The sequence below is a fragment of the Gallinula chloropus genome (assembly GCF_964237585.1).
Source record: "Gallinula chloropus genome assembly, chromosome: 3".
NCBI lineage: Eukaryota > Metazoa > Chordata > Aves > Gruiformes > Rallidae > Gallinula > Gallinula chloropus.
In genome coordinates, this window is record NC_140087.1 from 69,787,716 (window position 1) to 69,859,804 (window position 72,089).

Below are 72,089 nucleotides of genomic sequence, written 5' to 3' on the forward strand. Positions count from 1 at the left end.
TGATTATCAGTTGCCTGGATTTGAACCAGACAAGGCCATTTTTCATTTTAGCAATTTTAGCCTGTATTCAGAGTGTTTGCTAACAATACTATAACTCAAAGTAGCACAGTGTTCAAGAAGTGGCACATTTCTCAGAGTTTGAATATAGTATCACCCTGGGTGTAGTTTAATGAGAAGAGCTCTGGGCTGGGGTCGCACTCCTGGGTCTGAGTTCCAGCTCTTGTGGCAGGGGTTGTAGCCTTCCAGGCAGACATCAGTTATGTGCAGCTCTTGCCAGCTTACTGGTTTTTTTCTGCAAGACAATTTTCTCTTAGTTGGTGTCAACTTTGCTCCCCTCTTGATAGAAAGAAGTATCAAAAAAACCCCAAACCAACTAGGTGTCTTCTCTTCAAACCTCACCTCAATGCTGCCCTACTTTGCCTTACAATGCTTAGGAAAGACAATCAGTTTCAGGCTGGGTTTGCATCTTTGAAGCACTGTGGGGATATGCCTGTCTGGCGTGTCATGGCAGAAAGTGGCTCAGATATATCAAGGATAAATTCACCTTCAGTTACCTCCGTAGAAGCACTGTTACATACTCTTTAGTGTAAAGCAACAACATTTAACAGATGTTGTTCCTCAATATTAATCAGCAAAATCCCTTAGCACCAGCCCCAACATGCCGCTCGTTTTCTGCCTTCGCCGCTGTGAGGAAGTGGGGCAGGAACAAAACTCCACAGCACTTGTTTTTAAAGCCCTGGATGCTGCTTGGGTGCAAGATGGGTCACCTCGGCTGCTCCGTGCTCCTTCCTGCTGTTTTCCCTGCCAACAGTTCCGCTTTTTGTCAGCGGAAGGTGTTGCCCAAGAAATGTTTCCTGTCTCTGATTTGGTTACAAAAGGCATTTGCATCTTTGAGCACTGCAAAGACATGAAATACCTGAGAACATAAGAGAAGGTGGAGGTAAAGTATCCCCTCTCTATCTTCTAATTGGGATGAGATCTAGTGCACAGAAGGAACCCCCCATCATGCCAGATTTCATTATTTTATTTTTTCCATGGAAATTGAAAATCCTTTATCCGTGCCTTCCTGCTCTTTTTTTTTCCCTGCCCCTCCTTTCTGAAAAGGAAAGCTAATTTTGGGGTGTACTCAGAGGTAAACAGAAATGCAAGCTCAACCCTACTTATGATGAGCACTGAGGAAGTAAAGTTGAATTGATTTCAGTGTAGTAACCAGAAATTAGTATGTGTTTCTGGGCATTTTTAAGTTTGGGGGGAGTGTCTTTGATAGAATATACTGGTAAGAACGGGCCAGTTTAATTGACTCAGGAATCAGCCAGGCAAAGTGGCAACATTTCTATGCTTTTGAGAATATAGCATTGAAAAAACCTGTTCATTTGTACATTCATCATGGATTGTGTTATTGTACATTAAACATTCTATCCTTAAAGTAATGGCCCAGCTTTTATCAGCCACAAGATTCCCACTACTTGGTTTCGTTCAAAGATTGGGATATTACTGAGGTTCTCTTAGGGTGACACTGAGATGACTATTTGCAGTTGAAAATATGTTTTTTGTTTGTGTCACGGAAAAAACATGCTTTTTATTTCCAGGTGGTATTTCAGTATTCATCAAGCAGTGAAGACAAATGATGCAATCCTTAATCGGTCAGTCCAGAACTGATGGGAGTGGGTAAGGGTCACAAAGAAGTTAAGGATGACATTTTAATGCAGATTATCTATCTCTCACTTTTTGCTGTTGATGCTATGCAGAGCTTAAGACTGAGTACTCCGAATGATGGGGTGGAAGGTAGGAGGGAGAAAGTGACGAGATAAGGAAAGGAAGGGGCACCTGAAATAATGTGAAAATGCTTTTGCATTTCCTCCAAGCTAGTGGCACCAGCCTCAACTCAAATCACAACTAGACTGTAGACACCTCGGAGTCTGGTATGCTGGTAAATCAGGACTGCTGCAAAGATGGATGGTGTTGGAGACACAATATCCCATCCCAAGGTGACCTGGGGCAAAGCTGAAGACCACCACGGAGGTACCCGGGGCAGTACTGGTTAAGCCTTGCCTGACTACTTCTCATGGCAGATAAGAAGGGAAGGGGACCATACTGGAACCAAGCCCTGAGGAGAGACTGGAAGGCAACAGCTGGGATTGAAGTAAAAATTCTCCTTTTAATTGAGGCTGCTAGAAGTGGATACAGCAGGCAAAACAGCTCCTACCAGCCTCAATTAAAAGTAGGATGGTTGTGGGGGGTCCCCTTGGCTCCAAAACCTCCTGCCCACATCTCTCCATTGCCAGACATCATAGCACTTAGAAAACTGCAACTGATTCTAATTTCAGTGGAAAACTCCTGTAATTTGATATACTCTCTGTAAATTACCATGTTTGCTTCTGCAGGGTCTGCCTCTTCCCTTACAAAAAAGCATCAGCTGCAGTTTCATTCCTGACTCACTAGTGAGGAAAGCACTGGTTACAGTGCAAATCCACCCACCTGAGTGTGCATGAAGACACATTTTATCCCCTTCAGCACCAACCAGAGACAGTGTTTATCTGAGATCAGTGTTCCTTGTTCACGTAGCACAGTGCTTAGGGGCCTCTGCTGAGTTTACAGCTTGAATGTGTCAATCATTGTAGATGCACACAGCAGAAGATGGCTTATTTACAATTTTTATTGATCTAAACTTTATAAGGCAGAAGATATATAGTTTTTTTAATCCATCCAAGTGCTTTTTGTAATATGATGGCATGCATGCCAGAAATGAATGCTGCTGGGCACTGCTTCTACGTGCCAGCTCCAGCCAGTTCAGTGGTAGAGCAGGAGCTGCTAACCAGGGCAGAAGATGGCCCCTCGTGGTTGTCTGTTCCTTTTACCTTTTTTTCTCTTAAAACAGTTATGAGAAATTGCCATGGAAAAATGTGGCTTGAGTTACTCTGCCCACAGGTGAGGGTCAGTCCCTGTCTGAGGCTCGCTGTCTGCCATGGCATGCACAGCCTGTGCCAGTTCTCAAGTGTTTCAGCACATTCTGTTCCAGGAAAAGTTGTGAATGCCATCTGTGGTCTTCAGGGTGTCAGGAACAGGACCCACAGTGGGGTTCAAATATGGTAGCATTCAGAGCAAGGTGTTTAAGTCAGGTAGATAAAAGATAAGGCTTCTTCAATCAAGGCATCTGCCAGACACAAAGTGCTGCTTTTGTGCTGCTGCCATTCTTCTCATTTAGTTAAAGAATGTTGGCTGTTTGTAAATTGTTTCTCCTTCACCTATTTATATAAAACATGGCATTAAGCCCAGATGAGTTTTTCCTGCCCTCTACTTCTCCTCCCTCACAGCAAGGGACATTTAAAGACAGGTTTATATAAAACACCCACTGCAAAAAAGCAGCATACTGGCATGATGCACCCACCCTGCTGAGAAATAGCATCCCTGCAAACGTAACATCTCTCTTTCAGAAATGAGATGCTTTAGTTGCTGAGATATGGGAATAAGTCAGGCTGAGGTACCACCTAAGGCTCAACATTGCACAGTTGAAAGCTCAATGGGAAATATCTTGTAAGAGTTGCAGTATTTTGTAAGCTAAAAAGGAATCCTGTTTACTTATAAAATAAAAGCAGTTTTGCTTCCCAGTCTAGAGGACTGTGGGTGTCAGCAAGTAGCTGCTGCTTCAAAGTGGAGACCTGGTTTGAATCCAGAGATTGCCTGAGTCCAAGCAGTCACTGATGCCACCTGAAGCTCTGGAGAGGTATTCTTCTGAGTTAGCCTGTCCAAATGTAAAATAAAGATCATAGACCTGTCTCCCAAACTCAGCTTTAAGGCAAACCCCAAAAAACCCACCAGCATCTCACCAGTAGAACACAGTCTACTTCTCCATATCATCAGGCTCAACTCATAGACCCTTTACCACCAAGTCTCTGCCACCAGTCCACCCCTCTGGCAGAGGAGCTCAGCCAAGATACTGGTGTCAATCACTTTTCTTTGTTCTGGGACAGAACCTCTTTTTCTGCTCTTTGGGGGTACTTTATTTCAGCACAAAGGTGATCCTTTGCCTGGTAGTAACTCACCTGTGATAGCAGTACAGCTTTGCAAAGCCTTGGGCTTGAGCTAGCAGTTGGGGGGCTTGGTTTTGCTGATAACTCATCTGACTGCCTTGTGTTTAATAAGGTGCATCAAAGAAGTGCATAAATTATCTGCTTGTGAATTGTGAGCTGTTATCCTGGTAACATGTCTGGAATCCTGGGGTGGTCCTGTGGTGTGTTGTTATCCATGTAACTGCCTTGTGATCCAGTGTGTGGCGCAACAGCACAGTGTCGACAGCACGAGCTTTTATTAATAGTTCACTGCTAAGCTTTGATTAGCCTAATTTCATTGAAGGAATCTGCACAAACTTTAATTAAGGGAAATTGGGCAGACTATGTATTTTCCAGAGGTCCTCTTGTGTATATGGTGTGTAAGGGGGGTGAAGTGATGTGCTGTATGAGTGGCTGAGCCGATTGCTATCTATGCTGTCTCTGTGTACCCATCTGCAGCAGAGACTCTGGTCCCAGCTCACAGTTAAGGTGAAGCTTAGGTCATTCACAAATCACTTTTATGGGTAAATGTGAAGCATAGAATTGTCTTCTTCCTAAGTAAATGAATTAATACAGTATGTGTACGGTCTGCTAGAGGTAAAAGGTTCAGAGCCCAGGGATCTCCAAGTGCTGATCTGCAGTGCTTGGAGAAAGAAATTCATATGAGGCATTTACAAAACTAAAACTCACAGCTTTTTAACAGCTCTGAAAAGACAGAGCATGAAAAACAAAGAACAAGGAGCAAGACAGTTTTCTGGGGAAAAGTTAAGATTGTTCATTGGACTCCTGTGTGCCAGTTATTCCTTAACACAAAGCCTCCTGCTCTTTTTCTTGATTGGTGTTCATAATTATGGACTAAGCTTCCTTGTTTAGACCCCATGCCCTGTTCCTTTTCTCCACCATATCTGGCAGAGATCTGTATTCTGAGCGAGAGGACTATGGTTGGCCATACTGGGCTGAGTACATACAGAATGGGGTTGAAATACTACAGTTATTAACTGCAGGTTAATTATACTGCAGCTCTGGTGTTAGAAGACTCTCAGGCAATGACTAAATTCAAGGAAACTAAAAGTTTTCTTAGCTGATCTATTGGTAATGCAATTCTAATACCTACGTACTGCTCTCATGTTTCTCACCCCCTACCCCCTACCAGAACTGATTTAAAGAAGCAGCTATCTGTACAACGTCGTAGTGCTGCAGTTTGACAGCTTCAGTATTTTCTGAGCTGCATTTTCATGTCAATATGAAGACTCAAATTAAATAGTCTGCACATGTCAATAAAAAAAAAAGAGGTACAGAGGCTAATGGGAAAAACACTCCCTGGTGTTTTTAGAGAAACTGGAAATTTACCAATGGAGATGACCTTTTTTCCCCTGTGGCAGTAGAGCAAGGGCTGGGTGTGCCCGCTGTTCTGGCAGGAGCAGCAGGCAAACCCACAGAATAAAGGGAGCACCTGGTAGGTGGCACCTGAGCAAGCAATGGTGGGGAGGAAAGTCCCTTGTAGGCACTCAATTATGGTCCCTGTGCAGAATTTAAAAGAAAATCTCAAAGAAAACCCTACTCCTCAAAAAAGCCCACAAATGGAAGGCTTAGGTAAAGGGATTAACTTCCCCCTCCCCACCCCCTATCTTTACTTGAAGAAAGAGATGACCTTGCAGACACTCCTTATATAGTGGGCAGTGTTTGAGAGCTGTCCAAATGGTTCAAGGGGGTACTGTAGCAATGTTAATGAGTGATGTGAAAACTGGGTTTGGCTAAAAGCAGAACTAAACACGACTCTGTGCTTACAAATGCTGCTTGCAGACACATACAGACAAGGACAGAGCTCTCTGCAGAGGCCACACAAACTCTAATAGGAGCAGTGCTGTCAGGGAAAAAAAAAGTGATCTCTGACAATCGACTAATACAAAGTGACGTCTGCTAAGTGAAGAGCCAAGCCCTTTGCTGGTGCCAGCCAGCCGTACAACTGGAGAATTGCCTCTGCTGGCTCCTCTGCTTTGCTGTACCAATGATGAGACTCGTGTCCAGAAACATTAAGCCAAAGAATGCAAATCCAGTCAGATAGCATCAGTGAAGTCATCGTGAAACATAAATAAGGCTGCGGTGGTCCAGCACAAACCCAAAAATACCTCATTTAGGAATATTTTTGTTTGCCCCTGTCACTGCTGGAGGAAAGCTTTGTTTCATACCTTGGAGAGCCACACCAAACATGCAGTGCTTTAGGCTCTATGTAAAACTTTGTGTACCACACAGTGTTGGCTTCTGTGCATCAGTGAGCAATGTGCACTGTTAGCTGGGTGAGAGTCAGAGCAGTGACGCATGTTAATGAACTTTAGTGGCAGACACAAGACTTAAAGCAGCCCTGTATCCAACAGTGGAATTTTCTATTTGAAACTTTCAGGTCTCCTCCAGGAGGCATGATGAACAGGGCCCATTGCACTTAGAGACTCTCTTATGCAGGCATGCCTTTGAGCATCTGCACTCAAGCTTTCCTTCAGTGTGGGGTCATCACCATGTATTTGCCCAAACATTGTTTCTTACTATGTATGTGCACGTCCATGCAGTGGGTGACTTTTGATTGTTAGTAATTAACTTTCCACCCAATCCTCTAAGGAGCAAATAGCTGCAAGGCTTCCTACTGATTTCTTGACAGTAGAAAAAACAGACTGTGCACAAAATAATTTTAAATACTGAGCTTCGGAAACCATTGGTATTTGGGGTTCCTGTTGCAACAGCACTGACCTGCAGTTCCACCCCTGTTCTTGAGAAACACTTACTTACAAATAAGCAAATCTGCCCCTGGCTATTTATCCAAAACTTAATATTCCCATGATAAACACGAAGTGGGTGTTAGAGAGACTTTAGAAAGGAAGATAGTGAATAGTGAAAGCAAATCTTCCTGCAACTCGTCTCCATCACATGATGAAATAAAAAGAGAAAAAATAAATCTTGAAGGCACTCTGGATTCAATGTGTAAATAATTTTGGGCATCAGGAGTAGGCTGAATAACCGCATGCTGCGGGTGTGGTGTTTTGGCTGAGCGCAGGCAGAGATGGGTGGTGTGGAAAAACAAGAGCGCAGCAGCCTGGATGTTCAGCAGTGGATAGACATCTGTTCTTAGGCTTCCGGATCGGTAATTAGCAACCTAGATTTTTGGAAGTGTTGTGCCTGACAGCTCCAGCTGGCTCCTGTCAGAATTATTTGGAGTTCAGTGTTCAAGTTCAATGCATTGGAAATATTTTTTTGGTCTAGCCCTCCATTTAGAAATCTAAGTGCTGGCGGCAGTTTGTAAAGCACTACTGACCAGCAGAACTTGGGGACTGATCCCAAAAAACCAGTATTGCTTTTAGAAGCCAGAGGTAGGGTGGTTGTGCTAAGGTATGCCAGTACCCACATAGAAATGGGTCTTGGTATGAGTTGAAATCTCATGGAATCCTTGAGCACTTCAAGACCTATTAACGAAAAAGCACAGGTTATTACTGAGACTGAGAAGGTGTCTGTCTAGCTTAGCTTTTCCTCTGTGTGTAGGATTAAAGTTGAATTGTAATGCAGTTAGGAATGGCTCATGGGTACCTGGCTGGTGACGCTGTTAGTCAAATCGGAGGTGCGGAGCACTTGGCTGCAACCCAGGGTAATTTGTTATGCAAGGCAGAGATTGAAATAGTTATTCTTCTGCTGTCTCTGGTGGTTGTGTCTCCTCTAGTGATCAGCTATGGAATTCTTAATAGAAACTCAGAAAGTTTTGAAATAAAAATAATGGTTTTCGGCACCTCAATGACAAGACATGAAACTGCGTGTTTATTTCTAAATTCTTGCTGATATCAAATAACCTCCTTGGTTCGATCCCTCAGTTTGCACAGTGAAATAAACTTGCTTCTTGCACCTCTTCAGAGACTTATGGTAAGATACTAGAGACCAGTCATGTTTTCAGTATGATGCAGTTACCTATGCTTCAGATCCTAAAACTAGAATTCAGTTAGCAATTCTATTGTTCTAGCCTAGGCACTGTAGGAGCTCACTGGGTGTGTAGAAAGATGATTAATGGTATTGAAAGCAATTAATTATGAAATGGCATTATGGAATATATGCAATACCAAGTGAATTGCATCTCAGTTATTTGGGCTTCTTAATGAACCACAACTTTAATGATCAGTGTCAACAGATCTTGCAGGCATGACAAGTAAACTTAAAAAAAAAAAGAACTGTAACTAAGCCCGGTTAGAAGGAAAGACAAAGTAACAAGCAGTAACTTCAAACAGTTTAAACTTTTGGTAAAGTTATAAGCCAGGTAAAAGCTCCTTTTGTATGAAATGTTAAACACCTTTCATAGGAGGTGTTTGTACCTGAGCTCCTTTATACCTGAATTTGAGTGAATTACTCTATGCAGTAGCTCATGAAATATTCATATTGGCTGACACGGGAGCTTTCTCAGTTCTATAAGTGAATGGCTGAAAAACTCAGCAAAGGATGGCAAGTGTCAGACTTGAGCTAAAGCATCTCTCTGGAAAATGGTAATAGCTCTTGTCCTTTTTGACACCTTCCCTAGAAAAGAGGACCAGAAAGTACAGAGTGTGGTGAAACCACCCGAGGGTTCCACAGTGCACCTACCCCTATGAAGAGAAAGTTAAGGCATAAGGACATGATGGCTGGTGCAAGGTAAGATGCTTCAGCCTGGCAAGAGGTGGAAAATCTCACCCTGTGCAGGAGCCAGGTGGAAACAGAGGAAAGGAGTATGAACTGGGAGCTTGCAGAGAACAATGGGTGCGCATTTACAGATTTTATTATTGAGTAAGAGAGAGCTGGAAATACTGACAGAAGATAATCTGTTGCTCTCTCACAAATACAGACATGCAAGTAAAATACATGATGCCTTGAAGCAGGTAGAAGAGCAGGAGGGATCAGAGAACTGTTTCAGCAGTAGTTTTGTGTGTGGATCACAAATGATCATGAGTGTCTCTCCACAAAGCAGTTACCCTGCAACAACGCAACAGTTTCTGCCTATTTAATTAGCTGGCAAATACTGACAGCCTGGAGGATATTCTGGGAAAAGGAATAATTACTTTGAGAGGGCTGAGAGGAACACTAACCTAAACTGAAGGCCTAGAAGGAGAGGGGGGGGAGGGGGGAGGTAGTGGGTGCCCAGGCTACTCTAGATCAGAACATTCTCTTTAGATCTGGTCAGTAGTTTCTTCACTACATGTCATATGTCAAATTACTTACAGCTTTTCAGTACCTTCCTACTTGCTTTTCTGTCACTGTTGTATCTGTTTGAAAATGTCTTGAAAATTAAAGCTATTTCCTGAAGGAATTCTTGTATATGTTTTCCCCTGGCAGTTCATCATTCTTATCTGCTATATTCATTGTCAGAGAGAAGATGATGGTTTTGTTTTGTTTTGTTTTTTTAACATATACTGAGCAATTGAAACTACTTTTTCTCTCTTTTTCTTTTTTTTTTTTTGTGGAGGTTTAGTTATTAACTGGGTCCTGCTGACTTCTAGTGTTTAACCTTTGTAGAAGCTTGAATTTATTTGTTTCTCTTTTTATAATCATCAGATACTTGGGTTTTTTTCAGACAATTTTTTTATGAATTCCTGTCTCAGTCTTTACTTGACTGAAAGGATGCAGTAGAACCGATTACTACACTTCATGTCCCACTTCCTGCATCCAAAGAAAGCAGAATATTCGGCTAATTCCCTCTCTACTACTTGGTAAACAAAGGAACCAAAGACCAAATATAAGTGGTGTGGAGTATGTCCTAGTGTAATGACATAGTCATCCAGATATTCATTCATCAAAATGCAGTCATCCATTATATGGGATGCATGTCAAGCCATGCAGTAAGCTGCTTATATTTCATGTGAATGCTTGAATGTCCTGCCCATGTCACGGCTATCTTCCCTAAAAAGGCCACAGAGATCACATTATTCCTTTTCCATATAGAAATCCTTTTCACGTATGGAAAATGTTGTTGGCTCCCCCTCACTGCTCTGAACATCTCACACTCATGTAGCACATTCACAACTGATGTTTATCTTTCTTAAAAACTGCTGACTCCCTGTTAATATCATCAGTCCTTTTCTGCAGAACTGTCAGCTGCCTAATTGCTCCTCATCTCACACTTGGGTAGAGGATTATTACAAAATAAATGTAAGATATTTATTTACCCTTCTTTTTTCAGTCCATTCCTGTAACATTCTTAAGAGTATTCTGAATTTTGTCCTAAATAGGCCTAGAAAAATATATACAAAACACACATTCAGAATGAGAACTTAGAGGAGATTCATCACTGCAGAACAATCTAGTGGAGTCATTGTTAAGGGGAAATGGAGGGCCCAACAGAGAAGCTAAGAAATGCTCAGCAAAGCTAATTAACCAGGGACTGTGTTTGATGAAATGACATTTCTAATTAAATAGTTATCTTAAAAACAAATTAAAAAAAAAAAAAAGCATTAACAGGATTCGTCATCACAGGAGAAAACCAAAGCTGCAGTCATCTGCATTGTTAGATGATACCAATTGGAAGTAAGGAATCAAGAATAAAGGCTCAGTGGATAATAGAACATGTACTTGGAATGAATCAAGCTAGGCGTGAAAATATCAGGGACAAATGATGTTTCTGAGAAACTTACATATATTTGGCTTGTTAATGAAGTTTGGAGTCATGGTAACGCTTTTCTGCTTCATGAGAGTTTGCTTGCAGTGGCTTTTCTAATTGCAGTGTGTTCAACCTTTTCAGCACACAGACTTGGAGACATGGGAGGAGAAATGTTTGATGTCTGCTCATTGACAGCACTGGGGACTCAAATTATCCTAGTCAGAGAGGACCAAGTTATGTCTTTGCTTAGACCATCTAGAAAGAGCTTTCTTCTAAAATAATAGAATATATAAGCAAACCTGTTGATTTTTACCCCTAAGAAATGAATGTAGATGACTTCACTCAGGGCTACCACCGAGATTGGCATAACTTTACTGCACAAAGTTAGTATGTCTGATGCAATTAGTGCCCTTTTTCTTTAGCTGAAATGGAGGGGAAAATCTTCTGACTTCTGAAAGAAATCACCATATGAGGTCTCCACTGATACCTGCAGGAGAAAAGGGAGGATGAAGTGATGTGTTTATTGACTTGCAGTTCCTAATTTATGGGGCATTTATTGGCTTGCAATTCCAAATTTATGGGGCTAAAGGCTGTTTATTGTTGGCAGACTTATTGCTTGTTTTCAAGCAATTTAATTTGTTGTGGTTTGAGGTTCGTTTGTGCTTGGGAAGGAAAGGCATCATTACACTAGTTATAGTAATGATGAGGAAGAAACAAATGAACACTTCATGGATAGGCTGTGAAAGAGTTTCTTTTGTAGAAGAGCTACCTGAGGAGGGCTTTATGTGTGATATGGAAGGCAAGCTACAGCTCTACCCTCCGTTGCAGATTTGGGGTTTCTTTCCTCTTTTCCCAGACTGAGGGTATGAGCAGGCCTGGAAAACACAGTTCCAGAAAACATCCTAACCTTCGTTTTACCTGATGGGGCAGAACACCAAAATCATATTGCCTGAAGCATAGAGATAGTTCTCTGATGTCCAACAGAACTGTCAATAGAGAGATACTTGTGATATCAGAGAGATGCTGCAAAAGATGGGAGTCTTAAATAGAGGCTTTCTTTTAACAAAAAGCAACAAGAAATAATTTCTCAACAGGGGCAAGGGAGGTTGGAACAGAAAAATAAGCACAAGTGACATGTGCCTAAAGTCTTGAGGGTAGCTTTGAGTGGCAGCCTAAAAATTAATTAAAAGCAAAAAAAAAATCCAATAGCTCCCAGCACTGTCTACCAGCTAGGGCCAGGTAGACTTAAGTGTTTGTTATGCTGTAGCTGATAAGGACTGAGAAGCAAATGAGATTTTTTGGGGGGGATGCATGTTTAGCCCTGCAAATCCCTCTGACCTTTGAAGAGCTGCTTTTCCTCCTAACTGCTCTGCAATGCTTTTTCTCTCCCTTTTCCTAGGGTACCTGGTAAGGTGTGAGTGCATCTGCTTCACTTAGGCTGATGGAGGGCATTATACATTTAGAGCGAAAAATAAATAACAGGCAAAGTGATAAAGAAGCACAGCAATATAAACTGGGCAGACTGGTAATAAAGGACACAGTACCCAAGCCTATAAAACTTCTGTGACTAGTTGATGGGCCAGAAAAACTACAGGAATAGCCTTGAAGAGATTCAGCCTGGAATTTGTAACTGGTGAGAGGGAAAGAAGATGAATAGGATCATTATGGGGTACTCAAAGGAAAACTGGGATTATGCACAAATTTTAAAGGAAATCTCCCTGACATATTTTTAAATCATGAACATGTCATCATGAGCAACACTGAGCCATAAAAGGGTGTGTTTCATCAAAGATGCCTTGTAAATGCTTGTGCCATCAATAACACCATATATTTGTAGGAGTTACTACGCATTTACACCCAGAGTGACTCTGGCCCACTGGCTGATTTGATTGAGCTCTGCTTCAGAAGCAGCTAATAAATCAAGAGAAAGGGAATAGGATCTGCCAGCGTGGGCGTGCTGCTCATTTCAAGTGCGTCAGGTGATGGCCTCTGCAGGGAGGGAGCAGAAAGAGATTGCAATTACTTGAAACACGGGGCTGTTTTGTGCATGCTGGAGAGGTGAAGGGAATAGCAAAGCCTGGCAGTTGTTGCAGCATATTGAATTACCAGGTTTTTCAGCAACCAAATGCTGAGGACTTTTGCTTTTCAGAAGGACGGGATGGTTGGAGGGACAGGTCATTCTCAGTGATAGTAGGATATGACTGCCCCAGTTTTATCTCTTCTTGTCTTATGCAGCACTTCAGTGCTGTATCACCAGCTTTGGACCCCAGTGTGTACTTAACGCAGCTCGGTCTTGTGATGTAAAATGCCACTGGGGTGGCTTTTGATATGGTCACGAGGCTTATGCAGGGTACTTTGGATACTTTGAACTGGAAAAACACTAAAAATGACATCTCACGGGTGATTTTAGGCTGCAGGCTAACAGAAAGGGTACCAGCTCTTCCACAAAGTGTAGGAAAGCAGTTGCTGGATATGAAAGATTCCTCATATTGCTGTGTAGACATTATCATACCAGCATAATGATACTATTTCCTTTTGTTTTACAGAAAGCCACCAGCTAAACCTTGGCACGCCTTGAAATTACCTTGTTTGCTGGTAGAGGACAGGAAACCTTGTTTCTGGTAATGGCAGTGGTAAGTTTTACGCTTTTTTCTTTTTTTATCCCCTTTATTTCTTCTTTTCATTTTCTCCATCCTTTTCTCAGTTTTTGGTCTTAAAGACCCTGTGCTGAAATTGCTGCTGGTGTTGGTGAAACTGCTCCATGTTAATGCTGCACTTTGGCTTTGGCCTTCGGCAGTTCTAACAGAAAACAGTCCCACTGCTAATAAAGCACTCTGCAGAGTCTATTTGTGCTATCAAAATGAAAAGCAGGACTGTAAGGTGCCTGTTTTTCCTTCTGAAGAGCTGGGCTGAGCAGGGTAAGCCAGGCAGCTGGCACTCACACTGTGGCGACACAGAGCATTGAGCGGGAATACAACTCTGTGCAATGCTCACTCAGATGATTTCTTCCAGGAACCAGGGGTACCAGTGACTATGCTCTTACTGCCAAAACATGGTCCCTGATCTGTTTCCTTGTTTTACTCCTTGCAGGGTAAAACATTATTGTGTTCTGCTGAACCTGAGAGAGCAAACTGGGACAGTGCCTATGAAATCTCTGTGTACGTTCAGGCACCCTTTTGCTATTCTGGAGCTAAATTAATTTGCATGATCTGACATTGCCTCGCAGCAAGCTGGACATAAATTGAGAATTAAGCATAGCTGCAGGCAGCTAGCTTTCTGTGCACAATTGCAGTAATATTTTAAAATAATTTCTTTTGCTATTTTGTTATGTCAGGGTTTTTACCATTTGTAAGCCATTTAAAATGAAAAGACACGTACAGGGGAGATTGTTATAACTATGCCTCAAGATGCCATTTAGAATAATTGTGATGCTCCAGCTCTGCACAAACCTTTCACAAGGAGGAGATAAATACTGTTTATTAAAACAGGAGATGTCCACAGTGAAGACCAACATTAAATGACTGCAGGAAGCAATATAAACGTCACTTCTTTCAAAATTCACTCATTTTGGTGAACACACAGCCTCCATTCTGGCATAAGTTTGCCTGAATTGCTGGGAACTGCACTGAAGAAAAGCAATTTAAGAGAAAAAAGTATAAACTGTCAATTATATGTGAAAATCAGAGTTTGTTAATTGATGATTCAGTGCTTTGATACTGTAGGAGATGATTCAAGATGAGGAAATGACTGTGAAATAAGTGTTCTCTGAGTTTATTGGGACATATGCTTCTTTCTTTTCAGTGTCCTGAAAAGACAGAAGTAACTGGCTATGGTGTATAGTGGGATTTCATTATAGGCTTTGGTTTGGCCATTCATTTTATCACTCAAATCTGAAATCCATTCTCAAAACTGCAGTAAGAAGTGGAATGTAATGGAAGAACATCTTAGCTAGTAATGTTTAATTTGTGTTACAAGCTCATCCGAATACGAAGCGGAGGGAAAAGTTTTATTCCCTTTTTTGGTTTTGCAAAACTTTTTCATAGAACTTGGGAGATGGGTCACAGAAAACACCAATGAAACTCCCACTATTCTCTGTTCTGCAATTTCTATACGTTATGGAAAATTGGTCTTGAGTCTTCCCATTCTTCTAGTTTCCTGGTAGAGTGGGGGAAAATGCTTTATAATCATGATAATGAAACAGAGCAGTTCAGTTCAATTTGGTCCCTGTTAGATTTGGAACTTTTAATGCAGCTATTAAATAAATTACATGGGATTCTGGAAGGAAAATGGTACCTCAGCACCTGATTCCTAATGATTTGTGAGATTCACAGTAAAAAATTTACCAGTGCTACTAGATTTTATCCTTTCTGAAGATGGTAGCCATACTTCTATATAAATTATTTTGCAGCAATGAGTAATTTTTTTACATAAAGTGGCTTGTACGAGTGAATCTGATAGTAATACTGAGAATAATAGGGGAGCAGAATTCAGAAAATTTGGTTACAGTTTGTGGGTCAGGCTTGGCAAATGGGGAGATGTTACTGCATTACAGTGGATGCGGCAAAAGCAAGGCTGATCACAGTAAGTGAAGCAAAAATATACGTGCAATGTTGTGAGTAAAAGAAGTGAGTCCAGCCCTGAGCTAGAGGAGATTCAGTTTCAGAAAGTAAAAGGTAGGGTCAAACCAGAAATAGTGTGGTCTTAGAACAAAGAGCATCTGGATGATGTGGAGGAGAATATGCTAAAAATAAGTGATGACAAAAGGATAAATTGGTCCAGACATCTCAAGACAACTGGGAACATATAACTTGGGCACCGTCTGTTCAGATGTAAAGCAGGCACCGGAAGACAAGGGAAATACAGATAACAAGTGATGACGTGAGACATTCCCCTCCCCTGCTCCCAAGGACAACAGGGGTTACAACACTGATAGTCGGGACCAGGAGTCAGCTAGAGGAGCAGCACTGGCATCTGCAAATATCACCACTGCTGAGCCAAATCCTTCTCTGGGCAGGTGTAACTTGCAGTGGCCTTGTCTGAGGAGGAGGATGGAGGCAAGCTGTACCCACATGAGAGTCACCAGAAGAATTTAAAGGCTGCTTTCACCCATGATCTCCCTCAACTCTATTTTCTCTCCACAGCAAAATGATCTGGCAGACCCTTCCTAATTTCTTGTCTCAACCGGCCAAGGATCAGATGGAATCATGGAAAAAATTTGAATGAATCTTGAAATGTATCTTGGTGTGGGGACCCCCTCTTGAGGTCCTTTCTTTCGTCTGGCACTGGGAATCTCTCTGTCACTAATTTCTCCTTTAAATCACACAGATGACCACACAGAAACAACCACTTATATTTGTATTAGGGGGTCACAAAATAATACCATGTTTGGGGATCTGTCAGTGACCTCAGAGTAATTCTATATGAATAGACTTGGAGAATTTGCCTCAGGTGTTTAGGAAATCTTCTCTACATACTGATGCAATGAACTCACAGTGAATTATAACTAGTTTCCTTCTGTCAGTTACTAGACTGATTCTAGCATGGTTTGGGGTGCAATTATGTCATGTGCTTCAAGAAGTCAGACTGTTCAGAACACTAACCTGAGACCAAAACTAGTCCATAAACAATACTTGGCATTCAGGCAGAGTTGGTACAGAAGGCTACTGAGTAATCCTCCATGGAATTAGGAGTGACATTTTTCATGCTTTGGAAAGCAAAGGCCATGGCATTGGGAGCACTGCTTCATGTGCAGGGGTCTCCAAGTTCATCAGGTCTGCTTTGCTTCAAGGGTCGCTGGTGGCAAGGGCAAACAGGGCAGTGTTGCTCTTCCAAAACAGGGCCTCCTCTTGCATCTTGGCATTGCTTCACTATTCCTCCGGTACAGCCTGTGTCATACATTTAATCCAACCTGTAGGGTCCTGACATTTTGGCTTTTTACCCCACCAACTCCCAGGACTGAGGTCACAGTCTTAATCTTGCAGAAAATTACTGCATTAATTCAAGAGGCAACTGGTCCCTGACCAGCTACAAACAGCCATAAACTGACCCTAGGATTTATTTGATCTGATCCATTTTGTGCTGAAAAGTTGATACCAGCCTTTTTGGATGCTTATGAACCACATGAACCTTTCTGTGCACCTTATTATCTTTATGAAGTCACGCAGCAGACAATGCTCAGTGTTTGTGTTTGTAGTCTCAAGCTGGATGGTTTGTTATGACAGAAGTAGTTAGTGTTTTAACATATTGGGCATTCTTATGTTCTGGAAGATTTATGATTAGCAAGTAGTCACAGAGCAACGCATGTTTTAGTCTAATCAGGGAAACAAGTAATTATTTTTCTCAACAGTGGAACAGTGATTTGAATGTGTTTTCACAGCATGAGAGGCACCTTGATAAGCCCAATTAGAGAAATACTTGTATTCTAATAGTCTACATCTGTTCACGTCTCTGATCTTGTAGGGAAGGCTGCCCTCTTTTATTATTATTATCATTGGTTTCTTTTCATGTGTCTGCAGGATCTCAAAAAAAGAAAGCAAAGTGCAGTGTTTCCCTCCACTGAGAGGATTTTTCCTCGTTCTGAGTTAGTTTCAGAAGCTTGATCCAACTGACAGCCACCCCACATTGCTACCCTGCTTGTTGCCATTGGTACTTACATGCAGTCAGGACTGGAGGCTCGATGGCAGCCAAAGGTTACCAGCAAGAAAACCTGCATTGGTCAGGCCACAGCAGCACTGGTACAGGGCAGAGTGGAGGAAAAGCAACAGATCACTTAAAAGGCTAATTAGGGCCATGCCCTTCAAGAGGATTTCTAGCACTGTTGTGAAGCTGGAGACAGATGAAGGTACACACTTCCTTTTACAAGTGCTACTCCTAAATTGTCCAGCAAGCACTTTGTTTGCAAAGTACAGAGGCTTTAAAGTGCATTTTAGTGAGAAAGGTGGTGAAGTGTTTAAATAGATGATTCATAAAAGGCTGTGCTAAGATAGTCCCTTCCTCTCCCGCAAAAAATAAAAAAATTGGTCATTTATTTGTGAGATCAGCAGGCAGCACTCACCAGACAGGGTAATGAAGTACCTCCTTGCCATGCTGGCTTTTTCCCATCCTCCCTCCAAATATCTGCACATCTCAAGGTGTGTGCAATAATACATTCAAGGAGTGATGGCTGCTCTGCATTGCAGAAGAGTGACGGGCCTTGCCAACCTGCACAGAACAGCTGAGGGCAGGAGGTACAAAGGTGAAATCCCACATTCAGTGCTACTTCTGCTGTGCCTTCTTTGTGAGCACACGTGTACTGGCCCAGTGGTCCTTCTTCTTTCATGCTTCTGTGTGCACGCTTGGGGGTTCCTAAAAACTAGTGATTCAGCTGCCAAAAAGACCTTAGAGCCTGTTGGAAGGAGTGGCCAGAGAGTGGGTATAAACAACACTTGGTGTCTTTTCAAATACCCAGACACTGGTCAAGCAAAGGTGGACGTTGTTTCCCAAAATCTGAAATGGTCACCCAGGCCCTTCATGGCTGCTCCCAGCAGGGACACAGTCGGAAACCGGCTGGGAATAAACAAGACTGTCATTTCTAAGTACCTGTATTGCCAGTCATTAATGCTACACCCATGGCCAATTTCTCCCTGATGTAGGCAATTAGAGATGAACTAGAGACTCTGTAAATTGCTTTATAATGTGGAAAACCTTGGATTTATGGTCATAAATGATGTGTTCCCTAATATACATCAACTAATTTCTTTCTGGATTTGTAGCCTGCATGTCCTCCAACCAGCCTTACACCATAGCAACAATAACAAGCTGATTGCTGTGCCGTTGCAACCAACGTGGATGGCAGTGAACAGATGTATTGCTGCTTCCACAATAGCTGAGGTTTCATGTCTAAAGCCCATTATTTAGGTTTTTTACTCATCACAGACATTATCTCTTTGTTTTCTGAACTTGTAATGAAGGAGAGCTCACAAAGTGCTTGATAATGTGTTCTGTTCAATGAGATTCGTGGCAAGAAGGGCTGAAAAGCAATACAGACAGAAAGAGAAATAATGTTATGTTGTTTAAGCTTTTATTTACTCAAAATCTCTTAGTTTATCCTTCTACCCATATTGCATGCTATAACACTTCCCCTTTTATTTTCACTGAAAAGATATCAGGGAAAGGGTACAAGAAAACACCACTTCTATGCCTGGTGTGGTTTTCTTCAAACTTTTCTTGGTTTGATCAGTTTTGTTGCAATTTATGAATTCTCAGTTTCCTGTCAACATCTGGGTTGTTTACTTCTCCCTCTGTAGGTTTTAGTCTGCTGCTACACAGTCTTTGACAGCTCTGAGAGGCTGTGTGATTGTCCAGAAAGACAACACAGGTTTTCAAAATTGCTTTTTGAATTAGAAGCTGCCTGGTTCACTCTCATGACAATGCACTGAAGACGCAATCCAGCAGAAATCAGCCCTGCTCAGTACCTTTCATTATATATTTGCTACTGGAGAGAATTGAAGCATCTTATCTAGTTTTATTAACTTTCTGAAACTCAAGGCAGGATTTTAGCAGTCCTCTGCTAAATATTCGGGGGGGAGAGGGAGAGGGGGAAGGTGGGTAAGAAAAATCAATAGCATGTGTTTAAAATTCTCATTCTTTTCTGTGCGGAGGGTGTGCAATGCTTCATTTCATTTTGGGGCTATGTATTCAGCTCCAGCATTGTGATGAGACATTGCTGCGAAGATGCAGCTGACAGTAGCTCCCTATTGCGAGCAAATACCCCCTGTATGGATGCTGTTAGGAAAACCATCATCATTTGCCAGTTGTTTAGGTTCAGACCATGGTCTCAGGGGCAGGAAAAGCAAGAACAGCTCCCGGTGTCAGGGGCAACGAAAGGATGCTGTGTGTACTGGGTTGCTGGAGAGGGAAGTGACCAGTGTCTGGCCTCCCTCTCACTCCTTTTTTTTGGTCCGTGGGGGCAGGAAGGGCTCAGCAGCTCTGAATGCCAAATGCTGACTTTGGTAGCTGTAGGGACCAGAGACACTTTTCAGATTTGCATGTGCTGGAATATGTGTGGCTTGTGGTCCCACTCTTCTTTTTCTGTGAATCTGCCTGAAGACAATGCCTGTCCTTAGCATGATCCTCACCCTTAGCCACCTCTGGGACAGGAGAGGGTGGGATACTGAAGTCATTGACCTCCCTTCTCCCCAGTCTGCTGCAGGCTCCTGGTCCTGTTTGCCAAGCCAGACCTCCCACTGTCATCACCGCTGAGTTGCAGCCAGGTCTCCATCACCACTGGCAGCACTCCCTAAACAACTGGGTGGGCAAATGCAGATGGTTGTTGTATACCAGCTCCCAATCTGAGTTTATCCTTTGACCTCTTTAGAGGCTTTTCTTTCCTTTTCTCCTCCAGTTCTGCTGCTCAGTATTTTTTTCCAGCAGAGATTGTGCATCTCCCCTGGCTTCTGTGTTCCTTGTTCTGTCTGTTGCAGGGATTCAGAATATTGCCTACGGTGTTCAAGAATCCAGATTCAGTCCAACTGCATTTCCCTCCACCCAGGAAATCAAACAAACACCCTATCAGAAACACAGAGCTCCCTACTCTCTTCTTCCTGGGTGGAAGAAGAGGCTCTATGGTTTATGAAGCATGCTATGTGTCTCTCTTTTTTTTTTTTTAAATTTTTAAAAAACTTTTTTTATTTCCTTGTATTACAGACTCTTCAGGGAGAAAGTGTCTGTATTTTCCATGAAGTATATTATCGTCCCTATCAAAGTTAAATACCACTTACACTGTTTTTCCCACAGAAAAAGGAAATGGAGAAAAACTTAAGCTTGCATGGAAAAAATTGAGTTGAAATGTTTTGTTCCTAAGAGCCATTCTGAAAAGCAAGATTTGTTCAAATGGGTTGTTTTTTGTTCTGAAGTAGTAAGAAAATACAGTTTACTTAAAAATTTTCTGCATCAACATCTTAACAAACAAATGGTTTTGCTACAAGCTCAAAATTGGTATTTCTGTCTGCAGCAGTTTCAGGATGGAAACTTGAAAGATGATGACATATCAGAGTATCTAAAAAATGTTCTGTTCTTCCAAATAAGCAAAGCTATTCAATAAGGAGGTATATGGATAAACACCATCCTGTGCCCCCAGACAGGGAATGTTAGATGTTGAAGAGCGTTATCTGCAATTAGCTCAAACTCTTTTCTTACTTTTTCCCAGGAGTCTGAGGCCAAAGCCAACTGTCATCTTCCAGATACCTCATTTCTTTTTGGTATATTGTCCTTTGCTGCTTTGTGGACTATTCAGAAAGAGAAACAAAAATTCCCCAAGTGGGTAGGAAATCAAATCCTGAGAATTTAGCCTGTTTTCTTCTCTCATCTGAGAGAGCACAGCCTAAACATGTGTGCATGTGTGGGTAGATCTTCTTCTGACTTATTTCAAGGTGGGAGCTTAACAAAGAATCTGTTGTGGGGCTGCTGTTACTTTGGGGCGTTTATTAGGAAGAAATTCTTGACTATGAGGGTGGTGACACACTGGAACAGGTTCCTGTCCTGGGTTCAGCTAGGACAGGGTTAATTTTCATCAGTTGTTGGGATGGGACACAGCCAGGAGAGGTGATCCAAGCTAACCAAGGGGGTATTCTGTACTATATGTAGTCATGTTCCATATAAAAAAGGGATAGTCAGGGCAGAGTGGTGCAGGTCCAGGATTTAAAGTTGAGGGGAAGATCCACCTTCATGAACATACTACCTGAGTTGTATGGGGGGGGGGGGGAGGTTCTGAGAAGCTGCATTGTGTGTCATCAGTTTTGCATGTTTTGTTATAAATACTGTGGTTGTTTCCCTCCCCTTTTCCTGTTCAGTACATTGCCCTTACTCCAACCCACAAGGTTTGCCTTTGACTCCCCATTCTTCTCCTCATCCTGCTGGGGGACAGGGAGCAGTGAGTGAGTGGCTGCCTGGTGCTCAGCTGCTGACTGGGACTAAACCACAACAGCTGCACCTGAGAAGCTGCCCCCCTTCCTGGCAGTGTTTAGGGCCAGGCTGGATGGGATTTGGGCAACATGGGCTAGTGGGAGAGTGTCCCTGCTCATGTCAGGGGAGTAGAACTGGATGGTGTTTTAAGGTCCTCTCCAACAGAAACCAGTCTGTGATTCAAGCTGGGGGTGTGTGCATCCTGAGCAATGCAGCAGATACACACCTTTACAGCACCACATTCACCATTATCAGAGAACTGATCTCAGTCCCAGCAGGGTTTGGTCCCATTGGGCAGGAGCAACGGCTGGCTGCAGCACATCTACTATTGCAGTAAGTACAAATCCCAGCTTATTTCATGCTGCAGAGCTAACTAACTCTCCGTATGAATCACTGGTGTTCTGCTGGAACTGGTACATATAGTACTGAATCTCCAACCCACAGCTACTCCTGCTGTAGGACTACAGCCCTCTGGTGGTACCTAATGACGTATTTTGTGAAAAGCTGTGTAAGGATATAGCTAAAACTCATCTTTGAGCCTTGACCTTTATGGTTTTGCCTGGAGGGGTAGGAATATCTTTGGGGGAGAAGTGTGTAAAGAAGGGTGCAAATCAGCATCCAGCTGGACAGAAATCACTCACCAGAGAATAATTTCTAAAGCAAATATAAAGGCTGCATGCAGGGATACTTCAGAAGTGGAAGAGTATGGATCTCTCAGGACTTTTTAATGTTTATGACCTTGTTAATGTCTATAAATATGTAAAGGGTGAGAGTCAGGAGGATGGACCCAGGCTCTTCTCAGTGATGGACAGTGATAGGGCAAGGGGCAATAGGTACAAGCTGTAGCATAGGAAGTTCCATGTGAATATAAGGAGGAACTTTTTCACTGTGACGGTGATTGAGCACTGGCACAGACTGTCTAGAGAGGTTGTGAAGTCTCCTTCTCTGCAGACATTCAAACCTCACCTGGATGCATTCCTGTGCAATTTAGTCTAGGTTATCCTGCTCTGGTGGGGGAGTTGGACTAGATGATCTTTTGAGGTCCCTTCCAACTCCTAATGTTCCATGACTGGGAGAGACCTCAGAAGTCACTGCTAGGGCCCCTGGGGCACTAAGAGGCCACTAAGGAACAAACCCCCTATAGCATCCTCTCAGTCATTGGTATATTATCCCTCAGTCCTGGACAATGTTTACTCACACTTTAAAGGTTTTCAGTGACTGTGATTTTGCAGTCCATCCTGTTTCTTTTCTTGTTCTTCATTAGACTGCTTTCTTTATAACTCATTCATGTCTTACATTGCACAGTTTAAGCTCACTATTTCTTGTCCTATTCATTTTGGACATAGAAAAAAATGCACCATTTTTTCAGTGTGTCAGACTTACATATATGAACATATGTCCTTGAGTCTTCCTTAAAGCTAATCAGCACAAATGAATTTCATTTTCCTCATCAGTCATGTTCACAAAAAGTTCTGCTTTGAACGCCTTCACAGTGGCTTTTTTTAGCCATGTGACATGATCTATTTGGACATGGCTTTTCAACATCAGTTCTCAAAATTAAGAATCATCTCAATTTCCATCTAATGAAATGAAATACTCATGATGTATTTCTTTAGCATGTTAGCTCTGAAATTTTGTTCTGGACTACAGGAACAGGAAATTCTGGGCTATAGCATTGAGTTCTGAACAAGCAGAATAACTTGAAAAGACAGCAACAGTGAGCTGAGTGCCTCAGCTGGACTGTGCTGGTAGAGCCCCACCATTGTCTGTCATCCGTTCATGGCAGCTGAATAGACAGACCAACAAGCTGTTGTATTTACTGGGTTTGGAGGATTAATTTGAAAAGCCTGAGCAGCCTGCCTTTGAGGATCTGTCTCAACCACCAATGTCAGAAGAGTTTTTCCTCATGAGCAAAGGAGCAGAGCTGGAAGTCCCCTGGGTAAGGAGGACATGGGCCATGAGGTTGCCCTGCAACCATGGCCAGAACAAGCTCAGCTACCACCCTGGCAGACCACCATGAAGGCTGGGTCCTAGCAGAAAGGTAAAGTTTCATTTGCTTTGATTTATCACAAGAAACTTATGTTGGCTTAGCTGATAACAAAGTAGTACAAACAGGTTGGTGGCACTGCCAACATATACTTGTATTGTACATAAGGGATAGAGCCAAGATAGGTTGCAGAGGAGTTTATGGCAGTATAAGTAATTAGAGAAGAAACAAACCACCCACTCTACCAGGGATTTATTGAGCTGTTCAGCAGTAGGTAAACACCCATTCTGGGATGATAGTGATGTATCATGTAGTGCATTTAAGCTACAGAGAGCCAGCCTTCAGATTTTGTTCGTGGAAGAAGGAGTCACTCATATTCTGGGGACAAAGAGGGAAAGATACAAATTGTTTATGTTCCTTCTTATTTATACTGCAGGCGTTAGATTGAAAAGATTGTGTATTTTCGTGTTTGTGTATACACTCTTAAATCTTAAAAGCTTCCAAGCAGCAGTTTTTCAGACACTTAATTAATGTGTGTATAGACAAACCTTTCAGTCTTTGAGCCATCTCTAAATAGAAAATAGTGTGCAGGATGCCTTTGTAAGAAATTCACCTTGGTGGTCCATTAGATGATTCAAGTAATTCAGCTTATAACTGGATTGATTTTTCTCTGCTGTTCTTGATGCTTTCTGTTTGAAAAAAGGAGGAACAGTTGCAGTCTAGGCCAAACTATTTCTTTTTTCTTTCAGGCTGTCTCATTTTGCTTTACTGCATTTTACCCCAGTTAAGCAGTCTCTATAGCAAGTCAGTAGAGGCGACATCCCGAGGTGAGATCCTACGGAGTCAGGACTCCCACCTTAGAGAAATACATGTAATAGCAAAACATGCCATAGCATATAGAAGTATATGCTATGGCAAACCCAGATTTTCCTAGTAGAAAGCGTGGGATAAATATTGACAGTTGGGCCTGCGAGGGTTTCCCTGCAGACAGGCTGCTGTTTAGGGATGTGAGGCATTGCTGAGAGGTTTCTACAGAAATTCTCAGTTTATTACTTAAGGGATTAAGGTGCATGGTCAGCATGGAGTTCAGGGCTCCTTCCAGCCCCAGAAAAAGGGATGGGTTAGCACTTCTGTGGGCTATTATTGTACTGAAAGACTATCTAAAGCCTAAAAAGCTCTTGCCATGAAAATACAGTGCCCACAATCCATCAGAGTCTGCTCTCTGATCTTTTCTGGAAGACTTAACTTCGTAAAAAGCTCAGCTACATTGTTTGCCCAGTAAGGCTTGTGCAGCCAAAGAGCTGCAAATGCTGATGTGTTTGTGCAACATGGAAAGCATTGGTTTCATTCCACTGCTATATAACGATCTAAAAAGTCTACCCTTTGTTGGCCATTTATGAAGTTCAGAGGCTGCATGTTGAGCTGCACAAGGTGTGTGCAAAGTGTTCTTTGATTTTTCTGAAAGATCATTTGATCTTTCCCCATTGCACTCCCAAATAATCTGAAGCAGAAAACTTCTAATGAGCTGTTTTCCCCATTTGATTCAGATTTGATCATGCAGAACCCGAACTCTAGAGTTGCTGGAGCACCCACCTTCTCTCTTTGCCTCTGCACTTGCCAACAATGAGACCATTCTTCATTAAGGTTCCAATACTTGTAATTTAAATATCCATATAAGGTGTGTTTGTTAAAAAATGAGAGTGTGACTTTTACAGAGATCTCAACATTGGGGGGTGCTGGAAGAACAGACCCAAACCTCAGGATTTTGCAAAAGGAAAGACTGGGTGGTTGGGGGGAAGTGCTAGAGGAAATAAATCCATTACTTCCAGAGAAACTAAAGCCTCTCAGGGAATGGCAGCACAGGAGAGTCCATTATCGTGGTATTGAAGAGAAGGAAGGGTGGTGGCTCTCCATGGGATAATACGGTATGTCCACCAAGTCATGAGACGACATGGCACTTAGCTATACTCAATTAAACTGGCCTCCCAAGAGAGCCATGTGAAGCATGGGGTTTTTAGCACCATTGCTGCTTTGCTGCCTCTCGTGCCGGTAGAAGTAACCTGCAGAAAAGGCTGATGCGAAGAAGCATGAAGTGAGAACCAAATGGCCAAATCTTGTACTTGGAGCAGGAGCTATACTGATGACTTGTATACACTATCCCGTCTTCCTACATGACTGCAAAACTGTCAAATAACAGAAATCAAGTTGTGACAGCCACTCACACTGAAATCCTGGCTCAGCAGAAGGCCTCTGCGTGCAGCCCTGGGGACAGCACCATGGGACAAAGCTCTACTCCCCAGCACAGCCACGAAAGGCTTTGAGCTCAGCCTGTGAAACTGCAAAGCGCTCGTTTTGTTGTCTGTGGATAATGCTTTAATCCGCCAGGCGAAAGCTGGATGTTGCTCTCTTGTATTCTGGCTGTACACAAATGCAACACTCAAAAAGAAAAGCCCCTCGCCCCCCCGTACCCGCTGCTCCTCCGAACTGCTGACGCCTGGATGGGCAGCTCTGAGGCGGGGCCATTGGGATTTATTTAATTCACTGCTGTAGATGATGCCTTCAGTGCCACAAACTGCCCTGGAGTCATGTCCTAATCATCTGGGGGGTGATTATGTTCAGTTCTCCCCCAAACCCCCCAGACATAATTCTGACCCAAACTGGAGAGAGAGGCAGGCACGCAAGAGGGGACCCCAGCACCGTACCGCCCCACCGGAGCCATGTACAGGAGCAGCTTCCTCCGCGAGGTGCGCAAGGAGAAGTATGAGCGGTCAGATGCCTATGATGAGCTGCGAGGCTCCCCTGAATTCGACAGTTTGGCCCAAGCCCGGGGCCTGGAGAACCTGCAGGAGCTCAACGAGCGCTTCGCCAGCTACATCAACCGGGCACGTGTGCTGGAGCAGCGCAACACCATCCTGCGCAAGCAGCTGGAGACCTTCCAGCGCATGGACGAGCTGGTGGGCTTGGACGAAGCCTTTGCCGGGCAGATCGAGTTCAACCGCCAGCGAATGCGGGAGCTGGCGTCTGACCGCGCCAAGCTGGAGCGGGAGGAGAAGGACGCCCAGCGCATGCTCGATGAGTACCGCAACAAGTAAGGCTGGTGAACGGAGGAAGATGGGTGGTATTCTTTGCATAGCTAATCTTTGGAGTAAGGTTGGGTTTAGTGCCACCGGCTGCTTCTCATACACAGATGATGCCTCTCCATGTGTTACATACGATCCTGTTAGATGAGTCTGGTAAGGTCATGGTGAAAAGCAAGGTGCAGGACTTGGGGAGCTCCAGCTCTGCATTTCATGGCCTCATGAAGTGAGGACAATTACCCTCTCACTTCTATGGCAGTAGGTCCTCTCCCTGGCACACGTCAGTTGCTGTTGCTCATTAGGATCAGGAGGATTGTCCTCTGAGCTGCAAAGGGGAAATAACCCAAGTAAAAAACAAACAGCAAATCTTGTGTCTGAACAGCAGAGCTAAATGATCCCAAACATTTCCAAAACGTGTAGGACATCTCTGAGAAACTCTTACTTAGAGGCATTGTGAGACACCTGGGCCAGTTGATTTACATCAAGAAGTAGATGTGGAGTTTATATTTTCTCTTGGAAGCTGCTGAATACGTCCTCAGGGCAGTCATGAAATGTTCCTTCAGAGTCTGAAAAAAATAGGTTGTTTTTTGAGTTGCAGTGTTAAAGCAAGGCCAGTGCTCTGATACAGTGTACTCTGCCTTCTCACCTTGTTTCTAGCTCAAAGCTATCCTGGTGGCAGTGATTTCACTGCTTAGAATTATAAATAAAGCTCTCTCAACAAAATATGGGGGAGATAACCAGTGCCTTGTTAGGGCTTTGCCAGACTACTGGAACTAGAAGCATTCCTCTACTGAAGATCTCTTCTCCTACTGGGGTCTGTGCTCTGTCAGGGTGGGCAGTGCTTCATTTTGAAACACAAAGCATCTACTTTTGGCACACTAGTGTTAAAACCTCATAGTGGAGTGTTGTGTACCAATTAATTGACAAATGCCCATGTTCTTCACTAATGCAAAGAATTTTAGCTCTTACTAAAATTATTACATTATTTTACTCACTCTCACAATTTGGGAAATAGATTTATACCTATAAGCAAATCTTTTAAATCTGCATTTGTATAAGTAGATATTTTAAAGCTACATTTAAACACAGTAGGGTCTGGGACTACTGGCTTTGTACCATTAAATGTGCACGAAGCATTGAAAAATAGATGTTACGTTAAAATTTATTTTAAAATCCTCTATAGCCACATTCATAGCTTTTCACATTAACATGAATAATTCAGACTCTATACCAGTGGAGAATTCTTCCTCTTGAAGTTGCAAAAAAAGCATTGCTAAGAATTGTTTGAATGCATCTCATAAAACAACTAATTATGCTAATTTTTTTGAGCATCATTATTATAGCAGCATTGCGTTTGACTCTGGGAAAGGACTATATTTCTCTCCCCATGATATTAGGAAATATGCTGAAACCCAGATTTTTAGTGCCCTTGACTGAACAGGATTAATTAAGTTCGGAAATTAAAAGTCGTGCTAATCGATCCTTTCATTTAAAATTGATTCACTGCTAATCTTGTGGGTTTGCATGCAATCTAATTCCTTGGAAGTTGCTAGACACGGAAATTGGCAGTGTTCTCCAGGCTACTCTGCATGGTGCTGCTCAGGCTGACGCCCTTTGGGACCACAGTGGAGACCCAACCCCCATGAGAGGCAATGAACACAAGTAGAAAAACATGAGAGTGGTAGGGACTCTGTAGTTGGTGACCATTGGCAAACCCATCTTCAAGCCCTGTCTGCAGGGGTTGTGTCTGTACTGCTGCTGCTTCTCTGTTTGTAAGTCAGCCCTCACAGGACTCATCCTAGCTTTCAGGTTATAAAATGCAAGCAGTATGGGCCTGTCCATCATCCTTGTAGGATAACCATTTTGCAGTTTGTGCTCTCTTTGGAACTCAAATTACCATTGTCTCTATTGAGGTGAGGGTAGCAAAGTGCCACAGGGAAAATGAGAAGGAGAAAATTAATAGAAAAGTTCAGCCTCAGCTTGTGCTAAGTCAGGGGGCTTCATATACTGCTGGAACAGTTCCATACAGTTCAAAGGAGAGGCAGCATTTCTCTTCATATCAGAAGCACAGGCTTGACACCAAATGGAGCATCTGACCATTGAGCATCACAAGGATGTATTGTGACTTTTCTCTTTGGAGGGAAGCAGCAGAGGCAAAGGCTGAATAAAAATGGTCTTGCACTGACCCCATCTTTCAAGAGCAAGCACAGCCTGTCCGTCAGCTGGGGAAGGGAAAAGGGATTTGCAGTGCCATGCTGTTGGAGCTGTGCTTCCCAGATGGAGAAACAAGCCTCGCTGTGGGCTTCCCTCCTGCACCCCCAATGCTCTTGCCAGACGAGCTGAAGGGGGGCTTAGCAAATGCCTGTAGATCTGTTAATACCCCAGCAGAGAGCTGCTAGATTGAGAGGTGTGAGGTAAAGGGAATCCTTAAAGTTCTGATCTGCTGGCTTCAAGCCTGGCAGCACCCTCCTCTCCATTTATTTTTCCCCATGCTAAAAGCAATCAATATTCTCCCCAGCCCCCTTTTTCCTCCCCTAAACAGTCCAAGAAGGTTTGTTGCAGCCCTAAATCTACTTGAGTAGGTGAGAAGGGTTTTTTTTTTTCAAAGACTGAATCAATAAACCTCATGGTTCTTAAAGCTCAGGAAGGGCTGACCGGCAACCCTCTTAGAAAAGCTTGACCTCTTTTCAATGTGCCCAGGTAATTACATGCACATTGAAATCAGGTTTGAAGCATTACGGGGCTGCAGTTTGTCAGCCTTTGCACTTACATAGATTTCAGCAGGCACAGAGGCATTCATGATGTTTATGAAGCACTTCTAAGGGGTCTTTAGCCCTTTTGCACTGCTCTTCTGGAGTAGATGGAAAATCGCTTAAAAGCAATCCCCCTTCAAAGGATAATCACACAATGCTAACTCTCTCAAGGCTGCCAGCTGGATCTATGGCTGTGCGACACAGCAGGTCTTTGGGTTATTTGAGAGTGAAGGAAAATGTAACTGAATATTTCAGTGATTGAAAAAAATTTTCAAGTGAGCAGCCAACAGCTAGGCAGGTCTGTGCAGGTCCCAATGACATTAGGGCTGAGGTTTAGACCCTGACTCTGTTGGATGGCTGTATATTGCTAGGAGTGTAAATCCAGCCTTTTACTGTAGCTGTGTATTTGATTTTGTCAGAAAGTATTTGAAGTCAATGAAGCGTGTATTGTCAACTGCACTCAAAAATTTCATAAGGTAGAAAACTGGGTGGAGGTGAGCTACTTAATAAACAACAGAAACAGAGGCAGTTTCCTTTTGGAGGCTGAATATTCTTTGTTGTATCCTTGGAAATGAACCCAGTGTCAGCACAATTTGGCAAGAAAAGATGGTTTAGTTTCGTCAGAAAACAGCACTTCACCTGAGCAGGCCTAGCAGTTTGTAGGAGTGATAATGAAATAAAACCTCATCTTTTTTACTTGTTTCTTTGGTGCTCATGGTAAGAATTGAAAGCATACCACGGACCAACCCTGATATTATTATGGGATTTCAAGAGAAGGGAAAGTTGAGAAACCAGAGCACCAAGTTGAGTCCATTTCTTTGTTCTTCCAAGTTATTCTTTTGTGGTCCTGGTTAGTTCCTGATGAGTGACCCCATCCCTTCAGCTTTCCAAGACATGTTGAAAGAGATGAGAACAACATTGACTGTTTATCCTTCAGGAGATAGAAAGAACCAAGGTTGACATGACAATTATAACTTGATCCTTGAAGTGTTCAGTCCAGGAACTTACAAATTCCCTGTTGACTGGAACAATTCCCTTAGATGCTACCAGCATATCTAGGCTGAGCTGATGACTTTGAAAGACAGAGAAGAGCTTATGTTCAGCTCTGAATTTCAGCCAGGGTTCACGCTTGCGTCGATGTCTATTGCTTGAACTGCAAATGAGGGGCATTCACCACATGAGTTGATTTGTCATTCATCATAGAGGTTTCTTGTAAAAAGTAATTAACTGACAGATTTCTATATCGCTGTACCCCTACTATTTTAAGGAAAGCAAAGGGATAACCAGGAATAGACTGTATTCATATACTTTAGTACTGGCAGCAGATGGAGTTTTATGAGCCACTCGTACAGTACTAATGACAAAGTCTTCATTGCCTTGTACTGTAAGATGCTTCTGGCTGGTTTGGGGGGATTTTTTTGTTGTTTTTTTTTTTAATGGGGTCTCATTAAATTGTATCTCCAGTGAAACATTTTATATACAGCTTATTTAGTGAAAGGAATAAACAGCAATAGTCAACAAACAGGAAGTTTTTTACTCTGTGGCTAAAAGGACTTTTTAGAAGATAACTGTATGTAACATACAAATGCAGAGCCCTAATTCTTTAAAAATATGTGCAGTTTCTTCAAATCAAAGTTAAACATGATATACATACATTGTTTACGCAGTACAAGAACATGTACTTTGTGTGCTTGTGGACATTTTGTAAGTGCATGAGAATGGCTAACTGCAGTCCTTACTAAGACATTTTGTCTGAGCTGAAATAAGAATTGCATTTAAGGAAGACACAAAGCTTGATACATACATCAAAGCACCCTGATACAGTGTTATTTACACACAATCAATTGCTAAATTGCAGCTTTTGTTTGTAATGCTAATGCATAAATAAATCTTTTGCCCCCTTTCAAGATTTATATTCTGGTTTAGTGTGAAATGTATGTTGTGCATGATAGTGCAGATGAAAATGCAGTTTGTAGAAGGATGAACCTTTGAAGTCCTTCTCTTTTGTTCTGTTTGCAGGTATAGAAATGAACGTGAATACCAGCAGAGGCTGAAGGAAACTCTTGAACGCCTTAATAAGGTAAGCTTGGAAAAATAGGAAAGGAAAGGTCTTTAGCTTTTTTTTCTTTTGGTTTCATTTAATACAGTAAGCTGTTTTAAAGACACAGTGGGAAAATAAAATGTCAGATCAAGACATTTCTTGTTATCATGCACTGATGAAAAGTTCTCTTTCCCCTCCAATTCCTTCCCCTCCAACCCCTTCCCAAAGCATCATTCAAATGGCTAAGCCTCAGCACTGTGTAGTTCCCTGCTCTGGGCAGTCCTCCTGACTTGGATGATGTAGCACGTGCATCAGCAGCCCACAGTTTCAGCTGTGCTCAGGGCTTCGTTAACTTTACAGTAAGACCAAGGTCTAGGAGGATCTCCTTTTAGAGCGTCAGCAAATGGCTTCTGCATTAATTTTGGGACATGGAGTTGAACTACATGTTGCTTCTTCCATATCCAATGTGAACTTTGCAGATTCACCCTTGCTGAAGATCTGGCACATGTTACCAGAGCCTGGCATACGACCAAAGAAAATATGTTTGCTGCTAAATACCTTCTTCCCCCCTTCCTGCACCCCATTGCCCACCCCACCCTGCCTTTTAATACAGCTACTGTAGTAAAGTATATTTCGTACTGATACCACGGCATGAGAAGATGCTGATTGCATCCAAGACTTGAAGTCAGGTGGGTCTCAATGCTTCTCATTCCCTTGCAGGATGTTAGCTCTTCCCAGGACAGGCCCTCAGCTTCCCACTAGGTTTCCAACACTAAACAGAAGCCACAACACTCTTTCTCCCTGCCTTGGATTTGTTCCTCTCGCAAGGAAACATGAGGAATGTTTATATTGAGCAACACTTTCCTGAACTATATTGAGCTATGCTTCCCTGAACTCATATTCTTTCCTCATATCATATCTTTCCCCAGTTGCATTTTCCACAGCTTATCCTTCATCTTCTGTATTGGGAAACAATTATGAGTGGACTGGATAGAGATTTTTTGGTTTTATTTCCCAGCTACAAATGGCTGGAGCTGTTCTGCTTGAGTACTTCATGTTTTATATCAAAAGGTGTGGTTTAGCTCTTGGACACCAAGCAAGCTCTTAAAAACTATTTGCAGAAACAAATACTTTGCCAGGGGTAGCTGGGGCTGATGAGTCCAGCTTCGTGCTTACTCTCAGCCAACCTGTAGCTAAAGTGAATTGATTTGACAACACCAGGCAGAGCTGACATGACCTTGAGCAACTGGGCTGTGGTTCTAGCCCTAGGTTGTGTCCATCCTGCCCCAGTTGCAGCAGCTTCTTGTATTAGGGCACCAAATGCTGGAAAGAACACGCTGGTTTTCTGTACAGTGCCCAAGATGTAGCCTAAACCCTGGATGTGTGGGTTTAAACTCAGACCTTTTCCAACAGATGGAGAATTGGTTTGGAAAATAAGAGAACAGTGGTTCTGGAGAGATCTAAGGGATTTCTCTTCTATGGTGAATGAAAATGCCGCCTCAGCACATGGATTTGGAATCAGCACCTAAAGTGGAATGGCTCTTTGGAAGTTGAGTGAACATCAAATACCGCAAAGTTCAGAACACAATGTGTAGGCACCACACTGTTGTGACACACAGCAGCATCAGTGAAGCTGGTCTATCTGAAAGCAGGGAATGAAAGCAAAATTGTCTTTCCCCTTTGAAAGAACATTTAGAAGGCCAAACGCTGCTTTTGCTTATTATATGCAGAAATTTTGGTTTATCAGTATTATCTAGGCACCAGGCGCTTTTTTTGGCTCCCCCCCAGACCTTCCAACATGGCCATTGTCCCGCTGATCTTCCTCTCAATAGGAAGGCAGAGGAGTGCAGAAAAGCTGCAGGCATTCCTCATGGCTGGCTCCAAATGTGCTGGTCTGGGTGTATCTGAATCAGCAGCTGTCTCACAAAGCAGAGAGACCACTGGAGAGGTTTCTGGCTGGGAGGCTCAGCAGCATAATGAGACAGCTAACATCTACACATTTTTGGGACAGCACATGCTGTGCATGTGGGGAAAGATGAATCCCCTGCTACCCATCATGTGCCACACCAATAGATTTCAGTCTTTTATTTGCAACTGGTGATCCACTTGCTGAGATATCTTTGCAGCTAATAATGGCACGTAGGTAATTTTAAAGGGACTTAGATGCAGAAATACAGACTTTTTTGAGACAAATTAGAAACCAGTGTAGGAACTTAAAAGTTTTGTATTGTTGCAAGAAAGATTCAGCTGACAGCTTTCAGGATACTTTCTCAAAAATGATATTTTACGATATTAGTTAATGACAAACTTAAACAATAAGGCATGTGTTAAGTGGAAGAATAAAGTTGTTCACTTAGATATATTTGTAAAATATATTGCCAAGTTCCATGGAAACTATTCTGCATTCAAGTGCTTGTATTAAATAACGTAACATAACCTAAATTAAACCTTTGAACAGAAATGGAGTTTTCTCTGGATTTATATACCAGTGCTGCTCATACCGGTGTACTCTGAGATCACGACTGCTAGTCATACTCCTTGTCCTTTGAATTAACTAGAATTTATGGACATTTGTCCTCACAAATTCTCATGTACTAGAAGCTTCAGCAGCAAGTTGACTCCTATCTGGGCTCATTAATCTGTCATTTTTATTTCCACAAATGACTCCAAATTGACAAACCGTTGTGGTATTTAAAAGCACACTAGAAAGAATAAAAATACTTTGGACCATTCTAGGATTATTTTTTTTTTATGAGAGATTCTTTACTGGGGTCATTAAAAAGATGTCAGGATACCTCAGGACTGGTCATAAACACTAGAGAAATCATTGCCTTGGTTTGTTGATGTCATCTGTTTAAGACTCATGCTCCATTGCAAGCTTTTAACGTCAAAGATGTGTATTGCATAGTGTCTACAACTTGGCTCCCTGCATTCATAAAGCACATGGAAAACAGTGCCAAACCATGTCAGAAATTATATTTGTGTGGAAAAGCCACACGTACAATGGGAGAACACAATGAGTAAACTGCCAGTTGTTTGTTGATTTCACAACACTTCTGTTTCTTCCAGGAGGCCTCAATGCTCTGTGCAGGTTGATCTCCATGTACAGTGACTCACATTATGGCTAAGTGGCTGCCATGGTTTTGGCAGCCCAGCCATATGCACTGACCATGCTGCATGTCTCTGCGTTGCAGGAAGCTGATGAAGCACTGTTGTGCAATCTGGAGCTGCAGATTGAGTCCCAGTTCCTACAAGATGACATTAATGCCACAAAGGACAGATACAAGAAGGTAACAGGCTGCATTTGCCATCTTATTCCTTCTAGAGACTTATGTGAAACTTTGCCTTTCTCCACGATCCGTTCCAGTGGCAATTTAAAGCAAATGTCAATTGTTATTTGGTGGGTAAATATAACACGATGTATTTTCAGTGGGCACAACAGCTGCAATCAAGCCTGATGGCTGCAGGCATCCAAATTGGCTCCCTCGGGGTCCAATGCCTACAGCTGTAGCATCGTCCTGAATTTGTAGACCTCTTGTCATCATTCAACCTGTCATGCTGGTCAAACGGCCTTGCATTCCAAGCTAAGAAGCTGTTGCTTTCATCAGAGGGGGATGCCCAGTGTTACAGTTAATGAGCAGACAAGCCTGTGGCTCTACGATTTAGCTACAGCTGACTTTAATGCACTCAGGCCCCTTCTCCTGCCTGGGACAGCAGTGGGGCTTGGGATTAGGCACTGTCCTGTCTTTGCTGCTTTTGAAAGAAGAGGCTCACTTCTTTAGACCACCTCTGAAGGTATTTGTGGTTCTCATTTTGAAAATCTCCTGTGAAATTGTGTGTCATGAGATCTTTAATTAAGACTATGAACTATATTGTCACGTAGCCAAAAGTCTGTAATGTACCCTCAGCATGATGAAACTGTTAGCATGCAAAATCCAGTCTAAAACCATGTTCCAAATTCAAGTCTGCATGTGACCTGGTCTTTTATATGCTGAAAGATGTAAATACCTAGAAAAAGCCCCAGAAGTGGGACACCTTGAAGGAAGCACCTTGCTATGGCATTTTCAGATGGAAATGTTTTGGTACTTCTCCACAGAACCTTATGGAAATCCAGACCTACGTCAGTGTTTTGCAGCAGATCATCCAGACCACCCCTCGTGTGTCCCCTATCACCACTGGCATATGTGAGGTAAGTATTGTTCTGTTGTTGGTGACTATGAGCTGCTCTAAGCAGAGACAATGTTTACTCCTAAAATATTCCAGGTCCTCTAACTCCCACTCTAAGGTTAGACAAAAACCGCAACAACTATGAGTACTGAATACTAAATATGAGAGAAAAAGCCTAACTTTGGAAAACTGAGTAGATCAAGTGCACTCAGCATATGTATTAGCTCCAAAAATGGCTGGTTCAAAGGTAGTTGAAGTAGTTGTGCTTCCTATCTAAGGAATATAAGTGTTTACAGAGTAAATCTTGTCCTGAAGGGGTAAGATGTGGTGGCCATTTGTAAGCAAATTAATTGCTATAGACCAGATGAAAACCTGGTGATTCCCACCAATGAGAGTGGCTATGCCAAGAAAGTTTGTTAGAAGAAGATATGTACAGCTACATCTGCAGGGTCTAATTTCAGCATATGTTGTACTTCTACAGTCCTGTCATCTTCCATCTCTTATTCTTAAAGTCATGACAAGGTTCAATGCCCATCATTTTATCTGTCTTTTGACATTTTGTGTTTGTCCTTACAGTTTATTTCCAGTAGTAGAATTACTTTTGGCTCTTTTTAAGAGAGTGAAATATACTTTCCTGTACAGCTGTTGTTTTCTTCCAACCAGGAAAAAGTGATAGCAGAGAGGAGGATCCCTGTTCTGCAGAGCCAGCTGGAGGAATACAAGAGCATCCTCTGCCAGCTGCAGACACAGAAATACAAGCTGCAGACAGAGGTACTGCCCCACTAGCCATGAGCACAACTATAATGCGGATAAACTTTGCTTTTTTTATAGTCACACGGTCTTTAATGGGCTCTTGTGAATGCAGTTGGTTTTTGGAGGGGGTGTTTTCATTCTAGTTTTTCAACTTTTAATTCATCTGTTTCATTCTGTTTCTCTCAGTGGCCTAAGTCACCAGGTTTAGAAGGCCAGGGAGGGCTGCAGGCATCATAGCCACAGTGAAGCTGTCTTTGCTTATCAGAGTTCCCACTTTGCAACTGGATTACTGACAGGCAGAGTCAGCAGGAGGTTGTAGATGGAAAAGTCACGCAGGGCTGGTCTTACTTTTACTGAGCTCAGGCTGGAAATCACCTCCATGAATAATGATGGGGGATCTTTGGGGCTCTGCCCAGTGCTTTCCCTCAGTGCCACTGCCAATTCTGACCTTGCTGTGAGGAGGACTGGACAGACTTTGTAATCAGAATTGAATGCCCTTTGATACAGGTATCAAGCCGCGCTTGGCATCCTGCATTCACTCACTGCTCAGCACCAAGTTCGAGGCCTCTCCTGTGCTTGGACACTACCAGCACCAAAACAACCTGCTTTTTCCCAATTCCTGATCTGCAGAAAGCGACTGGCCAAGACTTTCACACCTTGCACCCAGCCAAACCTGCTGTAAATAACCTTCCCCCTCTAGCCAGTGTCTCCAAGCAAGTATGCAGTGCAGGGATGAGGGTGGCAGGAGGTGGAGGTGCATCTAAAGGCCACAGTGAATAGAAAGCAGACCTGAATAATTGCCAGGTCTACTTCCACACAGTTGAACGTTTCTTAGAAGATAGAGATGGAGAATTATGACCTTCTGCCCCCAAAATACAGCTTGCTTTGTGCCTTGAATTGTCCATCTCTGGTGGGGGAAGTGATACACTGGTATAAAACACCTGGTGGGATTTTTGGAGTCCTCTGGACAGCCATAGCAGCAGCCTCTCACTTCCTGAGCATAACTTTTCTCACTGAGGCTCTTGGAGGCAGTGCTATACCCAGGTCTTTTCCTTGGTCTCTTTCTCACTGAGGCTCTAGTGGAAAAGGAACGTGCACTCTGGGAAGGGCAAGGATCAATATAGTGATAAGTGAGATAATGTATCAAGATCAAAAAAAGAGAGAAAATCAGCCTTTGGCTGGCAGATGGAGAGGCACTCTTTGGGGAATTAATAGTGCTGCTTTCAAAATCAAATCCTCTCCTATTTAGAAAGGCTTTATTAATTCATTCATTCACATGCCTTGAGATTAAAAGAGTGAAATAACTTTGAATGGAATTCAATGGTGTGGTCGTTTGTGACAGTGAAGGCTGGACCTGATGACTGACATGATCTCCTTTCCTGTTTCTGGCCCTGGTAACTGTTGCTGAGAGGTTATCAGCCCCATCGCAGGAGCACTAAATGCTAAAGGGTCTGTGGAACCTGTTGGTCCACTGGGACACTGCAGTATAATCAAACTATTGCTAAGGGACTTAGTTCCTAAGTTTAGGCTCTTAAAAGGTTTTTGAAAATCTTGCCTGTAACATACAGAAATAGATCAATTATTAAAGAATCCATTAGTCAGTTATTACCCCATTAGCTTTTTGTGAGTGCATCTCTTTGGAAGCTGTTTGAAAAGGGAAAGAAAAATCCCAAGTGGTAAAGGAAATAGAACAAATAGCCAAATATAGCAGAAGGTGGTGAGAGCAGAACTATGCTAAATATCCCACCTCTGTCTTCTGCCTTGTTTTGGCAAGGGACTCATCGCCACCTCCTGGCTGATGCACACTGCAGTGACTGGTGTAGGGCCTTACCGCACAGCAGTCATTTTTAGTACTGAGGTAAAGAAGGAATTACATTCAAAAGGGAAGCTTTTTATTTAAATAAACCCAAAACCCCTTCCTTAGCCTTCAGTGCTTGGACTGCAGACCAGAGAGAAGGAAGAACCTGTTTTGTCCAGAGACAGATCTCTTCTGGTTAAGCTGTAGGTCATGTTGCAAGCTGGGGGAAGGAGACACCTCACAGCTTTCCTAGTTCATGGTTATGGTGGAGCTGAAGCTTTGGAATAAGGAAGGGGAGGGGAAGGAGTTCCTGGTTTTGCATAACTGAACAAATGCAGTGAAATGGATGCTGTTTCAGCAGTGCAGCCTCACATGCTGTAATAAAACATGTCTTGCCTTTAACCACCTTTGAAGTACAGAGATGCTGAATGCTTCAGAGCTGCCTCTTTGACCCACCAATTTTGTTTGCCAGACAACCATGCTGGAGCAAGCAATTAAAAACACCCAGGAGAGTTACGATGATGAAATTCAGCTTTACAACGAGCAGATTGAAAACCTCAGGAAGGGGATAGAGGAAGCTGAGAGGACCTTGGAGAAGTACACAACTGACTGCCGCCAGCTGGTGATCTACCAGCAGTCCCTGGAGAATGAGCTGGAACGGTACAAAAGGATCATCGAGAACGAGGACAGTCGGTAAGGCTGGATTTCTGGACCAAAGGGGCCAGTGATCTATTTTATCTCCTTTGAAAAATGTATTTTTGAGGGCATTTGATCCACTGATGGTCATTTCACACCTTTCAGTGGTAGATGCACAGGAACAAGAATCTAAATAAATGCAAAATCTGGTCACACCTCTGCCAAGGACAAGGTCAGAGCTGTTTTGAGCCTCTCCTTTCCATACAGAGTCCTTCCCATGTACTGTCCTGCTGCCAGTGCACAGAGGCCAAGAGCATACGAATGCGCTCTCCTCTTCACTGCCAGGTGCTAGCGAAGCATGCTGGGGTGGCCTGGGTAGTTTGGTCTCTCAGGACTCAGACAGGGCGTATATCCTGTAAAGCAGAGCACTCCTTACAGCACGGAGAATAAAGAGTACGACACAAGAAACTTGCAGGGATTTGGGCTATGTTTAAACCTACAGAGGAGCACTGGCTCCCTCTAATGTCAATCATCATCCTCACACAAGAAAAGGAGCTGGACTTACACAGCAGTGCCCAGTGCTGCGACTCCAGACTGCCCAAACCGCTTCCCTGGGTGGCCCAGAAGATGCAGGGGAAGGACACTCAGTAATAGTCTTACATGTGGGGAACAGGTATTTCATCAGTTTTCAGTGTCTTGCTTTGGATGCTGTGTGCTGCTTAGAAGTATCCAGTCATGGTAATTCCCAGCCCCAGCAGCCAAATCCTGCGTCTCTTGTGTAGCTAGACAGCATGTATATCCTTCCTAAAGGATATAATATTCCCAAAATAGCTCATGTTCTGGTGGAGCAGACTGGATAAGCCACAGATACAGTAACTGGTTTGTGTATAGATCAGCTTCTCAGTGTTAACTTTTAACCCTTAATACCACTGGCTCCTCAAATATTTCCCAAGGAAGACTGCTCAGTTTTCTTCTTGCCCTTCTGAAGTCAGGCATGTGAAAGTAATGTTGCAATTGCTACCAAATTTCATCTTTACTGGCCAGCATGTGCAGCTCTTCCTGACCTCTGATAGGCTCAGATTAACTGTTTGCCCATCCAAAATCTTCACATCCTTTCAAAGTGCTGTGCTAAATTACACACCAGTTGCTATGGGGTTTAATTACTGATGTACTTTACCTAATGAAGCACCCTGCATCTCCTGCTGATGGAAGCCAGGCTAACTCCTGCAAAGGTGCTGTGGCTGTGTCGATTTTCCCCAGACGAGAAACAGGCTCCCATTTGGCTCCTCCCCACAGAGGAGTCCCTTTATACTCCATGTCCCTTTATACTCCATGCTTCATTTTGCACAATTTCACTTGCTCTTGATGGAAATGAGGGGAGAGATCTGACCGATGCGCATCTTCTCCGGCAGGTTAAACTCTGCTATAGCAGGAACGCCCGTCACGCTCTTCACGCAGATCTATAGACCTGTCCAGCCTCAAGCTTCGAGGGGAAGAGGTAAACCTGTGACATGTCTTCCTGTATTTGTCAAGAGCAGCATCATTGTATTTGAAGCCGTTTTTCCATTTGCCTTCTATATGAATGCCAGCCGTGACAGCCTGACCCCAGGCTTGCTAATTAAACACAATGATTTCAGCTTACCTCAGTTGGCTTTGGGACAAGCTGGCAAAGGCCAAAACCACAAGCAGAAGAGTTCCTGTGCTAATTTCTGCAGTTCATTACTTAGGCTGATCACTACAGCAAAGTCAAAAAGCATCCAAAATTGTGCTGGGGGTTTTGTGCTGACTTGTTGCCCCACACTTCAGTAACATGCAAAGAGCATCAGGGCATGCTGAGTGCTGCAGGCAGGCAGAGGATGCTTTTTGGGGGCTGGTTACATGCCATGGTTTCCTCTGAGTGATATTTCCTCCATGGTGTACGATCACTTGCTAGAACAATGATGCTCATAATCGTGGTGACAAGGAAGTGCCAGGACTAAACTAGCAAGGCTTTCCTGGCAAAGAGAGGAGGTGGTTTGTAGAAAGGTGCTGTCGGTTCGGACAGCTGGGCTGACTTACTGTAGTTTAACTCCAAGGCTCACTGGGGTTTTACTAACAACAAACTGCCCTAAGAATGGAGCTAAACAGTGAAATGAGGGGTTTGGGGGCCTAGCTGTGTGACCTGTAGCATTTTTATACAAAATGGGTCCATAATACCTAAGGCCAAATCCTCAGCAGCTGTAAATAACTACTGTCCTGCGAAGTGTTGTTTTAAACAGGCTGAGGATTTGGCTGATCTCTAACCACACCTGCAAGGGGAAAAGGGCATCTTATGTGCATCACTGTAACTGTGACACGGCACAAAACAGCTGCCTGCGAGAAAAGCATATTAATATCTGCCTGTCCCCTTGTTTCAGTAATTCCCAGTACCAAACTCTGCCTGCTCTGCCCCAGCTGCTCACGCCATGAAAACCAGTAGCCTGCCTGCACTCCTACTGCTATCTGTGGCTACTGACTGCAGGCAGGATTTCCCTCTGCGAGGGCATAGATCTCAACATCGGTCTTTGAATGATGCCAAAATGCTCCTCCTCAGCAATGCACCACTGGCTGGGCAGCTGCTTAGCTCTGTGCCTGCCAGGTGCTCCCTAACACACCTCCCTGCATCTGCCCATGCCCAAAATTGCCATGAGAGGAGGTGTCTGGCTCACTCTTAGCCCCCTCTGGACACACTGAGCCCCTCTTTGGCAGTGTTGGAAAAGCCACTGATGACACTCCCCTTTTCCATCAGGTGCTGGCCATGCTGATTTCAGCAGGAAGATTTTAAATAGGGCTTTTGGTTTGGTTTTCTGCAGGTGGTGTAAAAGCCAGGCAAGTTATTTCCACTTAATCCTACTGCCAGGCCATGCCTCTAAATTTGGGCACCTGGCTTCAGCCTCTGCTTTTGGAGTTGAAGTTTCTTGTCTAGTCAACAGGGCCAAACTCTGCCGCAGTGCCTGGGAGGAAGATGCCGAGCCCGAGTGCAGCAGCAGGCACTGAGCGCTCCTGCTGAGCTTTCCTACAGGCCCAATAGGTGAACTCTTAGTGCAGCTATCCCTGTACACGCACAGGTGTATGGCAGTGGCCACCTCAGACACAAAATGGCTACTTGGCTGAAGGGGCCCACACAAAAGAGGAAGCTATTTAATGTGCTGATGGAATCTGTGCACATGGTTGCTGCTGCACTCAGCTCTCCCCCTGCAGCTGTGAGGGTGCGCAGCAGCTCTAGCATTTGTAGTGACTGTGTTCAGCTCTGTTTGTTGTTTTGTTTTCATTTTTCCCTAGATATCACCCAGGCCATGCAAGACATTGCCAGTGTAAAGCCCAGACAAAAAGCTCTGACAAAGAAAATTGCCAGGAAAAAGGAGCTGATGTCTAAAGACATAACTGACGGTCTCTCGCCTGAAGGAATGTACGAAAGAAGTCTGGAAGGTTTTGACCAAGATCAGTTTGAGTTTAGGCACGAAGGCTCAGTCACATGTGAACCTGGGCAGGAAGGATTAGGACTTGATGAAAAAGAGGCAGGCCCAGAGGATGTACCTGATGGAGCCCAGATAAGCAAAGCGTTCGATAAGTTGTGTAACATTGTGAGGGACAAAATACGAATGTACAAGAAACCAGAGCCTAAACCTGATGCCTATCCCAATGGGCGTTACGTGCTGGTAACTGGGGAGGAAGGCTATGAAGAACCTTGCATCCTGGCCCCCTCCATCCCAGCTGGGGCAGGGATCACCGTTTCCACCAGCAACGGGAAGGTGATGAACGGTGGTGATGTGGAGCCCATACCAGAGCTGCCAGAACCTGCTGAACCATCAGAAAAAGAGAAAGGGGATATCTGGGAAAGGAGGGAAGAGTTTGAACTCCAAGATAAACAGAAAGAAGATGAGAGAGAAGTCATGCTTGAATGGGGCAAAAAGACAAGAGGAAAAATGGAGCAGATCACAAAGTATGTGGACATCTCTGAGCCAGAGACGGTTCCTTCCCCTGGCCTGGTAAGCCCAGCTGAGCCAGGAGTCCTTCGAGAGACAGAGTATGATCGAGAAGATAAGCAGGGCCTTTTGTTCAGGGAAGCAGGTTTGCCTGGCTCCATGAGCTATGAGAAGGTGGAGGTCGTGGAGTCCATTGAGAAATTTTCAGATGACAGAATTCAGACGTATGAAGAGACAGCAATGATTGTGGAGACAATGATAGAGAAGACAAGCAAGAAGAAACCAGGTGACAAAGGCTCTTAAATCACACACACACATACACATCCCCCTTTGATAGTCAACTTGTCTGGCATAGTTACTAAATGACTGTGTTTTTTCCTGACCGAATGATACAGTAGTGAGAGTTTCGCTGTTTGGTATGGAACAGATTGATTCCTTGATGGCCATTCTGTATGATGTAGGCTCACCTCTGGTGCAATGACCATTAGAGCACTCCAGGGCAACAAGTAGTAGGCACATCTTGTGCAACTGATTTTTCATGAGTAGGACAAGTTGAAAGTAATTACTATTACAGAGCTGTCTGGCTTTCCACAGTATCCGGGACAAATTTGCGTATTCCTCTACTGCTCCTATAGCTGTCGTATGATTTCCCACCTCAGACAGCTGCAAATGTTAACTTGTGACATCTGGTTCATTTAATAAAAGTTTTGGCTTCTACCAAAGATACCCACTGTGGGTTTGTGTTGCCGTTACCATTGACTAATAGCCCCTACTAGTAAATGCCACGTGACTGGGTGTGCAGGAGCTTTCCCAGGGGAAGGGCTGGATGCCTGTTAAATAACCTATTCCAAATCTCTCCCACTTACAGTCGTCCTTCAGTAGAGGTGAGCTTGGCAGACCCTTCTTTATGGGCATAAGGACAAGCTCTCTGTATTTGAAATAAGCACTTTCTGCATATCTGCTTAGAGTAAAACTTGAAATTCCACCAAAGTGGGAGATGAGATAAGCTTTGTAACAGATCCTCAAGGCCTTATTCACCAACACAACTAAGGTGTTCACGCATGCCAACGAGCTTTTGAGCATATTGTGGCCAACTCTAAAGACTGCATGTTTTGGTTTTTTCTTGTCAAGTATTTCCTCCGACTGTAGTGTTTTACACCATTTGATACTGCTGTGGGATCCTGTTGCAGCCCAGTCACCTGCAGTCCCATGGAGCTCCATGGAGTTGCTGGAACAAGAGGCGCCGTACCATGTCCCCATGCTTGGGGAAGCAAAAAGCAGCATTTGTGCAACAGCCTCTTGCAACTTCCAGAAACCTTTGCCTCAGAAAGGAGGGTTAAAAAAAAAAAGAAAGAAAGAAAGAAAGAAATCCTTCCTTTAGGTGCAAGCATTATTTAAAGTGCTGATGCCATCATTTAGGCCTCAGCTTGACTCGAGGCACACAGCTAATTTCACTGGCGTGAGGTACACACTGATGTTCTTTGGTTGGGCTCTACATACTCCTCCCTCCCCATCCCAGTTCTCAGAGTTTCTGATTTAGCTGTCAGGACTTACACCTTTTCCTTCTGGCTGATGCCTCCTGTCAGCTGTGAAGGAGTGGGGCAGAATGCCATTTTGCTGACCAGCCTGTGCTTCAGGCCTACCTTCTCCCGCCACCCAACCTTTCCTTCGCTATTGTGTTGGGTTGTTTTTGTTTTTCACTAGAGAATTCCAGTGCAGGTAGACATTGGGTACACTGGCACCACTGTCTTCGAAACAGGGACAAGTGACTCATGGAGCCAGGTTTTTTTTAAGGCAGGAGTTTTGTGTCGATGCTGTGGGAGAAGACACCAGGCACGGCTTAACAGGGCATGTGCTGCTTCTCAGATTCATTGATTAATGGAATGAATTTATCAAGGCATATGCAGGCTGCGCTCTGGGGAGCTGGGAGCAGTGGCTCAGAGAAACTGCTGCTGAAAGCAGGTTTTGAAGACTGAAGTGGGGAAAAAAAACCCAACCCCTGCAGCAGCAGGTTCAATAGTTCAGTCACTAAAACGATGTGTGAACAGGCAGGTGCTATCCAGAGGGAACTGGGGATTGCACTAAGGCCACGTGTGAGGAGAGCCTGTGTCAGGTGGCCAATGCGCAAGTGTCCCCCACCGCCTTCAGCTGTTTGGTGCTGTGGTGTCACCACACTTTGCTACTGACAGAGAAATGGTTTTCTGCCGCTTGTAAAACCCTGCTTAGCAGCTGAGCAGTATAAATGTCACTCCTCAAGTGGGCTTAGTGGCCTGTTTTACTAAGTCATGTACCGCAATGTACCGGCAGCAACACTGAGGTGCAAGACTTGACCCAGGCTGGTGCTGAGCTGCATCTCTCTGTAAATTTGCATGAGAACTATATAGAAATCCATTAGCATTGTTCATAATGCTAACGCTGAAAGGTATCGCAAATCTTGTGAGCCATGGGCTAACCTCTGCTTTAAATGTAGATTTTCACAAGCAAATTCTTCAGGAAGCGTTTACTTGATAAGGTGTAACAATTACCTACTTGTGAGCAGATGGTTGGCAGCACCTGGGATAAGACCCGGGTTAGTTCAGCCATGTTCTCACCTCTGTGGCACTCAGAACCAGCCCAGGAGGTTCCCTCCCCTCTCACTGTTGCAGAAATGGTAATGAATTACAAAACATGTACTCTGTGCCATGGAAACATGAGCTAAAAAAATATACAGGTGGGAAGTGGGGAGGAAGAGGAACTGATAGGGGTTTTTTTTTTGGCGGGGGGGAAAAAAACCCAACCCCCCCCAATCAAAACCCTGTAATGTTTTCTTGGGTCCAGAACTGCTTATGAACTGCAGAGGAAAAACCTCACAGTCTCTCTCCCTGAGCGTCCCCTTCCCCATGGGGGGCAGCAGTTTGGCACCTGCATTGCTGTGTGCCTCTGCCGAACTGCCCATGGAGTGGGCAGGGCTGAACCCTGTAAGTAATGCCCAGGGCTCTCCCTGGCCTGTGTCCTTCATCTTCTGTGTCCCACTACCACAGAGCTAGGGTAGAGCCTGTTGCTCTTCAGCTGTTGCATCAGCTATTTTGGAGGCCCATAGTTATTCTCAGTATCCAGCAGACACAGGATACAATTTTCTTTATTGGTATGAAAAGCAGAGGAGTAAGAATTCATCCCACTTAGAGCAGCAAATCACTTCCCCTGTACCTTTGGATAGGCAATGATGATAGGACCTGCCAGTTTACAACAGCTCTTTATTTTACTTGTATTATAAAACATCATCACAGGGCTTTTAACAGTGTTCACCTGTTGCAAATCACGAGCTTCATTTTCCCCTTTATTATAAATGCTAACAAATTAACTTTATTTTTCCATCAGCAATACCATAAAAACTTCATCTAACTGGACATATTTTTTTCAGCAATCCCCTGATGCAAAAATTCTGAAGAATTTGAAGTAGATCTCTATATTGTATATATACACTTAGATTTATATATACTTATATCAAAACTCACCATTTCTGTATAGCATTCATTATCGTGAGCTTTCACTTAATAAATTATGTCAGCATTATGAAAATATGAACCACCATCTAGTTATTTTGCTGCTTTATAAGATATTTAATGATTGGACAGAGAAAAACTGCAAAATTACATGAATGCAAGGGAAAGTTATGTACACGGTCATTTCAGGTTTCCACACGGACTTTTCTTACTCCAAAACTTTTCCCACATTGTAGAAGTCCTTCAGCTGCTTCTGGTTACCTCTTTCTTTGAACACATACCCACAAAAGGTCACGATGTGTGTATATATAATATACATTACATACCATATGTAGCTCTAGATATAGTTATAGGCAAATATATGTAACATACCCTAAATATACATATCGTATGTAATATATATAGTGGGATACCGCAGGTGTGCCGTATACATTTAAACATACAGGTGTAGGCATAAATATATATAAATATATCTATGGTAAATCCTTCCCCAATCTGTATGCATTGCTCTGCGAGCTGGGTGCCTTCCATGGAAACCTACTGCTCTCGTCGTGACCCATTCACTTCTGTACCGGGACACAACCAAACCTGTCCTGACCTGTTTAACTTCAGGGAGTTCTGTCTGTGCCTCACAACATGGGTCCCCTCTCATCCTTGGATTACTTCTGAAATTGCCAAATTAAACACAGCCAGCACAGTAACATCTAACCAAGAGCACTTAAAAAAACCAAACTTGCGTGGAACCTGGTTCTTCTGCTGATGCCCGTTGTATCCCAGCATGACTCGGCCTGCTGAAGGGACTACTGCACACAAGGAACCTGTGAGTAGTGCAAGGCTGCTTGTCTTGGCTTGAGAGTGTAATTCACATAGACTCTAAGTAGGTTGAGCTGTTACTTTTGTATTTGGATTTGTAAAGGAAAGAACAGGCTCCTTGTGAAAAGATAAAAGATGGATATTCACTAGAAATAACAGCACAGATTAGATCATCTTAAGTGAAATGTGTGCACCATATAAACTTTGGTTTTTTTTTTTATTTGTTAGATAAATATTTACTTACTGAATGTGTTTACTATGCACCTGATCAACCAGGAAAACTCTCATTAAAATGTTTTAGATGAATGCTCTGCATATTAAAAATACATAATAAAAATCTGAAACTAGTTGTTGCTAAAAAGCTGATCTCAGATCCTGCAAAGACGCAAAAGACCTGCTTCCTATCTGCATTTGCGCTGGGCCACTGATGGCCTTTACTGAGTGTCTAAATATCTGCAGAATCCAGACCCTTTATTTATTATTAAAAGGTTAAATTTGGGATCTCACACCTGAGAACATGCAGTGGTTACTACCATGAGTAATGCCCACCGAGGAGAATGTCATACCCTGCAGACTTTGAGGGCGAGAGTGAGACTTTACTCATGGATGAAAAGTGGAGGTGGGACTGACTCTTTCAGACAGCGAAGAGCAATTGATTACCAATGAACCTTCCCAAACACACTCCTTTTTATTTCCCAAGAAGGCCAACTTTGCGTTATATAAGTTAGGCATATTTTTCTCCTTAAATATACTTGTAAAACAAATGAGAGATAACAAATATCTCATTTTTTAAGATGATATTTGGATAAAAACATTGTTGTGGGATGGAAACTGCGTACGTCGAATTTCTTCCACAACAACTGACTGACAGGCAGGCTGTAAACCACAGAAAATGGGGCTGTGGTTGGAAATGCTGCAACAGCCTAACCTATTGCTGCTGTGGCACATCTCCATCTGTATAGAGATGAGCAGATGCACTTTTGCACACAGATTGCCAGAAATCCTACAGCTCGTTCCCTATGCACTCGTTCTGCTGTGAGATGGTAACTGATAGAAGTTGCCAAAGTTAAAAACAAAATCAAACCAGAAACTTGTGCTTCTAGAATGCCCTGACCCTGTTTGCAAAGCACTTCCCCTTGTCCCCTGGCTTTGGCATCGCTTTGCCTTCCCTTATTGCATGCCTGTGGAACCTTTCTGTGGCTGAAGTGTTAGTGTGGATGGGGTGTAACTGTGTGGATTAAAGAAAACTCTCCAAAGAATTGGATTTCTGCAAACTGGTAAATTTTCTTCATCTCTGGCTTATTTCTTTTTGTAGGGTCCTGTGCTACTTCGGTTGAATCCAATGGGGAGAGTCCCACTGAAGCAGTGGTGCAGAAGGAGCTGTCAGACATCCAAAGACCTCCCCAGCCAACCTCTTGTAATTCCCTCTTTCAACATTATTTTTAAAAATGTGCCCATTACCCATTATTATCAGCAACTGCCAATGTTAAAATTCACCTTTTTTTTTTTTTGAATACAAACAACATTTACCACTAAAATATGAAGGGAAAAGCCATCGACTTCTTGTTATTACCTATTCGTATGACACGAAAATAATTTACAGTCACAAACTGTACATAGTATTCAGTTGGGGATTGTATATTTGTGGTTTAGAGTAAAAAAAGGATTGCTTCAGTGGTAATTAAAACAATTATCGACGAGATATAAGACTTTAAAATCAAGAGAGTGTGATAATTTGGCTACAGAGACGATCATTGGAATATGTCTAACACAGAGGTTTGGATAGTAGAAAGGTGAGTAGCGGGATCCAGGGAAGGACAGACACCGTCATGCAGAACAGCACTAGTTCTTGCTCAGTATACTCTTCAGGCTCCTCTCCACTGCTTCATCCAATTCTTCTTCCAGCTCCTCCTTCTTGGACATGGCCAGTTTGGACTGATAATCTTTTACTATTTGGTCTATATATGGTGCGCTCTGAGTCCCATGCAGCATCAGTGTCCACTCCTTCAGCACGCCCCGCTGAGGCAGGCTGCCGACAAACCCAATCTCTAGAGCCCAGGTGCCTCGCGGGTCTTCTCCCCAAGTGTGTGTGGTCATGAAAGGCCATTTATCAAAACCCACCTTGGAGTCATCATCCCGGGGACGGCGGCTCAGTAAAATGGACTTTGTTCCCATTGGCGAGGTCATGTTGATGTTGAGGTCTCCTCGCCTGCTGGCATTCACAGTTATAACTGCTTGGACGTGTTCAAGGTATCGCACAAAGTTTTCCTTCCCCTCACAAGCATCAGTTGTAAGTGTGAGGACCAGCTTGCCACTTGGTGGTATCTTTCTGCAGGTCAAAAGATAATTAAGCAAATTAAAAGGATACAGACAGCATGACATAGCTCATTCTTAAACTACTGGGTTTTGATGCCTCACAAAAACCCTGTATAATATTTGTTATTAATACGTGGAAAAGTAAGGCAATAATAGTTGAAAACTTAGCCAGAAAAAGAACATTCTCTTACAGAAAATGAGAGCAGAGCCTTAATTTGGAAATGCAAGATGAATGTACACAAAGAGAGAAGGAATACCACTAAGAAGCACAGACTGCTATTTAAGAGCTAGTTGATAGCTGCCTTTACTTATCACTGCTATATTGGGTAATCGCATCACAATGTACGACTTCAGTAGAAGAACCACGAGCTGTCAGTCATATCAGTCACCTTCAAAGACAGCAGCAAGTGACTGTCTGGGGCTAGAGGAGCCACTTACCCAGAATTTCAGTGCAGTCTCATTCAAGCCTACATCTTTGTTCTGACTTGGAAACCAGCACAGATGTGGGACCCTGGTTTCAGCTCACGTGAGAAGTACTTTTCCATTAAAACAGCTTTCCTTGAACTGCTCCTGGCTGGAGTGCACACATGCAGGAAAGAAGCTGCAGTTTCCGGAGTTGCTGAAGGGCTGCACCTTGCAGCTACACAGATTTCTTGGTGATCACATTTCAGCCCTTACAAAGGCAACCTCACAAGTGACCAAAGGCCGTTTGTCACGCTTGGGAGCCCAGCACTGGTCCAGGGCACTGCTGCCTGGCTGGGAGCAGCGCCTGCCAGCACCCGGGCTGCGAAGTGCCTGCTAACCCACTCAGGGTCAGGATGCAGCCAGCAATTAACAGCTGCCTCAGAACCTGGCTGGCAAACTACACCGAAGTGGAAACAAAATTCACCCTCAGCGTGCTGTGAGCAGTGTGACGCTGTCCTCTGTCTAAAGGAAATACTTGAAAGACAAGAATTACTGCAGTCATTAAAAAAAAAGAGTAAGTCATAAAACTCTTGTTATTGTCAGCTTGTTATTACCTCTTCCAGTGGCTTTTCCCTGACCTAGGTTTTGCAGTAAAAGGGCACTGACCACACTGCGGTAATGAATACCTTCTGGGCAAAAGAAATGAGCACCAGCCTTTTCCCTTTGCTACTGAAACAGTGTGTTCTTCAGAGACCAAAGAGAGCTTTGCATTCAAGCCCAGCTTCCAGGAATTCTCCTCTTCAGATGAGCTCCAGGTATTACAGCTTAGTACATCACTAATTGGCTCAGGCCGGTCTCCAATCCCTCCTTCCTTTAGTATTGCCTTCCTGGGAGTACTTCCAGACTAAAAAGACATTTGAGTTCAGGTCCTCAAGGCATTCAAACACTTACTTACACTGAAATCCTGCGTTGTTCTGCCCTGGAGCAGAAGCTGTCGTATAACATAAATACTGTATAGCTAAAACCTATAACCTCAGGATTTAGTTTGTGTGCCCAAGCACAAGGAAAACGCACTATAAGCTGCCACAAGTGAAGGATCATCATCATCTCCCAGCAGCCACAGAGTTACAACTTCTCTGCATGGGAAGCATCGTCCTCAAAGTGATCTGAATCCACCTTGTCTCACAGAACTCACACAGCGGACAAAGCTCTGTCAAACAGTGCTTCATTCTAAGTGTGGTGAGAGGTGCATTATTCCTCCTCCAGTGCATGAGGGAGGACACCACAACGCATTTTCCATCTGTCATCACCAAAACCCAAAGAACTAAGAGCAGTATTACCACTCCACTTGCTTTGCTGACAGCTTTTCACTTCACCTTCTTAAGTACTGCAGTGCCACAGTTCTCAGCTCTCTAGAACGCGAGAAAACGCTCTCCCCACTGCCCCCCCTTTCCTTTGAATTAGAGCCCAGCACTCTCTGCTTCACCAGACTAATTTCTACAGTGCAGGTGAATTTTCCCGAAGGAAAAAAAAGAACTGGGGTGGTGGAAAAAGCCTGACAGGAAAGGAGCAGAAAAGGACATGGGTTTTCCACGCTCTGACAGTGTGCTGCTGCCCAACTGATTCATATGTATGTGTATATATATATATGTATATATATATATATATGAAATAGCTTCATTTTTGCACAAAGTGTAGTACCCAGTCAGAGCTGAGCAGTGGGAGGTAACCAACCACTCTCCCCAAGAACACGCCCGTGCTCCTGTTCCTCAGCTAACAGACTATGCTGTCCTAAATCACCTTTGGGTCTCCCTGACCCATCCAGACTAAGACTGTTCTTTTTTTGCTGACCCAACAAGAATCCCTTTTTGGGAGGAATTCCTACTGCTGACAAGAAATGCCACATTTTGAACACTGACTGCTTTCAGCACAACACTGTCTGTTCTGGGCTGTCAGTTCTTCCCTGGCCTGCTTCTGCTAACTGACAGGCCTGCTCTGCTTCACACCTCTACATCAATTACACACCTACCCAAACCTATACTGAGTATGTATTTTATATATACAAACATCTACACTTCTACAAAAATACATAAAATATGTAAAGAAAACACTGCTCCAGCAAAGTCAAACTAGAAAAAGAACCCAACTGTCCATGGCAGAACTGCAGCATAGTTTTTATTTCCAAGGAACCTCTGGAGATGCTGGGACTCAACTAGTTTTATTTACAATGTAATTCAAAAAATGTAGATGTTGCAAGTCATGATGCTTATTGCTTCCTGTCAGTGACATTGTCATTGAAGGATGTAAATATTACAGCAGTCCTGTTAACTGTTTAATCCCTATTAATTATGGGGGAACATCCATACAGACCACGCACTGAGATGACATGGCAGTAGAGTTAGGAGGCTCATGTGGTGACTGACTTGGTTGGACTTTCTAAATCTGTGTGCTGAAATCATGAAGCCTCTTCTGAAGCTGCTCTCCAAAGAAACCAATACCAAACCAAAGTGTGTTTGTCAACACCAGAGCTTGTTAGTCAGTGACACCCATAGGAAAGCTTCACTGCAGTTCCAGATCCCTGGGCTGGAGGAAGGGCACCATCACCTCTGCTTTTCTGCCCATTCAACAGCAGAAACGGCACAGAAGAACAAAGGCAGGGGAGACACTACTACTGCATAGCACTTGCCTGACTCTGGCTCACCTGTTGCCAGAATACCTCTACCACATCATGTAATGCAAGGAGCCAACCCTACAGAAAGGAATTTTCCTCTGGGATGATCCCCATTTCAATACATGGGGGCTGTACTGAGATAAATGAGATGGTTAGGCTGCACTGAAATTATAAATAAACTAGAAATAGCTCAAAATTAGCTTCAGCGCCCTCTCACTTGTTTCCTACCTGTGAGTCTGCATAGGCCCGATGAATTAAAACTCAGATCTCAGCTGCAGAACCTGGGATCCTACAAATGCAATCCCACCTGGAAGGCTGGGAACAAGCTCTTTGCCTGGCTGAGCTATCTGGCAGGGTGGCACACTGGTTTGCTTTCTTTTTCCAGTAGAATAATGATGCCTTCAAAAATGGCACTGAAATTCAAATTCCAAATGGTGCAGACATAAACCAGCCACAATTAGGTTAGTATTTCAAATAATTAAATTGAACTATAGCTGTTGTAGACAATTAGTATTAATTCATTCACTTGTTGACTCATTCACTTCAGCACATGAAGGTAAATCAGAAAATAATTTGACTACCTATCGGCAATTAGAGATTTGAAGAGCATAAACCAAACACAATTAAATCCCGTAGCATTCAAACAGAATCACTGGTACCCGTAGATGGTTGGTTCAGTCTTTTGAAGATAACATTTTCTGCTGGAATACGTGACAAGGAGATATGACCTGCCTGACAGGTATGCCATGTGGTAGCAGTTTCTGTAATTTACAGAGCCAGCCTCCTCCATTTTCACTTGTGCACAGCAACAAGCTCTTTATTCATAGTAACTTTGGTACAAACATATGTGTAAGTGCCCAGGAGAAACGGTTGCTGCTATTAATACTGCTCACTCTAGCAAAGATGACACAGATGAGCTGTGGAATGCACTCCTCCAGCAAACCAGAACTGCAAATCATGTAGTTTATTTTATCAACTGACTGAAATATCTGGAATGCTACTAGTAAAGTCAGGCTTTCTTAGAAAAGAAAAGTTCATTATGTTTTTTTACTATCTCTGCCTTTGTCAGCAGGTTCTCCTAAACGCCTGGGAGAAGCCAAACACATACACTTGGCCATTTACTTACTCAGGTTCCTGTATTGACCCTCCAACACAATGGAATCTCTCGGGAACGGTCTTCCAGTCTTTGGCCATCTTGACCATTGCTCCTGCATCAAGGACACCGTAGCCGAACAGATGGTTGAATTCCAGCCCAACGCCGTTTCTACGCCACTGATGAACCTCATCATGAAGCTGGTTCCTCTTGGAGGTGAGCACTGTCAGATGCTGCATGTCTCTCCATGTCAGATCCAAGCTGTAGAAAAGCAACACAGAGAACCAACAGTACAGTATTTCCAAACAGATCTTAAAGAAAGGGGGTTTGAGTAAGCCTTTTGGTAGAATCTGCTTCTGTGAATCACACAGAAATTTTATGTATGCGTATATCAATAACAAAGCTTCTGTTGATGTCAGTGGGAATAAGAATAGGTTTTAATTGTATAGTACTTTCCCAAAATATACTCCCCAAAATTGCAGCATCATTTCTGATTGTTTCCCTGTTCTTGAAAACCGTACATTATAGATGCACCATGCAGATTTTAAGCTAATAAAATGAGTAGGATACTATACCAGAACCTGAAAAGAATACAAAAAGAGGAGGATGACAACAGAGTTTTGCCTAGGCTCCCTCTGAAATCTTGCCCTCTTCTCCTTGCTCACTCTTCCTGCTTTTCCCACAGACCTGCCAAAATTCCCCCAGAGAAGCCCTAATCTGATGAAACTGATGAGCTGCAGTAATATAGCTGTAATTTTGGTGAATTTGGGCTGTGGGTGGCTGTAGGTTTGCATTGTAAGGTATGGTAGAGGTTTGTCACCTGTGATATACCAGCGTGGATGGATGCAGTCAATTAACATTCGTCTAGGCTCAATGCTCATTTTTCATCATCGGCTCTTGTCTTCCTAGATCTGCAGTGATTACCATGACAGGAAGGGCACTTACAAGTTATTATTCTGGAAGCTTTAGAACTGACACTTTAATTCTACATAAGTAAACCTATTCCAGTTGTTCTATGATGAACTCTTTCAACATTACAATATGTCTGATTTAAGCCATCAACCTAAAAGGATCCTCTTTTCAGCTTTCCGTGCCCCAAGCAATAAGCATATGTGCATGCTGAACGTACACCACAATAGCCAATTACTGCCATTTTTCTGAGGTGACACAAGATAGCTGAAAACCAGATATCACTCGCATCATTCTTACTGAAACCTCTTAAGAGCTGCTACACATCTTAAACCCGTACTTTCCATTTCACAGATTGGTCTGGTTTGAGAGAGATGTCAAACATACACTGTATGAGAGGTGAGAGACACACTGCAGGCAGCAGCGGTCTGCATGGAAATCGTTAGCGGTGCTTGTGAAGGTTTGGGTAACTCATCCTGGGCAGCTCTTCTCATGGAGATTGGAGGTTTTACAGGGCCTGGGAGGAGATGGGAAGGACTCACATTTTTTCCCACTCTTCTCCAGCCGCCTTCTTCTCAGCAAAGGCAAACCAGGGTCTTTAGTCCACTATCTGCTTGTGATAGTTTGGCAGGAGTAATTCCAATGTTTGTGGACAGCCCATATGAGGACTTGTGCTAATTACTACTGTGATACTATGGTTGTATTCCAGGTTAAACCAGTGGTCGGAAAATTCATTAAACTGCTATATTTTTATGGCCATAGTTATTTCTTACATTGTGGCTGTCCTACTGAATGAATCTGAAGGTAGAAAAACTGAGCATCCAAAATGAAACACTTGGCCTGTGTGTTTTACACATATAAAACCTGAAAAATGGGCCTTGGCCCAAGTCATGCTCTAAGCACCACAGTCATTGCTCTGCTAATGACAGAAACTTTGTCTCTGTCAAATCTTTATTCTTCTGCACACTGTTGAAGAAAACTGTGTACACAGTCCTCATTTTGTACCATGGTCACAGCAGGCTGTATATCTGAGCAAAGGTTGTCTCACTTCATAAAATAATTTCACACAAAGTAAAAAGATGGTTTAGGTAAGGAAAACTTTTCCTAATCACTGGAGAAGATGATAATAAAGCAAGATATACCAGAGGTATCCAGTGCCATAAATAGCATGGAGATGGCAAAGAGACCACAGCTGTTTATTCTTTCACATGACAGATCAAGGATGTCCCACAGAAGCAGATCACTAGCAGCAAGTTAAGAAAAACCAAAGGAAACATTCCGCACCGCCCTTGCCAAACACCATTATCACTGTGGAACTGATTGCCACTGGATGCCAAATACAGACAAGCTGAAAGAGAGGTAGACAAATTCGAGGAGGATAGATCTGCCTGTGGTTATTAAACAGGACAGGCTGACTGCTCTCTCAAAACCACTCACTGCCAAAGCTGCTGTTGAAAGACAGTTCTTAATCCCTGTTTGGGGTGCTCTCCCCTAAGCATCCATCACTGCAGATGAACTTCTGTCTATAGGTTTGTTCTTATGCTTCTGTAGGCTGGCCACATTCCACTGTGGGTATGTGGAGAAACGAAATAATCTCTCCCTGCAAATAGAGCTGAGCAAGACTAACCCCTGGCAGCAGTAGACGGAGGACACAGAGAGAGCGAGTCAGCCAAAACGTATCTGCTACACAGCTTTGGCAAGACCGTCGCTCCATCTGTGAGTTACCATGCATGGCACTACCGCAGCAGGCAGCTCAGTAGCTGCTGGCCCCAGCCCCATGTCACAGAGAGCCATATGATGAATGACATTAAACAAACCGCAGGCCCTCTCCTCTCTAGAGCTCACAAGGAATTTCTCAACAGCATACTTAGCCTCCAGGGCCAAGGCGAACACTCCGGCTGCTTCAGGGGCAGCTGCAGATGTTCCTGAGTGACGCAGGGTGCAGTTGCCATACAGATCCGTGGTAGCCTGCAATGACATTAGGTGTAATTAATGAGACAAGCCAGTCCATTTTCCTTGCAGGTACAGGCTCAGAAAAACACAGAAAGCTGAGTGTGTGCCCTTGCTCTTTAGAGTAATTGGGTGTTTGCCCTTAGGACCTGATTTCTTTAGAACAGCGTATCAAGTTAAAACCAGAGTGAGACATAGCTACAGGAGGTGCGAATGCAAGAATAAATCACGATGTGGTAAAACAACGTTCATTACCACCTAGAACTCGTAAACTCATATAGATGTCAATTATTTCCTACAAATGCAGGTTAACCAAAGGTCTTAAATTGCCCTGCGGTCATCAGAAGGATCTGAAACTACAGTTGTTAATGGTATTGAGGTTTCTAACACCTGTGCACCTCCAGAACCAGCAGCAGTACCAGGCTGCTATCTGCCAATTAGTCACTAGGAGAGACCAGAATGAAAACTCAGAGATACATTTTATGGTGCTAATTACAAAGGTGCCACAGATCATCTCAGCTGGTAGCAGCATGGAGATGGTCTCAAGACAGAAACCAGTATTTTTCCATCTGCTACTGCACAGAGTTGTTCAGATTTCTACACATTGCCTCTGGGCTTTGAGACAGCGCCAAGGAAAATGTGTAGAGGCTTCTGTCAAAGACTGTCCTTGGGCTATTACACCTGAATTTTCCACACTCTGAGTTTGACTGTCCCCTGGCTAGTCTGAAGGTACTGAAGAGCACCGATCAATACAGTGGAAGACACACTTGAACAGCAGCTGCCTATTTTCCTGTAGTAGGTACAGCCCTGCAGAGGATAATGTCCTGTGCTGGTCAATATGAGACTGTATGCCTGAGGGTTAATCTGAGCCCCACATTTCCTCTGGAGGTGACTGAATGTCTTTCTGCTCTGAGCAGCTTCTAGTACAGCAGAAGTCTGGCTCATCACTGCTCTGCCTGTACAGGTAAGAATGATGTCAGATGTCAATACTTCTCAGTTGGATTTTTACAGAGACCTTTTGTCACACTGCCCTCTAGAAGATGCACAACTGAACTGCCACATCCGGTTTCTGATAATGGATAGCAACAACTATATGAAACTCAAAGAGATGGAAGATCATTGCTGTTCTCAATATTAATCCCACATCTTGTCAGCTGACAGTTTTGGCACAATCATGTACTGCAGAAGAGAAAATATCCATCTGAACAAAGGACCATCTGCTGCTCCAAAGCAGACAGAGTTGTAATAGGTCGTGGGAGTGCACAAAGACAGCAGCAATAGCACAATAATATCTGGACTCACCACACCAGCCTCCGGATTTCTCTTCCTTCCATTACTAAAGGTGGAGGCTAACGTTGAAGAGCAGCTTTCATCATACAGCGCTGTCCGTCCATCATTTATAGCAGAATTGATGGAGATTGTCCACATGCTGGATGCATAACCATCACAGTTACAGTCATCGTAGCTGCCCCCGTCTCCAGAGGCCCAGACATAGATGCTTCCTTTGCCGCCCCGGCCCTGTGAAAGGGAAAATCTTGTGTTAAATTGCAAACAGGAGAAAGCAGCTACTTTAAACTGTGTAAACTAATTGTAAAGCTAGGTAGATCTATAAAGGAGAAAACTGGTGCAAACAAAATATACATTAACCTTAAACTGAAATAACATGGACTTCAGGAGGTTATAAAATCCAGTTAACTGGCAGCCACAGCCAGTTCTGCAACCTTATGTACACAGAGCACTTCCATTTATCTCCTGTTTCGCCAGACGCCCTGAAGGCTCCTGCGCCAGATGCTAAGACATTTTATGGATTCATTAGCGTTTCTGTCAAGGTCTAAGTGCTATGAGGAAAGCGTTCTCTTAAAAGGGATATAGGTCATCTCACATAGTGGGTTTGTGAGATCCAATTAGGCTCAGGCAGTGGCTAAAAAACTCTGTAAAACTGGCACCTTCTTCTCTCAATAATTTTTCTCCAAAGGTTTCACTGACTGAGAGCTCTTTTCTGACAAACCAGCTTCTACTACTAAGCAGAAAATAAAGTTATGGCACCATATAAATAATCTATAGAAAGGTGGCCTACAAATTACACTGAGAAGGTGAGAGATGGACAGGAGAGACTCAAGCTGAAGGGCAGCTATGAAGGCTTCCTGTTAGTTAAAGGAAAGAAACCTCTATTCTCGTCCCCACTTCCAGATAGGCCAAGAAGGGGAAAGGATCAACTCAGCTTTTCATCCCATACAAACAAAGAGGCAGAGGCTGCCTGGAAGGTTGTTAGGCCAGAGAACCATGATGCTCAGGGAAAGATCAGTGCTACTCAACCCAAGGCTCAGACCTCCCACTGATCCTGGCACAGCCACTATTTCTCTCTGCGTTTAGCATAATATAATCCAACGCTTGCTCCAATGGCACCAGAAGGATGCAAGGCCTCAGTTTAACGTACTGTTTGTACAGACTAGGCAGAAGGTAAGAAAAAAAACCCCTCTCTCCCAGCCTCTTCATTGTCCAGCATGAAATGGAAGTTAAAAGAACATACAAACATAGCAACCTGCAAGGGTATTTTAATAGGGAACCTTTTCTGCCAGGAATTTAAATCAAATCTGAGCTCCCAGCAGTAGGTTCTATTTTTTATCATACCCCACTGAACAGAGCAACCTCATTATTTCAAGCATGTTAGTGAGCTGCATTATAATCCACTGAACTGCGCAGCAGGCTTGCTGCCACTGGGGTACATAACATCTCAAGACATAGATTTTCATAATAAAGATGATGACTATGAAAAAGCTTATTGAAATTAGTCTAAGAACTCCCACAAAGATCTGAGATCAATCACTTGAGTTTTAAGGGAGGAGGACACTGCTGAAAAAAATACATACTCTAAGAACAAAATAATTCCAGGAAAATATTAAGAAAAAAAAAAGATCAGCATAACAAGAACAGTTATGTCTGTTATCCCCACGCTCTGAGTGCCGTCAGCCTCAGAGCCCAACTCTGGACTTTGGACTCCCTTCAGAGGCTGCATCCCAGCTTGCCACCGTGCCCATGTACACCATCACACCTCCTTGCCACCATCTGTCTCTCTTGGACAGCCCCAGCGGCAGCTCGAGCACACCTTTCTCTGTCCCAGAAATAAAGGCTGCTCCCAGCACAGAGATCAGGTGGCTGCTGGTGCCACGAATGGGCTGTTTGGCTTGTATGGACTCGTTCTTAAACAACCCTTTCCTTCCAGCCATTTTAAAGGGAGAGGAAACACTATTTTCACATGATAAGTCCACCCAAATAACTTGGTGCCTGGAAGGTAGCCTCTGCACTGTTCAGCATGGGGAAGCAGACAGCCCTGCATGGCAAATTGTTCCACACAGCCAAACCCAGGCATTGCTCCAAAGCATTTCACCCTGTGGCAGAGGGATTTGTGGCACAATGGCAGAAACAGGTGTAACAGACTGTTACAGAGCAAGAGGAATCCACAGAGGAACTGGAACTTGGGCTTGAGATCATGGGTGAAGTTAGCTGGGGACCGTTTTTCTGCCTGTAATTGCTGAAACGTGAGAATGGTCTCAGGCTATCACATAGAGAAGCACGGCTTAGCGTTAAAATCCGTAATTCATCTCTTAATGCTCTACTTTCAGTTGTCCCTCCCTTTTAGGCAAGACTGGAAAGAGGAGCAAACACTACTGGAATAAACTGTTAGTAGCCCAAGTGCACTATTTGCAGCAGTACTCAGGACTTGCTGCTTACATTGCCCACAGCCAGACCTGCTGCGGTTGGGTAGTTGGCACAGGCAAACAGTTTGGTTTCCTCTGGCATCCTTTCATTTACCAGGCAGAAATACATGGCTTCAGGGGAAGGGAGCTTTCAGGTCCCTGGATGGCAGAAGTCTAAACCAGAAAAATCCCAGCTGGCTCAAGTAAGTGTTACATTTAAAGCAAACTGTAGCTCCTATTTCCATCTCAACCTTGCCTTGCATAAACCTTAAAAATCAGTAGTGTCACTCTACTTAGGCTGCTGTAAATTCAGGTCAAAAACAGGACCACAGAAGGTGGTAGTGATACACACTACAAACACCAGAGAGAGCCTGAAGGAAGATCCAGGAAGAAGAGAGAAGACCAGCAAGACAAGATAACGCATGTTAAAGAGTTTCTTTCCCCCAGAATCCTGTTGAAACTTCTCATTTCCCCCAAAAGCGATGCACAGTGTGGTACCCACACTTCTGAGCCACCTGAAGCTGTATCTCAGACCTGAAAATGGATCTCGGTGTATTTAGCATCAGCCCAGAGGGGCCCACAGAATCACAAGGTTGGAAAAGACCTTTAAGATAATCAAGTCCAACCATTCCCACCCCAAGCTAAACCATATCCCTAAGTACCTCATCTACACTTTTTTTCAAAAGTTCTATTGAGGCTAAACCAGAATTAAATCTTGGGCAAAGACTATATGCTTAGAAAGTCACAGACAGCTACTGAGAAACTCTGTGGAAACAGCAGGTTTTCTATTTCCAGTGTCCTTCGTGGGATGATGCGCTACCAGCAAAAAATATCCCCAAGAAGTTTTCTTACCCCTTTTTTCATTTTCTAAAGAGCATAATCCCAGAAAAACCTCTACACTGAACTACTCTGCAAAAGTGAGTTAGCAGGGGACCACAGCCCAATTCACTTTATGTAACTTAGGCACATCCTGAACCCTTTTTTTTCCCCTTGTTATTGTGTTCATACATCATGCTTGTTGGGCTAGTGCCTAAGCCAGTGTTTCTCCAAGTTTTGATTGCTGGATCACACTATCCAGATAAAAATGACCGGTACTGGACAAATTAAGTCTCCTCCAGATTCCCTGCCCTTTCCCACCCAGGCTGGCAAGGGCCCCAGTGAGTATCAGCTGAGCTTCTAACATGGCATGGCCTCTGCCTTAGCTCCTCTAGTTCCCCCACTCCAGCCTGGCCATCGGGGTTGCAAAAGACTGAACACAGTGGAGATAATGGTCTTTACAACACATTTCTGATGCCCTTTGGCTTTGGCCCAACCTTTCAGTCCCAGATCAGGATTCAGGGTTTCCAAACAGTATAAGCTGAATACAAAGACTGACCCCCTTCCCTGAAAAGCCAAGTACCAGGGAACACTGGCATCAGGATTCCAGCAGACAGATGGGCTCACGACAAGATGGGGAAAACCACCCCACAGCTATCAGCTGGTCAATGATCTCAGCACACCAACCTAACTGTGAGGAGGGTTTTTTAAAGGAGCAGTGAAAAGGTATTTCAGGGTAAGGGCTGCCAAATGGTTCGGTGATGTTTATGGACTATCCCATATCTAGGGAAGAAAATGTGAAGGAACACATTGGAAAAAAATATAGGAAAAAATACAGAACTGGAAATTGCTTTCTGTAAGAAATCCAAAGCACATATTATTTTATAAGCACCTTTCTTTTTGTGTGACATACGATAGAGATTTTGTATTTCTCTCCTTGAAGGAAGCAGAAATGTTTCAGCACCTTCTATATAATTTAGAGCAATTTATGTGCCCGCTATGGTAAGACATAGGCTGGTTTTCCACAAAAAGGGGAAAATTCTATAGCTTTTTCAAGGCGGCCATGGGTCCTACTGACTTTTGGATTGGACTTGGTTAGTTTCCATACCCTATTAATTTCAACTGTATATTCCTCTGAAAAGAGGGTTTCTTCAGAACTGAAGTATTTGAAATTCCTTAATATGTTTTGCAATTAAAAGCTGCATCCTTCAGTAATGACTGTTAATTATCTCTGAAAGCGTATTCTGGGCACACCGTCCATGGTACGGTGCGCCCAGGATACACCTCTGCCTGGAGGTGCTTTGCAACCGGCTCTGCAGGCAACACAAAATCACCATTGTACCCCCCAGGCTGGGGCACATCAAGGCAAGGAGGGACTGTGGAAAAGCTGCAGGACCATGTGCCATGAGCCTGGACATGTAGGAGCCTATGCAGAGGCCCTGCTCTGACTCGGTCTCCCCACCACTCCCTGTGCGCGAGCAGCCCAGCTATGTGGCGTTAGCCAGCTGGAGGCAGCAAGTCCTTGGCATCACTGAACTGCTGCTCATCTTCTGCGCTGCCAGGCTTTTCTGGAGCCTGCCTGCGTGCTCCTGCACCCCTGACATGGTGCCAGCTGGACAGCCCATTGAGCCCTTGCTCTCCTGGCTCCTCCAGCAAGTTCTGCATCTGCTAAGCTGATTTGCCCAGTGCAAACTGGTAGCCTGTGACTTCCTGGATCCGTTTGCTCATTTCCTATACTAAGTGCTAAAATCTAAAGCAAAATCTAGACAGAAACATGCTTCTGAGAGCCAGCAGAGTAATCTCAATTTAAGCACGCAGACACCAAAGTTTCAAGAAGGAAACATACTTGGATTTCCAAAGTTTGCCACTTGCACACATTCAGGGAGACAGCTGTCTTGTGTGAGCTGAAAGCCTTAGCACTTCTCTCATATGCAGCCCTTTCCAAAATCCTGGAGCTGCTGTACCGTGGCCCCGGAAAAGGACAGGGTATCTGGCCTGCCCAGCACACCCATGAGTCATGGAGTTCAGTACAGAAGAAACATCAGCTAGGTTATCCTACTCAAATTCACCGCTGCTGAAGGTGGTGTCCCCTCACTGTTGGCATGTCTAAGCTTCAGGCACTCAGTGGGGAGGTGGAAAAGTCTGCTTTGGCAGGAGCAAGAATTCAGTTAAACATTTGGCTGCTATGCAAAAAACCTCTGCCATTTGGAACCACATTTCAGATGTGTTTCTCCTGTTTCTGTCCATTTCACACTTTGTTGTTTCAATACCTGGGTGCCTGCTCCTCCTAGCAGACTTTTAAACCATTTGAGTCAAGTAATAATCACCCAACTACCAGAGACTGCTGCATACAACGCTCAAAGGACTAAGCCCTATAATTGTAAAATTCTAACAAAAGGCTTTATGTCACTTACTCTAGACTTGGTCACAGAAGAGTACTGAACTCCCACCCACCAACCCCCAATTAATTGCATAATTGTTAATATCTCCTCTGGCTAAAAATAATGCTTGAGCCATTTTCTCTGTTGAAACTGGATGGACTTTTGTTAGCTGAGAGAAATGAACGGAAAATTACACTTCTGGTGAATACAGACAGCATTAAGTCTTAATTAGGGCTTAGTCCAGCAGGGAAGTGGGGAGGGAGCTTTGAAAATGCTGAGAAAAATCCTTTTAATTAGTCATTCCTTTATTGTTGGATCCTGGGCTGCGTATTGCAAGTGATAATACATTACTCCAGCCCAGCAAGTCTGCAGGCATAACTCTGGTATTGGTAATATCTGTAAAAATTAATCCCATCTTCTTTTCAGTACTGAGAAAAAGACGCTAAAAACCCAATTTAACTTCCACCAGTGACAATGCTGATTTCCCAGCCCAGAGCTCCCAACTGGTGTGATGAACCCTGGCCTCGCAGCTTTACCTGTGGCTCTTGCAACAGTGTGCAAAGGTTCCCAGCTTGTAGCATCAGTCTTCCTGGGAGGCTAAAGCACATGGCTGCTGAGCTGTGGCACAGAGATTCAGCAAAAACCTCTCCTGGGGTCAGGGTGAGACAGCAAAATCTACATTTTGAGGCTACATTATTGTCTTGTCTCCTTAGAGAACAGTAATTTACATGTCAAAAAAAGAAAATATTTACATTTGGAGCTTAGAAACATGCATGCCATTTTGGACCAACCTACTGATGCAGCAGCTTTCTGCTCTTCACGTGACAGTCAGGAGGGGCACAAACCTGCAACAGCCAAAGTCCTCAGCTGACCAGGGCATCCCTGAGGCGGCCAGCATCACAACAGAAACCTGTGGCATTTGAGATCTGCCCCCATCCTGAACTCAGAGGCACGTGTCCATTCCCCAGGCTATGGCAGGAAGGAAAACGGTCACAACTGATCTCCAAGCCTGCGTCATGTACTCAGCCAAAGGTTGTGTAGCCCATCACCAGGGCAGAAAAGCTGGTCACACTGTTTTACAGAAGCCTGAAAATATCCCATTAGATGCACAGGATGACTTCAGAATTTCAAGCAGATATAATGTGGGGTTTTAAAAAGGTTTGATTTTATCTTACATAAATAAGACAAGGCATGGGATTATAATGCACACTCCAGACACAATGGCGATACGATAGGAAAGGGCTCCCAAGTTAAAAAGAAGCTTGTAATGCTTCCTCAGAAATGGAGTAATTAGATGGTTGCCAGACCATAAACTAATTTCATTATCCTCACTTGGCTGTTGAGCAAATAAAACGATGTTAGAGGTATCTAAGTGCACATACATTATTGACGTGCTATCTTTGGTGTATTTCAAAGAACAATAAGACAGTGTCTGTGGCCTCGGAGAGAGGCAAATGAGAAATATTTCCTTTCATTTTTAACACTGTCCTTTCTTCAACCATTGGTAAGCCCAATTATGGACTCATGATGAGACTATAAATTTTTAATACTACTTCCCTGGCTATTTCTCTGTGTACTTGTACAGCATTTTCTTAGGTAGAACCGTATTATGGAAGCAATAACGTTTACACCAGCACAAGCACAAATGGATCATGCCTTAGATACTCTGCCTGAGCTGATGAAGTCTCAAGAAATTAATTCAGTCCATGAGCAACTCCTTACAACCTACTAATATAAAAGCCTACATCATAAAAAGGCAATAGATAGAGACCAGCTTAGCTTGATTGCTTCTTTTTACTGCCTTAAATGCCAGTAGCTGAAGCTGGAAAGAACTGGACTCATGAAACGGCAAAAATGTTTCCTGGATATTGCATTAGAGACAGGATGTACTGTAAAACATGGGTGGAATTAGCTCTTGAGCTAGTTAACCTTTTCCTGTTTAAGATGACTGCCGATAGAATTCTGGATGCAAGGTACCAGAGAACAAAAGGTCTGTATCTAAGAGAGTTGTGCTGTTACAGGAATCCCATTTATCATCCTTACCCCCTACCAAATCATTTAGCCCCCAAAGGATATGTAAATCACACAGGACTGCTTTGTCCAGCCATACTACAGATAAAATGCTACTACCAGGTCATTCACCCCTTCTCTCAAATGAAAGAACCTCTCCTCAATCAGATGAGATAGCTACTGTTCTCAGCACTGTTGGGCTGTTTGTTCCTAAGTCCATTATCATCCTTTCTTGCTCTGCTCTGAATTTTAGTTTGCATTTCTGCACCTACAGCAAAATCCCTCCACATCTCATCCAAGGAAAGTATCGGGTGGCACAGAGCGATGAAGAGCTTTGAACATATGAGCAGCCTGGTCTTGGTGTAGGGCTAAGACATCTTGGGACAGCCCAGAACAACATTAGGCTGGTGATTTACTGAGGCTGTAAAGAAACACATCCCTTTTCTCCCTATACCCTATAACCTGCTGCTGACCATAGACATGGCTCAGTCAGAGCCTAGAGGCCAGATAATAAAATCTCATTAAGAATATCCATTATTTGCTCCTGGCAAGCATGTCTAAAGAAAGAGAGAGCGTGCACAACAGAGTGCATTCTCTGAATCTCTCTTGCGCCAGGCAGAGCAGCACTTCTCCCTCAGCTTGTTGCACACCCCCCTAATGGATATCTGACTCTGGTGCAGAGTCCTGTTACAGCTGGCAGCCAGCATCAGGCGCCGCGCAGCCAAGGGCGAGTCCTCATTAGGCAGGTACTGGATACTCCCAAGCTCCAACCTAGTCTTCAGAAACTAGAAACTGCATTAAGTACTTCCCAATTACACCCCAAATACACGTTCTCTAGCAGCTGGAATTTGCATTAGGTAAGATTGTTCATCCGTGGCACTGGCCATTGCCAAACTGCTTGTGGGTGTTTACGTGTATGAAACTCTTTCATTCCCTATTCTCAAGCACCTGCTATTCTGGCTGTGATCTCATTTATCTTTGCAGAGCAACAGCCCCTGTTCAGTGACCCAGTCATGCTGCTGACTATTGCCCCTAAACAAAAGTCATGAGATAATACAGCAAAGAGCAGATCACACTAAACAGGAGGGAGATTGTGGCTTGCTAACAAGCAGCTGGAGTCCCCTTCCCAACACCTTCTGATTACATGTATTGCACTGACACCAAGTCCATGCACATGCCATCCCCTTGTGCTCAGCCTCAGAAAAGCAGGTAGGAACAGAGCCCATAAGGGACTTGCCAATGTGATGGATGGGTTCTGCTGTCCCTAATTATCCCATTTCAGGGCTGCCTTTATTTATGCTATTTACCTCACAAGTGAAGAGCACACCGAAGAGAAGGTACAAAAGAATTAGCTTGACAAATGCCAGGAAATGGAAGAGGTAAGGTAAGAGGTGTGTGGATGCACAGCTTCAAGCCACAAAACCAGATATATAAACAAGAAGTCTCTGCAGTTAGTATCATTGTTATCAGGTTACTAGTTATGCCCAGCACACCAGCATCGCTGGGAGGAGAGCTTCAAAAGGACATGACAGCAGAAAAGATTTTGGGGGACGGATGAAACTCCTGTCAGTGAGTTTCTCCTTCAGCTGGGTTCCTAAGTATGCCAGCAGTGCTGCATCTGTCAACTCAGTTAACTGCGTATTCCCCGTAAGAATTTCATATCACTCCCACTTACTTATTTTTAGTTTACTGCATTAGAAGCAAAGATATTAATCTTGTTTTATGCAAGAGATCTTACATTTCCTTCTGGGGTATTTGGAAGTATTGTTTTTAGTTTAATAACACATTTTTATTCTCAGCATGTTGCTTCTTCCCAGCCAATATTTCAGCTTCATCACTAATTCACGAACCATCACGGGTGAGAAACAGCCCTAGACTGAGAAAAAAGAATTCCTGCATTTATTTGCCTCTCTGTTTATAAAAGATAGCCTTCTCTTTAAGAAAAGGGGGTTTATTCTGGAAAACTATCATACATTAGATTTCCATTTGTACACCCAATAGAGAATTTGGTGTGTATATTATATAACTAAACTAGGTAAAAGGGTATTATATCAAAGTTAGTCTTCCTTTACATGCAGGAAGGTCTGTAGTAGCATTTTCAAAGCACCATGGAGAGTACTCAGTATTCACTGACACCTTGAAATGTCTTTTAAAACATCTGGCTTGCTCCAAAAAGAGACCAGAACAAACTATATCCAAAACCCCCTTCTAGGACAGGAAACGTAATGAGCAAAATAAGGACAGATAAAGCTACAGTCACAATACAAAGGGCGTCATTTGGGGTGGAACTGTCTCTCTTGTGCATGTATTGCCAGGAGGTAGCTGGGATAGCACCCCTATAAAATAAAGTGTAATTGTTCCTGGACAACAATATCTTTCTCAGGTAGAATCCAACATCATTCTGCCTGCTCTCTCATTCCTCAATGGTTAGTTTCCTAACACAGGCTTTCCTGTTAATTTTGGGCTTTCCAACAGGTACAAGAGCAATCCTTCCCAGTTCACCGTCCCTATTCTCTCTCCTTCACAAGCATTCAACCCAGGAGATCTCAGAGCTCCTTCTGACCTTAATATTGCAAATTATTTCTTAAAGAGAATTGCAAACACTTCTCAGGGGAAGTCATTAAAAAAGTCATAATGCCCAGCTCTCCAAAGTATGGGACTGTGACCAGACAATAAAAGAGAAGAGAAAAATCCTCCCTTGTATACTTAACATTCAAAAAGAAGGTTAATTCCAGCATAACCCCACAAACTAAAGCATATGGCGATACCCAAGAAAGATTCTCCCTGAGGTAGGGAGTATTTAAGGGGATTTTTATGGAAGCACCAGAGAAATGAAAGAAAGACATGAGAAGAAACACAGCTTGTGTAAAATGACTTCAGAGGGACTTAGAGCTCATCAGAGGTTTGTAAAGTTTATGCTACAAAACTGAGCAGACTCGGGAGAAATTTTTGACGTCTCCCTGTGTCATTGCAGTACATTGCCAATTTTATGGGGGAGAGCATGAAGATGACTGTAATTCATCTGTTATAGGCAAAACATTTGAGGCTTAGGATTTGCGAAAGCTTTAGATGCTTCCCTACCTACCAGAGCAGTAGATTTAATTATCACGTCACAAAACATGGTAAACTGAATGTGCTGCTCACAGCGAGGTGGTGATAAAGAGTGGGAGAAACTGGCACAAGTAAGGGGAAGAAATAATTTGGATGGAAAAATGAGTAATAGCTGAGCTCCCACACAAAACCACCCCAGATGCTCTGTGGAATTTCAGATCTTTTCATTACAGAAAGCCATCTATGACCAATCAAGGGGAGGAGGCTCATCCCCTACAGCAGCAGGACCAGCTGTGGTTGTCCTGGCTGCACGACACCAGAGATGGAGACAGAGCCATGCAAGGCTGGTTGGCTTGTTTCGGACTGATGTGTTTTCTTTTTGAGTTATGACACACATTTTATGCAACCTTCTGATAGAGTACAGGCCTAACAGATTCCAGGACAATACTGAGTGTCTTTAACAAAGACAACTGACTGTTCCTAGAAAGATGTGGAAAGGTGGAAATAAACAAGGATGGTCCTCCTACTGGGGAATTATATTACTTCATGAACATTTGAACAGATGTTGCTCTATCACAACTGTAATAATGACCATATATGAGTGACCAGAAAGATTCTACAAATGCAAACCAGTAATTAAATTGGTAGCACACCAAACCAGACAGTGGGATGTCAGTAGTACAGGTGGCATCTTTCTATCCAGGCAATGTTTACAGGACCAGACTCTTCCATTTTGGCTGTGTGGGCATGTGAAAAGCATGTATACCCTGACCAGAGATAAATCCAGTTCCATGCAGGAGAACACAGTATCCCGAGACTATGCAATAAAAGCAATGCTACCTATTGCAGAGAAAACATCACGGAACTCCAGAATACACTGAAAGCTGGGACTGTTTACATGATTACACAGTGATCTGCAACACCTATGGGAGGACTGTGTATCCCAAGTAACTGGTTTCAGCACAAGTGTATATGTAACATTCTACACCAGTACCCAGGTTATTAATAAGACCTGTTACCTTGTTTACACCATCTGCCATGGCTTGCAGCGTTAGCTCTCTAGGTCCATCCACTGTCTTTCCATTATCAGTTGGCCCCCAGCTGGCACTATAAATATCTATGACTTGAGGCATGTGGCTGATGGAGGAAGCCTCAATAATGTCCGTCATAAATGGCTGGTCGAGCATTCGAATACCTGTAGATTTAATCAACATAAACATGAATTATGCATTACCCAGAACAAGATGAAATATCAGCACCTGGAGAAGCCCCCCCAGTTGCAGGCAGTTTAATTCAGTGGCAGTTTCCCCTGCTCAGTCGTTCCACACTTGCCATTCCCGTTTCACCAGGTTGTGCTTACCCAGCAGGACACAACAGCCACAGCAACGCGGCGTGGCCCAGAAAGTCAGAGCACTTCATTGTTTGCTTCCAAATTTTATTGTTTCCAAATTCCATTTACTGTTTGAAAACACTTTTAAAATAGCAGTATTCAGCAGCCTCAATATTTCATAGCATTTAACTAATATTAATAGCATTACAATAGCATTTTGTAGCAACTAAGGAAAAGAATTAAGGTCCCCCCCATCTCTAATTCATAACTCAGTGATGCGTTGACAGCTCATTAGTTTTCCAAGTAATTTTTCTGTTTATTTTGGTTCTTCTCCAGAATTTAATTGGAGAGGGGAAACACACAAGGCAACAATTTCCTGGAAAATAACACTGTGTCAACATGCAGACGCAACAGCAGAACTACGGCCAGTGTTTGGAGAAAAAAAACAACCTAAGCTGTGCTTCCTTTCACCCATACTGCTGCAGAAATCGAGTCAAGAGTTTATACGATACAGTCCTAGGGCACATCAACTCCATCAAGCTTTGAAGTGTTGTCCCTAGGCAAGCCAGAGAGTGTGACAAGACAGCAGTGCAAGGCCTCGCTTCCATCACACCCCACACATAGGACAGTTTCACTGACAGCCAACTCTGAAAGGCCTTTGAGCCATACCCAAGGAACCAGGGACACATGCCAAGTCTTGTTTGTTGCCCTGAGTTGAAGTTTAGCTTTTCCTAGTAGTTTTAGGATAAAGATGGGGCAGAAATGACTAGCACAGAGCCAAGCAGTGTGAATGACAGTGACGACCCTGATGTAGAAGCCGGTGCTTTTACTACATTCATTACAACATCCATGAGCCAAATGTGAGGCTGGAAAACGTGGTTTAAGCTTCAAATAGAAACCAGAACAAGGGTGGATATTTCTGATCTTCTACTTCAAGCTAGAAATTATTGTGGTACTCAATGAGTGAGAAATCCTTTCACATGTTTGTAAAATGCAGATCTACACTGAAATGACAGATTTAATTACTGACCCCAGGGACATGGGGGAACACCAGAAGAAGCAAGGCTTCTGGTTTGACTTTAGGGGGAAAAAAGTGTGCAAGAGGCAAAACACAAGACAGCCCAGATCCTTGGCTACAGACTTCCAACTCCACCTGCAAACACAGACCTTGGAAGATGTCAGGAGCAGGCTCTACTGAGTTTCCGAGCTCCCAGTGACCACACGGTGGTGCTACTGGTGCACGCTGCCCTCAGGCAAGACAGGCTGGCTCCCCAAAAATCGTGGGGATTCTGCCACAAAGCAGACAAGTATAGAAGGCTATTTGTAGGCTGTTGGGCATCAGAAAAGGCCTTCACCAATTGATTTTCAATCAACCAGCTTTAAGTCGTAGAGTAATAGTAATAATACAGGTGAGGGCCAGCCAAAAATCACATGCTCCTCTCAAGGTCATGACTGCCAGTGTGCAAATTTTGTTAAATGTCCCATCTCAGAAGGTTATGTTCCCACCACTTGAAGAAAAGGGACAAACACTAGACCTGTCTGGCTGCTTATTAACTCTCAGCAATATTTCTGGGGATAAGTGCTTAGCAAACATTTCTTGGTGCCCTTTTACTGTGGAGATTCAGCTTTTGATCATGTATGTGACAGGTGAAATGCAGTCTTCCCCAGATTGTTCTGACACCGTGGTGAAACGGGGGCTGGGCAAGCAGAGCTGCCCATGAACACACACTGTGAACCATTCCCAGGAAGCAACGGGTACATCCACACTGGTGTTTTGGTGTGGATCAAGGAATGAAAAGTGAAATTCGTAAGCATCCTATCTCTGCTTGCTGTGCTTCAATTCTCATCATGGAACAGTCCTATGAGTGGGAAAACTGGATTTCTTCAGACTAGACTAAACTGACCCATGCTGCCCTAGAGCCTCCCTCACTCGTATCACTGTACTCAATCTATTCAACTAAGGAGTGAGTGCTGGGTGCTAGGCATACTCATTTCATACTGAGCATCTGCTCCAATCTGCCTCATCGCTTGTCAAAATAAAGGAAACTGATGACTGCAGAGGTTTACAGTGTGGAAGGTCCTGCCCTGTAAGAACCTAAAGCCTAAGAGCAGCATGGGATTTGCCTTTTCAAATAGTTCCTAAGTGCACAGGAATTTATATTTTACCTCTTGCAAAATGAGATTCATCACAAATGATTCTGCAACCACACTGGGAAGATGCACTGAAAATCAGTATCCAAACAAAAGTTAGCATAGGAAGGAGCAGAGATGTTCTTTTGCAGCATTATTAAAAATGCTATATAAGGCCCTCAATTGAAAAGGCAAAGCCGTGGAGAAATTCCTCTCTCCAGCTACTGTGCAAAGTAATAAACAAATGGCCCACTGCCAACCTGCAGTCCTGTCCTGGGCAGTGCTGCCTGTCT

General features: G+C 43.5%; 2 protein-coding genes across 2 annotated transcripts in view; one reads left to right on the plus strand and one right to left on the minus strand.

The window, feature by feature from the left end:
- Nucleotides 1-26,289: 26,289 nt before the first annotated feature.
- Nucleotides 26,290-43,044, plus strand: BFSP1 (beaded filament structural protein 1; the record flags this gene model as incomplete). The annotated part of the gene is made up of 8 exons (XM_084262306.1): nt 26,290-26,660; nt 31,422-31,482; nt 34,638-34,733; nt 35,540-35,632; nt 36,274-36,381; nt 38,634-38,854; nt 40,210-40,295; nt 42,098-43,044. The coding sequence occupies 8 exons, from the start codon at nt 26,290-26,292 to the stop codon at nt 43,042-43,044; spliced, it is 1,983 nt and encodes a 660-aa protein (XP_084118432.1).
- A 5,834-nt stretch (nt 43,045-48,878) lies between these two features.
- PCSK2 (proprotein convertase subtilisin/kexin type 2) overlaps nt 48,879-72,089 on the minus strand; it is a gene marked incomplete at both ends in the record, with an annotated part of 100,897 nt that continues 77,686 nt past the window's right edge. The window contains 5 exons of the mRNA XM_084261107.1: nt 48,879-49,365; nt 53,555-53,782; nt 56,298-56,398; nt 57,683-57,898; nt 69,356-69,531. Coding sequence (XP_084117233.1) covers nt 48,879-49,365; nt 53,555-53,782; nt 56,298-56,398; nt 57,683-57,898; nt 69,356-69,531 — 1,208 coding nt within the window. The remainder of the gene's footprint in view (nt 49,366-53,554; nt 53,783-56,297; nt 56,399-57,682; nt 57,899-69,355; nt 69,532-72,089) is intronic.